Genomic DNA, 72089 nt, shown 5'->3' with positions numbered 1-72089 from the left:
CTATCCAAATACACATTTTTAAGGTGCTGGATGACTTATTGTCTGTTGATCTATGACTTCTAGGAGTTAGGGCTGGTCAAATATTCGGGCCGAGTTAGGCTGACCCAGAGGCAGGTCGGGCTTGGCCAGGTGACCCGTAACCGGCCTAGGACATGGGTCGGGATTTGGCATGGAACCGGTCTGAGGTAGGGTCAAGGGACGGATTTTGGCAGGCCTACGGCATGTCTGAGGTGAGAGTGGGCCAGGTTTAATTTCCTTGACCCGGAATCAGCGAGATATACAGGGCTGGTCGGGTCTTGCCGCACAAGGCCTTGCGGTAGACCTTTCAAAGAGGTCAACTGGCTGGGTTCGGGTTGGGTCATTTCGGCTCTGTCATATGATCAGATTAGTTCGGGTCAGGTCCGGGCATTTTCGTGCCAATGATTAAGAGATAAAAAAATACGTTTAATATTCTAGCATATTTTTAATTTAGTTTTGGTAATTGATTATTTATATGAACGTAAATAATATTTTTTTTGAAATTGTCCTCTCATTAATAATCAACTAGGCGTAGGTTACAATGAAGATAACAAATAGACAAAGGAAAGTCAAGATTGCTAACGTAAAAAATACATTCAAAATAACTATCTAAATACTGGTAATGGCGCTGCCGCTCCAAAATCATAAATTTCTTGAATCTATGAATAATCGATGTCTTTGCATCCTTCTTGATGGAGGGAAACAGTGTAGCCGTCTTGATGTATTCATCCACGAAACAAATCTGATAATCTCTCAGTCGATTAAAACTTATTATATTGATAACAATCCCACGAAAAAATGGAAAAACCCCGAAAGAAGGGACGGAACAACAGATCTCACCAAAAGGGAGACGATTATTGAAAATAAGATAGATCTGCATAATATTAGTTGTTAAAGAAAGCTTTTGTGGGGCTTACCATCGATGGATGATCGATGGAAGCCCCCGAATAAAAATGGAGGCTAGGTTTTTAGAGAGGGTTTTTTTTGAACGTAAATCTATCCCTCTTACTAAAATATGAGTAAGCACGGTTACTGTTCAAAATGAACAGTACCTAGGGACTGCGTTTTGGGGTCTTGCTAGAGAAGACGTTGCGTTTCGATTTCCCTGTGCTTTTTTGTCGCCTTCCCTTGACTTTACTCTTTCCTCAGCATTTTCATCACACCGCACCATTTTTCCCATTCCTCAACCCCAAACCTCTATCACTACCTTTTATCCCTTTCCTTCAATCAGTCTCTCTCACTTCAGTAGTTATTGTCTGCTCCCAAAACCTCCGTGGGCGATCAGATTCTCACCACCCCCTAAAGCTCTCGCCTTCTCCATCTTCTCTACTTTTATCCTTTTTCTTTCTTTGTAAGCTTCATAGACTAATTGCACTCATCACACCTTTTACATTCATTTTGGGTGTTCGATTGATATTTCGGTCAAAAGAAGCCACCTTTGTAATTAGGGTTTTGAAATCAGAGACAATCGGCTATATATTAAGTCAAGCTCGGAATTATTGATGCTCCTAAGATCAGAGTCAAGGTTGGTGATTCATCTGCTTAACTAGGTTTTGGATCTTATTAGTAACCTCTAATTTTATGTTAATTCCACTATTTAATGACTCTGCTTGTTTTGTTGATAATCTGCAGTGATTTGATTTCAGAATGGCGAGTAGAGTGAAAAAAGATGAGAAAAACGAGAGAAATCTACGAGGTCTTCATAAGCAAGCTGGAAATCGTAAGCGGATCAATGGCATTACTCTGGTATCATTTTATATTGTCTGTATAATGTGAAAAGTTCATTGATGCAAGAGTTGATGCCCATCAACTCCATCCCCAAACCCCCTTCATAAATGTATTCTTCCGTTATTCTCTACCACATTTTTACTAAATGACACGAACTACATTTCAATTGTAATTACAATCTGAACGACTGAACAACATGACTTGGGTGGATCCTTTATAATTTCTTTTCAAGCCTTAAGTAATTATGTTGCGCCTTTATAGAGTGTGAACTAAATGACTACATTGATTCTCAATAGATGGATTCTGAAGGTTTCTTTGTCATTAAGTATAAAAGTTTTATGAGGATAAGATTGATTAAAGAAGAGTGAATGCATCGCTTTCGTTGCATTAGTTGTTCCATATTGCAAAATTATATCTGAGTGAGATGCAGATGTTATTGTGAGTATTGTTCAAGTTTTCTGTATATTTTGCTGGCAGCGCCACTATTTTCTGCAGCTACATAATGATCAACCCTCAAGGCCTTAAATTTTGCAATTATCTCTTGTTGTTTCTGTGTATGGCAAATCACGACGAGCTTCTTCCAGGCTCATTTCGTTCAATTGTGTAGAAACATATTTTACACTTACTCTCAGATATTCTGAGATTCTAATCTCTATACAATTTTGCTTCCTCATTTTTTTTCTCATATTTTGCAGTTCAGGATGGAAGCATTATACTCAATTCACTATTGTGGTTGTGAACAAGGATCCTAAATTTACAAAATACTCTGGTATATGTTTCCTTTTACAAAAAACTTCTGCTATATCTATGTATGTTTCCTTTTAGTTCTCTTTTATTCTTCAGTTATTGCGATAATGAGTGTTTTTTGTTTTTGCGATTATTTTATTTAATTATGAGATGGGTTATGATCATTTTGTGTGATTATGTTTACTTTTTAGGATTATTCATGAATACATAAGTTCAGGGCAATTCTAATGCATCTAAAGGAGATATCTTAGATAAGGAAAGTAGAAGCCAATATACGTGGTATATATAAAAGATATAGATTTTGCATAGGGAAAGTAGAAGCTAATATACCTGGTATATATAAAAGATTTGTTCTGAGGCACTCTCTAGCAACACATCAGAGTGATTCACTGATGACAAAGTTGTATAACCATGATTTAAGAGAACACCAATCATACAATAATGGAAAGACCACATTAATTTGTTCAAAATGGTACATTTCCTCAAAACGATTGCCTATGCAATCTGAAGTTATTATTTTTTTTTTTGGTGCGAAAGAGGGGCAAAGCCCCAAGAAAATTAATTAGTAGCTATTACACGGGGAATAGCTACCCCAAACATGTCTTCCCTAAGAACAGAACGCAACGCATTAAAAGGGGAATCTAAATGAGTAGGTAAAGTAGTGGAGTTAACTCCTCTATTAGCGAGCATGTCAGCAGCTCTCTTAGCTTCTCTAAAAGTGTGTTCCAGCTTGATCCGCCAATGGGTCTCTGCTATCAGCTCCTTGCATTGCTTTACTATAAATTTCAGGTTATTGCTCACCAGTTGGTCTTCGTTAATGAGGCTAGAACATGGCAAGTTATTATGTCAGCTATGAAACATATCATATATAGTTTAGACTCAAGATGCATGCACACTTACAATGTCAATCTAATATCAAGAAAGAGTATTACCCGTTTACCATTAATATAATAGGAATTGCTTTCTATTTGTCATACTTGATTTAGACTTGGTATACAAGTCAATCTGGTCGGGTTCGAGTTGAGTCAATTTCGGGCTTGTAGACTTCGGGCTATGCCGGGGTCATTTCGGGTTTGAGTCTTTTTCGGGTCAACTATTATCAAGTTATTTGTGGATAATAATCAAACATTCGGGTCAGGTTATACTGGGTTCGGGTTAAATTCGAGTGTCGGGTCGAGTCAATTTTGTCGGGTCTATAACTTAATACGTTGTCCTATTCATTGGAATTGCATCATTTCTTCAGATCTTTCCCACAAGTTTTGGAAAAGGAGACGCCAAAGATCAATGCTTTGTTTGCCTAGAAATATGAGTTTATTTTTTAGGGAAACTAGAAATATGAGATAGTTATGTATTCATGAATAAATATGAATAATGAAAGGTTATATGGGTATATTGGCTTTACTTTCCTTATCCAAAATAATAAACAATGAAGAAGAATAACCATGTAGATGATGAAGAAATTTGGGTCATTAATAATGGAAGTTTATAAACTCATAATCGTTAAAGAGCCGGAGATTAGGTACATGATTACAAATATTCCAATTCTTTTACCTGTCTAATTGTGAAGAAGTTTTCGATTAGTTGTACATCTTTTATGAATTAATATGACAAACCCATTATGTACCAGTAGCTGATATTTGTTTCTGGACATGCAGCACAACTTTGAACAATTTCATTTTCATTGTGGGGAAATATAAGATCCATCCTGCAACCGTGTATTAACTATGTTACTCCGACTCTTCTAATTTTCTCGCTTATCCGTGTCCGACACTCGACACTCGGGCATGGGTATGACACTTGGACACTTCATTTTGGACCAAGATATGAATATTGTTCAAAAAAAAAAACAAATCCCACCTAGATACTGTAAATGCAGCGCATTTTATTAGATAAACTTGCAAAAAAAAAGTAACAAAACTTTTTGCACAGGTAGATGGTAGCAGCAGTGGCAGTTATAATAACAGTAAGAAACAAGTAACATTTAGTGAGACCGCAATAAATGAAAGCAATGGAACAAGGAAAAAATCATGGAGATGATCAAGTACCCATGTGGGTTTGAAGATTATCAATAATGGTATTGCGAGATTGCTTGTTAACATGTTTAGGGTGACTTCAGTTGTTTTGATTGCTGATTTCTATCTGTTTTGTCTGGTACTTTTGTGATTTTTTAGAGACTGTTGATTTGTTGCACGTTGTGTGATACCTTCTTTTGGTATCTCCTCAGCTCTCAGCCCAAGTACAATTTAATTTCTAGGGAAAAAAATCTAACAGGGTTATTTTCATCAAAGGCGTGTCAGGTTTGTTTTGAAGTGTAGTGTTTCATGCTTAAGCATCACATACTCAAGAAATATAGCACTTTTATCTACAGGGAATACATGATGCTGGGTTTGGCTATTTAAATATAAGGTATTTCCTTACAGATTTGACTATATAAGGCATTTGAGCATAAGTTTATTTGCACCCTTTCAATTGAAAATGAAGTAGTTATATACCTGGTGGGGATAGTGAGAACGTATGAGTATATTATAATAAACTTAAATATTTGAGCAATTTTAATTTCTTTGAAGAAACTAAAAGCTAGGTATTGGAGGTCGAAGTGGTGGTGGCTAAAGTGGTCATCACGATAGTTGGTGGTTGGTGTCTCGCTTTTATTCCCCTTTTTCAATTCCAGTTGACATGTTAGATTATGAAAGAGATGATGACATTTCACGTCTTTTATTTGGATGTTTAATTGGTTTGTAATGTAGCTATACCTAGCTATACCTATAACATATGAACTACAACTTTTGATGTAATTTAAATAAGATCTCGGACTGGACTCGGGGCATGTGTGCCAAATTCACTCAAGGTTATCAAGATAGTAAATGCCAAATTGTTGGTTTTTTCAAACCATGATAAAAATCATGGGCATTGTTTTGCTTTTTTACTCTCATTACGCCACTCGAAAAAGGAACCTCAATAGCATATGTTTCTTGTAGCGACTTTCATGACCTCACTACAATCGAAGAATAAAATTACGTTGGTATAACTATCTTGGGGTACGGCGCGCGAAGCGCGCCGTACAACAACTAGTAATATTAAGTGTGCTTTTAAACTAGTTATTTCATGTCTATTTTGTTCAATTAGAGTTATGTTTTGTTAGGTGGTTTCGGGCCAGGCTAGTTCTGGGTCAACAATCAATATAAACCTCTCGAATTTTAATTACATTATTTGTTTCTATTGAATTTTATCATGAAAAATACAGTTAAAGCACAAATCTTTATTCTTTATTCGGCACAATAATATACGAGTATATGAGTATATCATATATTCTATAAAACAATAAAACATTGCTCATTACAAGAATTAAACTCATGACGTTCAAATATTACTCCGTAGGGTACGGCCGTATATAAAGTACTCACAAAATCATAATAATACAAGCAGAGTTAGTGCACCAGGGGTATCATGTTCAAATTATGGCGCGCAAGAGATCAATGAGGCTGGACCAGGGGCTTTACAAAGGTTATACTTCCTCCCATCCAGACCAAAGGTTACAGTTGTTTTTTGGCACTATTCATGGTCGTAGGGAATCTTTGATATTATTCTTAATCTATAAGACAAAATATAGTCATGTGAGATCTTGTTTGATTTATCATCATGAATGCTATAAGAATATCAAATTTTTATAATTTTTAATAATGTGTAACTAAAGATATGCACGTTACAAAACGTGCCTCAATAGGTGTGATAAAGCAACTGTAACCTTTGGTCTGGATGGGAGGAAGTATAATTTTAACTGCGGTAAGGGAGCCCATGTGAGTAATACGTTGAATCCACCTGAGAAATGTGAGGACCACTGATGCGTGTGATAGGTGACAGCTCATAGGATCCTATCTCTAGCTTGGTAATCAAGGCATTCAGCCAGGGGCGGTTATGACGGGTGCAGGGGATTCACCCGCATTCCCTTTGTCAAAAATAAATACTCCCTCCTATTCATTTTAACTCTTCCCTTCCCTTTTTTCATCTATTCATATAACTCTCCCCCTTTTCTTATTTAGTAAAGTTTTATACTTATTTTAATCATCTTACCCCACAACAATACTTATTTTAATCATCTTACCCCACAATAATACCTTCCAACTCTCCAATTACCTTACACCACCACAATACTTTATAATAAAATAATTCTCCCCTTAATTTGCGTGCCCTTTTGAAAGGGAGAGTTAAAATGAATAAGAGAGAGTACAAATTTGATTGGTAAAGGAGCATATAAATTATGTTGGTCTAGTGGTTTGTGATATGTTTTGGGTTCAATCCTCCAATTGAGCAAATTTTTTTAATGTTCTTTCACCATACATTTTGCTCAATTAAATAAGATTTTTAATGTATAACTCGATTTTTCGTTGTAAAAATATTTTACGCACCCCATCTATCAAATCCTAGAATCGTCCCTACATTCAGTCTATAAGTAGCAATTCTGATGTAGTAGTCATCTTAGAAAAGCTACTGCATTTCTTAGCATTAAAAGCCTATCATCAATTTTCTATTAATTGAACAGCTTTTACATTGTTATATTTATCAATCAATTGCATTTTATTTATTAGGTATCACATAATGGCCTAAAAGGAAGACCAAATACATGTAAACTAAATCTCAATATCTTCACCACTCACAAGCTTCTCGCTTCTAATGTTTGCTTAAAACACAAAATTCCTGAATTCCATTTCTTTACAATCATCATCATTATGGCAAACATCTCCTTATTCCATCTCCTTGTTGTTATATTTATCAATCTATTGCATTTTATTTATTAGGGATGCTCCATTTTCTGGGAGTATTTATTTGAGAGTATATGATATTGTGCGATGTAATTCTTTAAAATACCCTTATTTTCAAGTGATTTTTGGCTTGCATTAGGTTCTTTACATTTTTAAATATAGCGACCACTATTATTTTTTCGTTATATATATTAGCTAAACCTTTGCGTATACTCCATATTATATGAGAAACTAATGCCACATATACTGTTCATTCTAAGTTAGCTACCCTTTTTTACTACGCAAAGACTTTGCCTAGCCATGATACTTACTATCTATATCGAAGTCTAATACTAAAAAAGAGTAGTTCTAGAGATAACTTGAAAGGACCGACTCTTTTGAATAATTTCAAGTTACTCTCTTCCCTAATTTACTATGTAAGACGATCTTATACAAAAATTTGTGCAAAACTACTTACCATTTTACTATAATACTGTTCGCACAAAAGAAGTTACAAATAATGACCATGATTTTTGTAGGGAATTTACCACTTTAAGTTTGATTTTACGTAATGTCGTTTTAAAAAAGACTAACTAACTTCATAACCCTTAAAACCTGAAAGCGTGAAACAAGTTGATCGGACTATGTTCTCATAAAATCAAATCACTAAAAAATATTACAAGATAAACATCGAAGATCCCGTAAATTTCACGGGGCAAAAACTTGTTTAAAAGGTAAATACACTCTTTCTTTTAACAAAATGTCATCATAAACGAGACATAAATTGCTCCTCCCCGCCTTCTGCTTCTTGAGATCTTCCATTTAAAAGGTTTTATTGTGGAGTGATTACGACGATCAATCTGGATATGGGCCAAACCGATATAACTATAGTTTCTTGTTGGGCTAATATGTCAAGGCCCATCTACATTTCTAGGCATACAGTTGGATTGGGCCCTTACCCAACACTCCACATCGTCTCCACCACTAGGTCGTTGATTGTATCCCACATTTGGACCAAAAGTTGGTCTCCATATAATATATAAAATCTGAGTTGAGTGTGAGTAAATAAAAATAATAAAAGTTAGTTAAAAGTTGATATGACATATTCTTAAGATTTAGAAGAGTCTGACTGATAATTTTACCCTAAGGCTGGTCAAACATTCGGGTCGGGCTAACTCAGAGGCAAATCAGTTTTGGCTAAGCAACCCGGAAGCAGCTTGAGACAGGGATCATGTCGGGCCTAAAACAGGCCCGAGGGTATGGTCAAGGGGCAGGACTAGAGCAGGTTCAGATGAGAGCGGGCCAGGTTTAATTTCCTAGTCCCGGGATCAGCCCGAGGTTGGGTGCGGGGCGGGCTGCACATGGACCAGGTAAGAAGTAGTCCGTTGGGTGGTCTGGGACGGCCCACATGTTTGACCAGCACTACTATGAGCTAGTATAATTTTCCTAATTTTCGATAAAATAAACAATCCTAAATTTATGGGTGAGTCGGCCAATATATCTATTGAGGCCTTGTTGTAAATGTTTATACTACAAGCCCATGAGAAAAAGGATTACGCGTCTGAGGTACTACCTCAGACTTTATAATTTTTGAGCATATACACATTTTTTCTGAGCATATTACCATTTATAAATATAGTTTTTGAGCAATATTATATTTTTTTTAGTGTAATGTTTTAGTAAATGTGTTCAAAAACTTTATACTAAAGAAGAACTCAAAAACTTTAAAATAAAACTTAGAAAATAAACAATAAGAGGCACTACCTCAAATGTATAGTCTATAAACTGCAAGCCCATTGTTAGTACTTAGTACCCGCAAAGTGAGGACGTAACACCATGTATGATTGTTAGATATGCAGTCGACTACAAGACATGTATATTATTATTTGAGTTTTACGTATGACTATGCTTGAAAATGAGTGTGAGTGGGAGTGTGAGACCTTAAGATTACAAATTGCTGTGTGATACTTAGTTTTTGGTAAGACCAGCCCACTAATATTTAGCGCAACAAAATTACCTAGTAAACATATAAAATATTATTTTTATTTTAATAATAACTAAATATTATAAATAGATGACATACATAATTTAAATATCACAAATTCTTATTTCAGACCGCAAGATTCGTCTGAAATAATAATACGGACCGTTTCCTCTCATAAAATACCCATTTAGGAAGTGAGTGGGAAAACACATGGGGTGTCCCACCACCCATGTGATTTCCACTTGTGAGAGGTCTTATTGTTTCAGACGGATCTTGCAGTCTGAAGCAAGACGGACTATTTAAATATATTAGTTTTGAAATTAGGTATAAAGTTATCAAAATATAAAATAAAAAGTTTAATATATTAATGACTTGTGTTTGAGTTTTCGTCTATTGGGTCAGTCCTATGTTAGATAAATGTTTTTACTCGTGTTTTTTATGTTATATTTTAAGTAAGAATGAAGTCTCGTAATTTTTCCTTGAAAACGAAAAAAAGAGTCAATTGTGTTCATAGGAGTTCATGTGTTGCCTTTTGTTGGGCCTTTGAGTTGTTAGGCCTTGGTTTTAAGAACTTAATTGACAGCCCTACTAGCCTCCTCTGTTTACGAGCAATTTCTATAGACTATAAATCCAAATTAAATATCTCGATCATTTTCAAGACCATAATTCTCTATTTTTCTCATACTAGATAGTGACCCGAAGCTTGTCTCCGATTATAACCCGATCCGACAAAGACCTAACAAGAATTGTAGCAGACCCAAACTTATTGTTGATGCAATATAACTCGAACTCGATATAATCCGACCTATTTTAACCTGACTCATAACCCAGCCAAGTGACCAGCTACCACTATGACATGTGGATACTAGATAGCACTACCAAACTGAAATCCTCGGACAAAGAATATTTCCATATATGAATGGATCAATTATAAGGTTCCAACTCTTTTTGGAGAAAAACAAAATGTAGTATTTATTGTCATTAAAACAAGGATAGTGATAGGGCGTTATCGGGTGACGTCCAAATTGGGTGTCACCCTCTTACATACATTCTTAATTAAAGTTGTTCGCAGTCACCTCATGTGAGAGGGTGACGTCCAAATTGGGTGTCATCCGCCCTAAATTTATTTTTCACATCAAATGGAGATTTTTTTTTTTTTTTTTTTTTTTTTTTTAAAAGTACTAGGTCGCCACTCTGGTTCCTCGGAGCCGGTAGAGTCAATATTGTTGGATAAATATTTGTTTTTATGTTAGGGATTAGTACAATATAAACCTCTCGAATTTTAATTACATTATTTGTTTCTATTGAATTTTATCATGAAAAATCGAGTTAAAGCACAAAATTTTATTCTCTGTCCGGCATAATAATATATGAGTATATAAGTATATCATATACTGTAAAAACAATAAAACATTGCTCATTACAAGAATTAAACTCATGACCTTCAAATATTACCGCGTAGGTACGACCGTGTATATATATAGTACTCACAAAATCATAATGGCCTAAAAGGAAGACCAAATACATGTAAACTAATAAATCTCAATATCTTCACCACTCACAAGCTTCTCGCTTCTAATGTTTGCTTAAAACACAAAATTCCTGAATTCCATTTCTTTACAATCATCATCATTATGGCAAACATCTCCTTATTCCATCTTGTTCTTGTTCTTCTTCTTGTTTTTCTTTGCAACCTTGTTGTTGGACAACCAGTCACCGGCACTACCCCCAGTGATGACCGGACTGAGCCGGTCGTTGCCACCTGGCACAAGAGCCAGGTAGGTAAAGTGGTGCCAGTCATTGTCGTTCTTGTTCTTCTCTTCCTAGCTGGAGTTGGGGCTGCTATCTACTGGTTTTTCTTCCGGGCGGAGCCGGTCCAGCCCGTTGCCGAAGTTGAGCTGCCCGAGGTGTAGGCGTGTAGCAGCCTCCGGACACATTAGGCCATTAGAGAGTGTGTGTATGTTTTATTTTATTTTATTTTTATTGTTGGATTGGATTATGGATTTAGCTTAGTTTGGTTTGATTAGTTCGAATTTGTGAATATTTATTTGGTGTTGATTCGGATTGTATGCCTTCCTCTCAAAATGTGTATTTTCTTACTAAAATACCCTTTTGAATATTTTCTTATATTCAATCTTTTTTCCTCTCAAAATGTGTATTTTCTTACTCAAATTCATATATGTATAATAAATCTATGTTTGTCAGTAGTGTCAAATTGATAGTGTTAGTTACACCCAAATTCATCTCTTTTGTTAACCACATTTTTATTAGGGTTTAGTAAAAGATTTTTTTTTTCTTGTATTTATTACGGAGTATTGTTTAAGGGGGTTAAATTAGAACTGTTGGGAAATTAGCGCCAATCTCCCACGCGCAACGGAAGCAACCAATCGACAATTAAACCGTAAAAGTAAATAAACGTAAGCAATAGTAAGATGAGACAATATTTTAGGGTCAAACCCAGGGCAAAACCTTCCAAACCGGAAGTAAAACCCACTAGCCAAATCGACTAGAATCCACTATAATAATATAGTACCAGTACAACGTAACCGTCCCGAATTAATACCAATCCGAAACCCACAATAATATAAGATAACGATCTCTAGCCCTCCAGTAATATTAGTCAATGCCACTAATATAACCCCTAGAGTAACCTCCTAAATTATTGTATAAAAACACCCGTTGTACTGCCTCTCACCCTCAAACCCGACTTGCTATTTTCTACCAAGCTAAGTCACCTTGTTTGATATATGTTGTGAGATATATTTTCCAAAGGAATTGCATCCTTTATATAGCATGTGAAAGTGACGTTATAACTTAATACCATAATGTCACTTCACGTTATCACAACAAATGAATTAATAATAATTCATATGTTTTCACGTAATTGTGAAACACACATGAATCCATATTCATTTCCACCTAATGTTACATGTTGTCATCAATACATGTAACACTTAGATAATTATAACCTTCTTTGTGTTGGATAAGTTGCATTTACGCAACAAATCTCCCCCTCCAACAAAAGAGATAACCACCGAGGAATTAACCATTGGCCTTATGAAATTACCAGCTGCACACCCGAGTTAGTATCCGGTCCTCACCCTAACTCACTATCACGGCCAACGCACCGTGTACAGCCTAAACCCAGTCAATGACGTTAATTGACTCCGGAGAGAAACCTCTTGCTCTCCACCTTCCTACCAGCAGGAATTTTACCGTTGCGTCCGTCTGTAACCTGAAAACATTCTACCTTCGTCGCCTCTTCCGCAAACGAAACACGTGCACGACTTTTCCGTTTCCAGCTATCCTTTGAGGTTTTTACTGCATATGCATCCAGACGGTATAAACCACGACGTAGCTCCCCCTTCATGAGGACCATAGAACCCTTAGTAACTTTCATTACTCCCCCATGAGCTTTACACCCATAACCTTCGGAGTCTAGTTGACTAAGTGAAATTAAATTCTGCCGCAACTTTGGAACATATGCAACCTTGTCCAAAGTGTGCACCACCCCATTTGACAATTTTATTTTTACTACCCCAACACCCATGACATTAACTGTTGAGTTATCAGCCAAACTCAACTTCCTAGCCACGCCTTCTTGGAGCTCATCAAAATTATCTTTCCGGGTGCAAACATGGTTGACACAACCAGAATCTAATATCCATTCTTCCTTGGAAGATACGTCGTTCACATCCGTGACCGCAAATATGTCACTATCATCGGTAAGGAAACAACCACTACTTCCTTCACCGGCAACCAAGTTGGTGTCACCCTTGTTTTCTTCATTCCCGCATTTATTAGGACAAAACCGCCTAATATGCCCAAGGTCACCACACTTGAAACACTTCACATCATTATTCCTAGAAGCGTTCCTGGACCGAGACCTGCCATGCTTCGATCCATCCTCCCTGTTAAACGATCGACCTCTCCCATCCCGAGCAACCGCAAATCGTATTCGCATCACTCCGTACCTCAGCCTTGTCCTTCTTCCTCGCATCAAAGGACAATAAAGCTGTTTGTGCTTGCTCCACCGTGATGGTGTCTTTACCGCACAAAATAGTATCCACATAAGTCTCATATGTGTCTGGGAGAGAATTGAGGAGTAATAACGCCTTATCTTCCTCCTCAAGCTTTACTTCGATCTTCTTTAACTCGTCTAACAGTCCATTGAACAAATTCACATGTCCAATTAAATTATCATCCTCATCCATCCTCAACCGATATAACCGCCGCTTCAAAAGCAACTTGTTGGTCAAACTCTTCGCCATGTAGAGTTTCTCCAACTTTTCCCATATCACTGATGGAGAGTCGTCATCAAGAACACAATTGATGACAGAATCCGAGATGCACAACCTAATAGTACTTGCACACTTAGTGCAAACTTCTTCCCGTCGGCACCACTCATCTTCTCCGCTACACCGTCAACTCCTTTCAAGGCTCTAGCCAAGCCAAGATGAACCAGGAGATCCTTCATCCTTCTTTGCCAAAGGGTGAAACTACTTTTACCATCAAATTTTGGTACTGCAAATTGAGACCCCAAATTTGACATCCTTGCCAATTATAAACCAGCCACCGGACCGAGCCTAGTGGCTCTGATACCACTGTTGGGAAATTAGCGCCAATCTCCCACGCGCAACGGAAGCAACCAATCGACAATTAAACCGTAAAAGTAAATAAACGTAAGCAATAGTAAGATGAGACAATATTTTAGGGTCAAACCCAGGGCAAAACCTTCCAAACCGGAAGTAAAACCCACTAGCCAAATCGACTAGAATCCACTATAATAATATAGTACCAGTACAACGTAACCGTCCCGAATTAATACCAATCCGAAACCCACAATAATATAAGATAACGATCTCTAGCCCTCCAGTAATATTAGTCAATGCCACTAATATAACCCCTAGAGTAACCTCCTAAATTATTGTATAAAAACACCCGTTGTACTGCCTCTCACCCTCAAACCCGACTTGCTATTTTCTACCAAGCTAAGTCACCTTGTTTGATATATGTTGTGAGATATATTTTCCAAAGGAATTGCATCCTTTATATAGCATGTGAAAGTGACGTTATAACTTAATACCATAATGTCACTTCACGTTATCACAACAAATGAATTAATAATAATTCATATGTTTTCACGTAATTGTGAAACACACATGAATCCATATTCATTTCCACCTAATGTTACATGTTGTCATCAATACATGTAACACTTAGATAATTATAACCTTCTTTGTGTTGGATAAGTTGCATTTACGCAACAAGAACAGCTCAATTATAGATAAAAAAAAACGCAAGAAAATTAAAGATAGTCCCAATCGTCGATCACGGTAAGGGTAAGAAGACGCAAGCACAAAAAAAGCGACGATAGTCGAGGTTAGTGTCATTACAAGATCATCTTCAAAAGACCTCATCGACTTGGTCATTTGATGAAACTGGCGAAGCAAAGGGTAACGAGATGCAAGCCGATAAAAAAAGGAAAACAACGAAAGTCGAGAGTCCATGTCACTACTAGGAGGAGCTGGTAATCTAACAGCCTCATATTGCTAAAAAAATGAGCTCACATTTTATAGAGGTGGTAATCGGGTTAGACGGGTCGGGTCAAGTTGTGTCGGGTTCAGGTCGGGTCCTTATCAGGTCGGTCATTTCGGGTCAAATGATGTGTTTGTTCGGGTTTGGGTCGGGTCATTATCGGGCCTGGTTACTTTATCACATTACTTCAATTTTTGACGATTAAATTTGGTTTTTAACCATTATTTCGTTAATTATTACTTCACTATTAAATCAAACGTATCCATCTAAACGTAAAATCACTTTCATTTTGATCAATATTAAGCTTATTAATTGTCGGGTTATCAATTTAGTCGGGTCAGTATCGGGTTGGTCAATATCGTGTCAGGGTTTGGGTCGGGTTCGGGCCGCTAATCATCGGGTCATGTCTAGCTGCGGGTCGTCATCGGGTCGGGTTGATTTCTGCTTGTAATATTCTCGGGTTCTGTCAGCAGTTTGGGTCAAACTTGTCAGCTCTACACATACATTGACCCGTTTTATTTTTCGAGACAGATAGAATTATTGTCCAATTACTATGACGGATATAATTGAGGGTGACGGCCGTGACACTGTGACATTACAAATGATTAGTGGACCTTAGATAACATTGGATCATGAGCCAAATATTGATGTACGGAGTATTCCGTATTTCTTCATTTCTTGCTCTCTCTTTTGCTGACCAAAAAGAGTAGCGCCACAGAGGGGACCAAGGGGACCATTCCGTATTTGTTGTTAATAATTCTTAATTAATTAGTTTGTTTGTCGATTTAGTTTGCTTCATATGTTTCTTTGTGGATTATTTGGTTCGTGAATTCGATAAATTTTATTTTGTTCAATAATTTGATTGATTTTAAAGTTGATTAAAGAGATTTTCGATAGTAGAGAGCGAGATGTTGAGTTTATTTTGTGAGAGGTTAAAATTGTTTATTTTATTAATAATAATATTGTCAATGGACGAGAGACTAAAAAGGGGAGTTATAGGTAAGATAAGGACCTAATCTTTACTTATTTTTCCAATTAAGAGACTCAACATTTAAATTTTACGGTTAAGGGATTGAAAAGTAACGCCGTTAACTTGAAACACAAACTTAAACTGTGCAAAGCTCTATCCATTATTATTCATAACAATTAGTTATTAATTTTAAACCGAACCAACAATATTGGCAGCAATTTTTAAACAAATTTTACTTTGATAGAAGTTGGTAAAATCTGAATTACAAGTGGTAGCAGTTATAAAAACCCCTAACTAATGAGGCCTTATTCTTAATTATATTACATATTTGTTTCCCGACTGTAAAGCATGAGGAATTACAATGGCTCATTTAATAGCCACATAAAATATATTAACCATTGAACGGGCCACCATAGAAAATAAGTCGGCCTAAGTCAGGGTTATTTTGGTAACCACCATCTAAAACAGAGTAAAGTGCCTCGCAATCAGCGAACTTTTCAGTGTCCGGAGGATTAACATGCTGAAAGCTCGCGTCGACAACGGTAGAACGACGAAAACAAGACGAATCTTGAGTATTGTAGACAGCTTTCGACCCGTTTCCCATCCAAGGTGCAGGGCTTATTGCGCCTGGATCGTTGATCTCTCCTCCAAACTCAACTTGATTAGCAACATCTTTCAATGTTGTGAATAAGTTCTTGGGCCAATATCCGACAACACTGCCCTTAACTGATAGCCACCAATGTCCGTCGTCTTGATGCTACAATCATTTTAGAATGAGCATATATATAATTCTTTAGACATAATAATAAAAACGTGACACGGTTAGAAAATATTTTAGCCAGGCAAATAAGTAGTTAGATCCATATATATAATTCTTTAGACATAATAATAAAAACGTGACACGATTATGAATCTCGTTCCTTAATCACGAGGTCTGAGATTGTCTATTCCCATGAAAATGGAGCACTTAATAGTCACCGATTTCTCTCTAAATTAAGAGACGATTCAAGTTGTTAAGCTTACCTTGTCAATAGATATGCTCCAAGCCAACTGTTGCTTTTTGGTAGAATATGCATGGGGGATTATACCTAATGGAAAATCGGGAGCCACTTGTACAAAACCAGCGCAATCTGTATTTATGCATCCTTTTCCTCCAGCCTATGTAAAAGATTAATTAAAAATTAATACTCCCTCTGTCCCGGTCATTTGTTGTCCTTTTCCATTTTTTGGTGTCTCGGTCATTTGTTGTCCTTTCTATTTTAAGAATGAACTTGATGAGTAATTTGATCATCAGTTAGTCTTGCTTGTGACGGGCTAATCCCGTCACAAGCTTGTGACCTCTCACAAAAAAGGGAGAGAGGACAAGGTGGGGCACCCCCATGTACTTCTCACTCCCCTCACAATGGGTATTTTGTGAGAGGAAACGGTACCCGTCACAAGTTTGTGACGGATATCGCCATCACAAATGAGAATTTGTGTTTGATCATTCACACTCAATTTGTTCCATTTGTCATTTAGCTATTGGCTCTCAGCTCTTTCCTTGGTCTTTGTGCCAAAACCAAAGGACAACAAATGACCGGTTCGGAGGGAGTATATAAAAATTAATTAATGATGGAGAAAATGATCATACTTTGTATATTATACTACTCGTATTTTGCTACTTACTCTGAAACTTGCATAAAAATGAGTTTCCATATCCTTGAACTCTTGTGGGTTAACCTATACAAGAAAAAAGAATATTCTTAACAAAATTCGAAATCCTTCACGGGTTTCAAAATAATGTCAAAAATTAAAAATATACACATATATATATATATAACAACAGATTAATAATCAGCATTTTAAAATGCACAATTTACACGTTATTTTTTGTCATAAGCAAGAATGACTGTTTTTAAATGATATGATTGTGTTATATTGTGAAAAAACTCGAATATATGAAGGATGAGGAATACAACCATCCACCCAGCTTCAATACTTTCGCCTCCATTGGATATTTTGATTCGAGCAGAAGACCATTGAGAAGCTTGCACGACAGGTTTATAAATAACGATGGCTGCACCAGCTCCGAAAAATTTCTTGTTTGGATCATTTGCTCTTGTTTGAACTCTAGCACTCTGCATAAAACAAATGTTGTTAGTCAGGGTTAAAATGCAACGCAAAATTACCATGTAAATGCGACTCGTTTCAAATTAATTACACATATTCTTACTTGTAACGGTCACAAGTTTGTAACAATTTATGCCTGATTACATAATGTTAAAAAGAAAAGAAGGTTATAGAACATCACAAGTTTGTGTTCTATTAAAACAAACATACGCAATGTTGTTCGGGAGAAGGAGGCGGGTAGGGATGCACTGGGGGGACATCTTCCACATGTTGCTTAGAGCGATCCAATATTGGAACTGTACCAATAGGACATTTACGGGTTTTGAATCCAATCTCACTTGCATTTCGTTGTTGTTGAAGTTTCACCAAGTTAGGCACAACCTGAAGTAAATTTTGTATTAGTTGGTATCACATATAAATAAAATTATTCTAAATTTAACTTTTCATAATAATACTAATAATTATAATATTCATAGTATAGCTAAACAAATGATTTGTTTCGTCATAATAATTGTTTTTTTCATCTCAATCATTTGTTTATCTTTACTCTGTAAAATCTTTATTTTTGATTAAAGTGCAGGAGTAAAAGTTAAAACAAAGTATAGACTTTTTAAAGCAGATATGCAAATATGCAAAAGTCGTAGCATGTAAATAGCTAAATGCCAAGTGCTGTTATTACCAATTACCATATCAAAAATTCTCTTTTCTTTTTCGGATTAATCTTTTCCCCTTAAATATTTATAATTATTTTCTCTTGCCTTTCGATACAAAATACTCCATAAATGACTATATGTAATAACTTGCCTCAAGGTTTAATGATGGATCACCGAAAGCTGGTTGCTTATAAAAAGATACACAATTGTATTTTTGTCCATTGTCCGTCTGCAATGTAAAATATCGCATGTAAATGTAAATTGAAACGTCATCAGATCATAATTCATATCATATACTCCGTATCATATATATGAGTAAAGTATAAACAAGCATTTCCTAGGAATACTCCTTAAAATGAATACAGATAGTAAATAAATGACTGAGATGGAAAGATTACTACGAACAACTAACCGTGATACTAATTCGAGGTTGTTTTTCAGGGAAAGATTCAACTGAAATTAAATTGAACACTAAGGAACACAAAATCACGACAAATGTTATTTCAATCGCCATATCGGTTTCTTCAACTATGTGTAGACTTCTTCGTATCACTTGTATTATTATCACTAATACTCTTCTTTGTTGTAGCCTTTTATAAAGGTGAACTCATGAATTATGAATCATGAATCATGATGACGGTTCAATCATAATCCGTATCTATTTAATGTGGTTTAATTACATTAATGACAATATTAAGCATTTTAGGATGGGAATAAAAAGAGATTGAAATTATAAGGAATGATATCATGAATTCATGACATTCACCAAATTTAATTAATGGATATTACAATGTAATTCATGAAATTACATTGTATATTCAATTAATGGATGGATACAGAGTAATTTCTACCAATTGAAAGACTCAACTAGTTTTGTGACTAGTAAAAATCACATATTAATTGTTTAACTAGTTTTATACGTGCAAAAAATGCATGGATTTGCCTTTAAATTTCTGATAATTATACACAATTTTAACATGTTATATATCAACGGGTCTAGGTTGTTGAGCTATGTCAACTATTTTAGAGAAAGCCCATGCAAAATATGAGTATACATTTTTTTTTAATAAAGATGTATGCATTTGGTGGATGTAATTTTATTTTTATATTTATTTCAAAATTCTGATATTCGACATATGGTAATTAAAACGTATAAAAAAATTAGTGATTTTTCAAGTCTTACATTATTCCGCTAATACAATACTTTTTCTCTAACTTTTGTAAGAGTTAATATTTGAGGAAATTATACAATGAATAATACTCTATATATGACAAACGGCTATTTACTTGTTCGTTTTAAAAAAATAAAAGTTGACTAAACTTAATGATTTTTGAAATAATTTAATGATTTTAAGTTGTTTACTGAATTGAGAAGGAAAGAATCAATTAATTAAATAGAAGAATAGAGGGAGGAGGAAAGAAGGTAATTAATTAGCTTGATGATCATAGGGGCCTACAATAACAAAATCAAATTCTTTCCTAAAATTCAACAGCCAATTGCGTTTTTTCCCTCAATATGGGTACTTGTAAAACGATAACAAACTTTATTCTAAACTCTTATATCTCATAGTCCTTATACAATCGAATTTTGGTATACTCGTAGAGTCGTAGTTGTAAATTGTGATAATAATATTTTAATATTCCCCCAATTCAATCCAATTGTAACATCTACTTTATCGATGTCAAATTCCGACGACTTTGCCATTTTAGATGTAGTTATAGTAAATTAAGACGAACATATTCAGATTTGTTACAAAACTTATTTCAGAAAATTAAATATTTTTGTATAAAAATTTTTTAAGGGTTTTTTTAACGTGTGCCCTAACCTAAATATGGTAAGATTTGTAAGAGATTCTCAAAACCCTTTTTTTAAAGAAAAGTGTGTTTAAATGTAGAAAAGATTTGTTAAAATATCATCTTGAAGACCAACAAAAAGTACTACTTCTATTATCTACGAATTAAATAAGCGAATCAAACTGTAAATTTCAACTTCAAGACCGAAGTAATGGTATCAAGAAGAATGGGTTTTTATAGACCGAAACTAATTTTCACGACTGATAAATTTCAACTTCAAAACCTTAAAAGGGTTTTTATATGGGACAACTTAGTTCGAGTCCGTTCATCTAAATGTAATCCTCTCCATTTCTTTTACACCATAAACTAATGGTATCAAAGAAAAATTTAAGGACATGATTATATCCATATCTTTTTTATACATTTTCTCTCATAAGAAATATTATACTTCGTATTGTTAGGAGAATATTACGGTATTACGATATATACCGTAATATTCTCCTAACACGTATTATATATTTCCATTTAACTCATTAATTGTTTTGTTTCCCTTTGAAATTTTGACCATTCAATCAGCTCAGAATTTCTGGACCACTAAATAGTTGACGGATCTCCGTTTCTTTAAAATTGCTCAACACCGGTTCATATTGCTCATCTCCTTTATGAGCAATAGAAAGTGAAATTAGAAAAAACTAATTAGCAAAACTAATATAAAAACTCATTTATGCACCCTCGATTGATAAATTTATTCATCACCTCAACGCCAATAAAGTTAATGCTCTAAATTCTTAGACGTGTATCCTAGTGGCTAGTCCTTGTAAGAACAATTTACTCGTATTTTTGATGAAATAAAAGAGGCAATTTCTTGAAAAAAGAAAAAAATAAGTTGAAGTTCGAAGTTGACATATAGAAACTGCAAATTAGTGTACATGCATGCAATTATATCGACGTTGAAAGCTAAATGCCTATTTTATTTGTTTTTTTGTCCACTAATTTATATGAGCAGCAAAGACGTTACAAGTATTTATTTACTTTTTTCTTTTTTTTTTCTTTTTTTTTTTGCGTAAGAGGGGTGAAACTCCAATACAAAATTAAACTAAATTGAAACTAGACGAGGAATAGAACCCCTAGTGAAATTACTTGTTAAGGATAAACATTAATTAGTAATGTTGGACCGCATATTGGACCAAAATTTTTAATTTCAATTTTGGTTCGGTAGATTATGATCCGGACCAGCCATTTTAAAACTCCGATTTCACTACGATAAATTTCAGTGCGTATCAATTTATTTTTCCGGTTCAGACCCGAATTTGCACAACCATATCTGTAATACATTAATTAGTCTCATTATAGACGGATATATCCGTCTAAAGTAACAGACGGGTCAAATATATTTAAAATGGTGACATTTTTGGGCCCCATCATGCAACTTGTTACTTATCTTACGTTTAAAATGAATGAATATTTGATTTATTTATAACTATAGACGATACCTCCCGTCTACCCGTCTATAATGAGAATTTGTGGTGTAATATATACACAAATCCTAAGATTTGTGGATGACATTTCAAATGATTAGTGGACCTTTAATAACATTGGATAATGAGCCAAAGTGTCTATTGTACGAGGAATTTATTATTGTCCCTTTTGCAGATGAAAAGAGTAGCATCACTAGTTCACTACTCACTAGTGTCCAAAGGAGAGATTTCCTTTGTTGGCTGAGTTGCACATGAAGACTTTGCAGAGTTATAGGGGACCATTTTCACGAACACCACTTAACATTATTGCAATTGATGTGTTGACCATTAAAGTTAGAACTCATATATTTAAGTTGGGAAAATGGTGATATACAACAACAACATTATGATTTGAGGTTGGCTGACATGAATGACATGGTGATATATAAAACACTAAAATTTAGGAAAGACGGTATTTCATTAAGTTATTGGGAGACCAATGTTTTGTACCATTTTATTTGTATTTCGTGACCATTTTATTAGTGATCGTGACATAGTAATTTCGTACTTATTTATATAATAAATGTACTCATTTTACAGTTAATCATAATTTGTACCTATTTTATTATCTTTAGTACCACTTTTTATTAAAATTGCAAAATGGTCTCTCAATAAAGCTTATTAAAATACCGTTTCTCAAAAGACCTATTCGAATGAAAAGGCAACTATTGATTAGTAATAATAATTAAAAATCAATCATGATCCATGAAATTGTCAGAGGTCAACTGTTTTCCTATTTGTTTCCCGACTGTAAAGTATGGGGAATTACATTTATTTCTTTCCCGGGTTAATTTATGAACGCTCTAGAGCTCGTCCAACATACATTATTATGTTCAATATGTATTATTGAACATAGCCTCTAAAAGAAGCATATTTAAATCACGTGCGTGCATGGACCATGTATATTACTAAATGCAATGCAAAATTTTATTTTTAAAAAGTGCTTAAAAGAAAAGAAATTAATGAAATAAGGCTAGCTTGAAATTTATCACCCAAATAAGGGTATTTGAAAAACCGCTTCGTAAATTGTTGCTGGCCCCCGAGCAAGTTGGACTAAAATTTTAATCAAATGTATATATTTTATGTCACGTGGGATATAGTCGCTTAGGCCTTGTTCTTTTGGACTGAAATTTATCTGATCTCGAATCAATCAACTTATAGGATCTCGAATCAACTTATAGTATCTCGAATCAACTTACTGGATCTCGAATCGAATCGAACTTATAGGATCTGAATCAATCAACTTATAGGATCGAATCGAACTTATAGGATCTCGAATCAATCAACTTATAGGATCTCGAATCGAACTTATAGGATCTCGAATCGAATCGAATCAACTTATAGGATCTCGAATTGAACTTATTGGATCTCGAATCGAATCGAACTTATTGGATCTCGAATCGAATCGAACTTATAGGATCTAAATCGAACTTATAGGATCTCGAATCGAATCGAATCGAACTTATAGGATCTGAAGTGAACTGAAATTAAGTGACTTTAAGTCCAAAAGAACAGGGCCTTAGAGAGGAAGCGATTTAAATACAAGCATAGCTTCATATGTGTCATCCACCCATTTTTAATAATAAGTTTCCGGGAGTTGAGTAGTTGAGTATGGACCACTATTTTCGTCCACTTACCTAGTACAAATTAATTAGCAAACGGCACAAAATAAACATTCTTGCATAGTTGCATTATTATTCCTTCTTAAGATTTCTTAAACATTTTACTTCCATGGCGAAGCTCTCCATATATTTGCATCTTCTTCTCTCTCTCCTCCTCGTGGCCAGTCTCTCCCCCGCTTCCACCCCCGATAGGACGGAGCCTGTCACTTCCACCTGGCACAAGAAGCACGTCGGTCCACTAGTGGCCGTGATTGTCGTTCTTCTTGTTCTTTTTGCCGCAGGGGTTGGAGCCGCGATCTACTGATACTTCTTTCGGACCGAGCAGGTCCAACCCCTAGCTGAGGTCCAGCTCACTGAGGTCTAATTCTACGGTTATTATTATTTTTTTTTTTCGTCTGTTGTACTTTGTAGCTCGGTTCTAAGTTTATTCCCATTGTAAAATGTAATCCGTTGAACGTTCGCGTTATAAAAATTAGTCAATTAAAATTTAAGTGTTTTTTTTATTTAGTTGTTTATTAGTAAGTGTTTTGAATTTTTGATGATCGCCACTACAAAATGTGAAGAAATCATTTATAAGAAGCCTATTTTATTTTTAACCCGGTTTTTTTTAACATAAGACCGTCAATTTTCTAAAACCAGTTCGGTTTCTTAAAGCGTAGCTTAAAATTGTTTCTCTGTAAGGAATGTCTTAAAACTAAAACCGGTTTCTTAGCTTTCATGATTCTTCAACCCACAAACAATTTATGCTATTTTCATTTTAATTTAGTTGTGTGTTTAATTTATGGGTAATAATTGAATGTTGTACGATTTAATTTGTGTTATCTAGTGATAGATATAGCGCGTAAATGTTGTTGTGTTTGAAGTATTGAAATTAAATCAATTAGGTTTGTGATGTGTATAAGTTAAAAAAAAAAAGCATAAATTCTTATTTGTGATGTGTCCAAAAGGTAAATCTCACAACGGATTAAAATAATGTTGAAAAGAGAAAAGGTAATTGTGAGATTGACATGTGGTAATTAAACTAGTAACCTTTAAGTTCGTACATACTGTTCCAAAGTTTCGCTATTATCTTATTTAGATTACTCGGTTTTACGTAATTGTGAGAGAATATGGTAGGTTATACCATATTCTCTTACAAGAATAATGGTTATATATGTATCGACTTGTTTATTTTCGTGTGTGCTCTTTAGATTAGAGATATGTCATTTTGATATGTCATTTTGATAAATGACTGTGTATTGTATTCCGGCGGGCGGCGACATTTACCGTCTACCGTCACCTCATAGATGTCTATACATTTTTGAGAAGTGGACTAATTATTAGAGACGTTGGTAGAGCTTGAATATAAGATATTATTAGAACTTTTTTAGGTTAATAATTTTAATGCAGTGTAGTTATTATAGAAAATAGGAATTGAAGCTTATTTGTTGGCCCACTGGGTTAATTACTTTATTTTCTTATTTTGGCGAAAACATTTAATGAACTAATGTGTTGAAAATTGAAAACCACCCTCGAATTAGCCCAAACCTGTACCAAATTTGCTACAACCTCGGCCTCCACCGTTTCTAAGCCATTTTGCCACCGTTTTATTTCTATTGGTGCTGCACTACCGTCCGCTCTCCAAGATTGGATTTTCCATACTCAGGCTCTTCTTGCTGAAGCGTATAAGGAATATTACTTAAACACTGATTTTGTATATATATTATTTTGAATACATTAAGGTTAAGAGTCAATTAACAAATACACCCTTTTACATACCGGTTTTCTAAAATAACTTGCTTTTATAAATTTTTTTTAAAAATTACTGCTTAAAATGTACTTTTATCAAAAATTATTTCAAAACTCTAAATTAGGTGACATATTCGATCAGTTTTTGAACTTATTATCCATTTTTATACCTTTCAAAATATAAATTGGCTAAGCCACAAACGTAATAAGTTCATAAACAGATGAAATAACCGAATAAGTGACTTAAGCTAGAGTTTGAAGCTTTTTGACAAAATTAATTCTTAGAGGAGTAATTTTAAAATAAATAAATAAAAGGAGATATTTTAGAAAACTGATATTTAAAAGGAAAATGAGATAGCGACACCGGTTGTTACTCAAATTGAGCGACACCCGGGGTATTATTGCAACTTACTCATGTATTTTGCTTTCCCTCCATCAAAATTCAAATTTCATACTAATTAGGGGGCGTTTGGTTCAAACATTAGGTATGGAATGGAATGGATTCTAACTCCAAGGGGGTATGGAGTTAGAACCCCATACATGTTTAGAGTTGTTTGGTTCAATCCGGGTATGGGAATAATAATGTGTTGGGTGGAATGGAGTTGGAAACTTGGGGAGATAGATGGGTATGGGATTCCAAGGGGTTGGAATGGAGTTAGAATCCATCAGGTATCTAACTCCATTCCAAAATGTTTCAACCAAACATTGGAATGGCCTGAATCCATTCCAATCCATTCCAAAAGCTCCAACCAAACACCCCCTTAATGTTTAAGGGTAATTTAGAAACTTAAGATTAATTAATTAAAAAATAATGATAATAAAATTAAAAAAAAAATCAAAAGATTTCTGCGTAATTGTGTGCTATTTTAGTGGAATGTACGTTTTTGTGTTACTAATAATTTTTGTGTAGCATTTGACTAGCCATGATTCATCTTTTCCAATTTACATAGTAATAATGAATTATTCAAAAAGTAGCATATAACCACCTCGCTACAATGGCATTTTTAGTCATATTTGAGGTAGTGGGTAGTCCGTACTTAGATATTCGAGATTTGTTAACACATTTAGTTGTTATTTTTTTTTTAAAAAAAATATTTTAATTAAAATTTGGATATGAACTACAAGATGTGTTTAGCGTTTGACAATATAAAATTTGGATATGAAATTCATTTTTTCAATTTACGGAGTAATAATTAATTATCCAATTGAACATAATTTAACAATCATAAATTCCGTGGAGGAAATTTCCGTAAGGTATTTGGCGTTTCACTGACAATATAATTTCTCTCTTTGTTAATTGATAAATGTATGATTTGATGAAGATGAAGATAATCAGTAAGAGGATTATACATCTGATGTATTACCTCTAATTCTATAGTTTCTGAGCATTATAATAAAGTTTCTGAGTTTTGTTTTAAAGTTTCTGAGTTTCACTATGAAGTTTTGAGTTTATTTACTTAAACATTAAGCTCTAAAAAATTATAATAAAACTCAAAAACATTACTTATAAGTTTAGTTAAATTTGAGTTTTGACGGAAAAAATATTAAAATCTAACTTATAAACTTTATTATGCTCAACAAAATTCACATATGCTCAAAAACAAATAAAGTTTGAGGTAATAAACTAAAAAAAAAATACATATATGCTCAAAAACAAAAAAAATTGGAGGTAGCACATCCGATGTATGTTTCTTTTTCTCATAATTGAGAAACCCAAAATAGACAAATAAATAACCGGGTAAAGGGACTCAAATGTACGAGTAGTAAATTACTCCAGTCTCCAACCAATCAATAATAGTACATCAGATGGACTCAAATGTACGAGTAGTAAACTCAGAAACTTTAAAACAAAACTCAGAAACTTTATTATAATGCTCAGAAACTATAGAATTAGAGGTAATACATCAGATGTATAATCCTCTTACTGCTCAATTATTCATTTAATTGTTTGCCTTTTTATTTTAGGAAGCCTTGGACGATGTTTAATTGGATCTTTCACACTTAAATTTGGTCTACTTGTGAGTATCTAATAATTGATCCCTCCTTGTTTTTGTGCTAACCAAAGGCAAATAAATGACCAAGATAGAGAGTATATATTAGCATTTCGACATTTCGTTTATATTTTTTTGGTAAAGAAAAACGGGTGATTTCCTTACATAATGCTAAGAGATAAATTAATTCTCATCATATGGCTACTTGAAACATAATTCTCATCATATAGTTAAGCTAGGATTGGATAATCCAAAGCTAAGGAATGGAAAAAACAATAAAATTGAATTTTCCGTAAGTATTGTCTTGTAAACAAAATTATTCCCTACATATTGGTACTTTAATTTCTAATTACAGTTATGATAAAAGAATTTAAAAATGTTGTTTTATTTATATGTATTACTATTACGTAAAAAATAATCGTACTTTTTTTTTTTTTGAAGGGCCTGATTAAATAATCGTACTTTTTTCATAGCTTTATTTATATTTTGTGTCTGAAATAGTCTGATTAAAATTTAACATCGAAGGTAGTATATGTTTGAGTTATAATTCATCTTTTTTTTTTTTGCAATAAGTCATACATCAAGTGTGAATTGTAAAAAAATAAAAAATGTTTGGCTTTTTGAAAAAAAAAAAAAAAAAAAAAAAAAAAAAAAAAAAACTAACGGTTGCAAAAAGAAAATGATGAAAAGATATATCGGGCACACAAAATAAATCTATGAAAAAGTTGTTTTTAAACTAATATTAATATACTCAAATAATATAAAAAATAAATAAAAATCAAATTAGCAATATATAGGGAATAATTTTCTTACAAGACAATACTTATAGAAAATCCAAGTATATGTTCTTTCCGATCCTTTTACATTGGGTTATCCAATCCTACCTTGACTATATGGTGAGAATTATTTTTCAAGTAACCATATGGTGGGAATTATTTTATCTCACAACATTATGCAAGGAAATCACCCAAGAAAAACGGGATTAACCCTGAATAGAAAAACAATATACAAAACTAGAACTAAAACCATAGAGCGGAACGATACGAGGCCAAGCCGCTAGACGGAAAAGTTGATCCGGCATATTCGACGAACTGTTGCGGTAAATTCACTCCTTGATTTGCCAATAACTAATCTGCGCACGAATTTGCTTTACATTTTCATAGATTTTTATAAAGCCTTCCACCATCTTGGAAACCGTCTGAATGGATAATGTGTAGGGTTGAGCATCAATCTAAGACCGGATCGGATCAAAGACCGAGGAAAAAAAATTGTGTACCATAAACCGGACATAAAAACTTTGATCTTGGACCAGACCAAACCCGATATATTCGGTCTGGTCCGGTCTTGGACCGAAATAGACCTAAAACTATTTTTTTCACTATTTTGTACGGGGTATATGATAATTACATTTAAATACAAGTAAACCAAATGTATTGAATAGTTAGATTGTTTTTATGCAAAAATATTTCTTAATATTAATTTATATTGTCTTTTTGAAGATAAAATGTTCATTTTCTTTATATTCCTAACATTTTAATGATTAGTCCTGAAAAACATAAAATTCGGTACATTGGGTCCGGACTTAAATTTACCGGTCTTGGACAAAACCGGATGGAAGACCAAACTTGAAAAAAATGGACCGAGGACTGAACCTAAATTAATTCGGTCCAGGTTCGGTCCAAACGAATAGTCTGGTCCAGTCCATTTTTTCGGTCCGGACCTAAACTTGCTCATCCCTAAAAATGTGGGGTTATACAATTTGTTAAGGGTATTTACGTCAATTAGTAAGTAATTGAATGAATATATAACATTAAATCAAAATCAAATCTTATGGAATTGACATTTTTATTTATGTTATTGTACGTAAAATTCATAAAATTAACATTGTAACATTCTTTGAAATAACGGATCAAAATAAGTTACTAAACAAAAGCATCATAGATCTAGAGGAGCACCAGGGCCTCCATAGAAAATAAGACGGCCCAAGTTAGGATCATCTTGGTGACCACCATCGAGAACAAAATATAGCTCTGAGCAATCTGAAAATTTTTCAGTATCTGGAGGATTGACGCTATTTTTAGTCTCATCAACAACGGTAGCACGAAAAAAGCACGATGAAAGTTGGGTATCATATACTGCTTTAAATCCATTTCCCATTGGAGTTGGAGGGTCTACTGCACCTGGATTACTGATCTCTCCTCCAAATTCGACTTGATTAGCTACATCTTGTAGCGACGAGAATAAGCCTTTAGGCCAATATCCAATTGGAGTTTTTTCGCTAGTAATTGACAACCACCAGTTTCCGTCATCATGCTAGGACCACGATTCATGTTATACAATAATTAGTCCACTATGAAACGCTCTCATATTAATTTATTGTCGCAACAATTCAATTATATATTAGTTAAAAATTTGTATAGTGAATTTTGTACCTTGTCAATGGATAAGGCCCAAACAATTTGTTTGTCTATAGTTGAATATGAATTTGGAGATAAGCCCAATGGAATATCAGTCGCTACTTGTACAAAACCAGGGCAATCCAAATTAATGCATCCTCTTCCATTGGCCTATGTAAATCATATGTTAAAAGAAATTGAATAAATAATAGAGCTTTTGCGATATTAATTTACCGAGAATACAATAAAATATGTATTAAACGGAGAAATATATGCGAAAGTGACAAAATACTTACACTAAAACTCGCATAAAGATGAGCGTTATTATCCTTGAACTTACTTGGATTAACCTATATTGAAAAGAAAAGTTAGATAAAGATGCATTATTGCACGCACGATTACAACAAGGAAAATGAGATGACGTTATTAAGGGATGACAATATAACATCTATGTTGTGACAAAAAAAACCAATAAAATAAAAGATATATATGCTTAGTATATGACGAGGAATCATAATCATACCATCCATCCAGCTTCAATGCTATCACCTCCATTTAGAAGTTTGATACGCGAAGAGGACCATTGGTTATCTGGAACATTTGGTTTATATATGGTAATAGCCCCCGCAACTCCAAAAAATTTCTTATTTGCATCAAAAACTGTTTGAACTTTAGCACTCTGTGTCAGACAAATACAAAAACTTTTATTGATAATTTATTAATAAATGTGATACGTCATATTTAGCACGGTATATAAATCTCATTTTATGATATGGATTATATTTGGGGATAATTTTGTAAAAGTATGGATTAATGGATTTAAAGAAGTGATTTTGAGTCAATCTTGTAACATGGTACAAATAAGTCTAATACTTTGGGCTAACGAAAGGAGGAAAAACATTAAAAGTGTAGGATGAAAGCCCAAATATTAAATGAATTGGTGAAAAGAAGAATTAGGCCTAAGAAGCAAATGGCTCAAACATGTTACATGGGTAATTGCCTAATTCGAAATGAAAACCGTGTGTGTTAAAGGTAAGGTAAGGTATTTTTATTGCTTGTTCTTATCATTTGTGATGTTGAAAAATTTCCGGTGCGAAAAATTCTTAGGTTTTTCAGAAGGATTATTAATGTGTCCCCTCTAACTAATAAGCAGCCTTTATGGCTTTATTTACCATACATTTACCTTAATATTTATAGCATTTAAATAGCTATGGAGGTTTCTTATTGGTTATGGAGGATATATTAATGGTCCTCATGGAGAACCTAAAACTTTTTCAGTGTTGTTATTAAATTAAATCTAAAGTGGGGATTAGATTGTTTTAGTAAATATTATGTAAGGAACATTTAAAACTTTCGTTTTCAAAAGAGGATACTCTAGGATTAAATAAGGAGTTGGTAGTTGATGATCAATTGCATAACTAATTAGTGGATAAACCTTGACTTAATACCTTTATTAATCTGAATTCACCATCATTATTATTTGCTTAATTTTAAAAGTTTTTTTTAATCTATGTCACTAGGCATAAGAGAAGAAATCAATAAAATAAAAAAATAAATAAATGTATTTTCTTGTAAATAAAAAAAAAAATTGATATTGCAACTTCTCATAAAAATATCATTTATTTCATTCCTTTTTGAGTTTTTTATTCTATGCCTAATGGGCGTATGTTCTCAAAACCGTATTTTTAATTACTAGACTTAGTTATAATCACTCTTAAAATCCCCCTTTTCTAAACTATATATAACTACTATCATTTAAGTTAAGTTGTCTTCTCTGTTCGATCCTTATTATTACCTTAAAATATTATTTTTGAAAAAGATTATAATGTATTGTAATTCATCTCTATTTCAACGACTAACTCACATTCTGACAACATCTAACAGTTCTAAATATATATCCACTTATGCGGACATGTGATTGCTAAGGCTCTATGTTATTATTGCATACAATTATTACAAAATCACAACATAGAAAACTTACACAGTGTTCTTTAGCATGATGACCAGGTGCCGGGTGTGGCTCTGGACCTTCCGGATATACAACATGTTGATTAGATAGTTCTAAAATTGGAACCGTTCCAATAGGACATCCCCGACTTCCAAGTCCAAACCCGCTTACGCTTTTCTGATCTTGAAATTTTGCCAAGTTCGACACAACCTAGATGCATATAATTCGTAGCAGGAATGATATAAGAATGTCAGAGTCTTATTGATAAGACAAAAACAAATGTATTAGCAAAAAGACTTGTTGTATCTATGCATGTTATATGACATTTGACCTTTTTAATCTTAAAACAGATATATCCGTAAGAGAAACTTATTGATTCGTTGTAGAACGGAAATGTAAAAATATTTCTTCATCCGTTTTATAAAAACATTCCCCATTCGACAATTCCTAAAAGACGAGAACATTAAAAAATGAATTGAAGATACCAAATTAAAATACCAAGTGTGCAATTAATTTTGATAATATAAAATTAAAAGTAGTAGTGAAGAGAGATATCTTGTGATCCTGAAAATCCATATGTCTCCCTTGTGACGGGTATATCCGTCACAACCAGTAACGAGTTATATTTCACATAGAGAAATAAGACAAAAATTCAAAAAATAACAAATGACTTGATTTTACCTATTCATGTGGGTGATATTTAACCCGTCACAAACTTGTGACAATATTCGTCACAAACAAGAATTTCTGAAAATTTACATAGTACTCCGTAGTCCGTATATTGTACTACATGATAATTTTGTTTATGTTACTATAAAAATAATGTACTCCGAATGCTTAATATTAGAAATGATTTTTCATATATTATTCATGAGATAAAGTTATATCTACCGATCTCAGAGTATATACGGGGTACTCCGTATAAACTAATATGGACAATACATCTATAAGATTTTTATAAAGGTAAATAGAGTCCGGATTTCTTGTCTAATTTTTTCTTATATTGCACTATCTTTTTCGTCTGGCAATACTTATTAGAGACGAATGTGAAACAGAGGATCCGAAGTCTCTAAATAGGCAAAATAAGACGGTTTTATGATAATAATATGGGTACACAATCATGACAATCAATATAGATAGGGATAAAAAAAAAAAAAAAAAAAAAAAAAATATATATATATATATAGATAGGGATAACTTGCCTGGAGTCCTAACGAGGAATTGTGAAAAGCGGGTTGTTTATAGAAATTCACACACTTGAATGTTTGTCCATTCTCTAACTGTACGTACACAATAATCCAACGTATATAAAAGTTAAACAAATAATTGAGACGTAGGGAATATTTGATAATAAAAAGATGAAATAATTCACGTAAATAAATAAGTAAAATCACCTTGATCGGGGTAATAAGCGACGATACGACAAAATTTATGTAGAAAATTAAAGAAGACAAAATGATAAATAACGATGTAATTATATTTGCCATAGTTATTTACTCGAATCGTGGTACTCTAATTTTTTTTTATAATCAAAACTTTTCTCTACCCTACGCTTTTATAGTGGTACATTTATCATTTCTATACAATTATATAAGGAAACAAAATCTGTATTATAAAAGCAATACCATGAATGGATATATACAAATAATACAAGAGATACAATAAGATACATTGGACATAATAATAACTTTTTTTTTTTTTGGTGCTAAAGAGGGGCGAACCCCGAAACTAACTAGAAACTATTACACGGGGAAAAGCGACCCCAAAAATGTCCTCCCGTAGGATAGAACGCAGAGCATCAGGTGGAGAATCGAGATATGTGCCCGAAGTGCTGGAGTTGATGCCTTGATTTGCGAGCCAATCACTGGCTCTATTCGCCTCACGATAGCAATGCTCAAGTCTGATAGTCCAAGAAGTAGCGGCAATAAGTTCTTTGCATCGCATCACTATAAATTTAAGGCCATTGCTCACCAATTGATCCTCCAATACAAGCTTAATACAAGGCTTATTGTCCATGTGAACGATAAGCTTGGTGATTCTCAACTTTCGCGCCCATTCCAAACCCTTCATTAGAGCTAAGAGCTCTGCTTTCATGGAGGTGCAAAATCCACAGGAGAAATAAAATGCGTGTTGGAAATTACCCGTTTCGTCTCGAAAGATGCCACCACCTCCTGCCATCCCTGGATTTCCCTTTGAGGCGCCATCGGTGTTTAATTGGAGCCACCCATGCGGTGGTGGTAGCCAACGAACAAATATCTCCTTACTAGCTAGACCTACTGCGGGAACGAATATGTCGAACTTATCAAACGCTAGCTTCGTTACTTCAAACTGTCTGATAAGAAATTCCCTAGGATTGATTGGGTTTTCATTTGCTCGGCCAAACACGATGTTGTTTCTCCATCGCCATATCCACCAACAGGTAATAGTAAAATGAATCGGCCAATCGGTGACGGAAATTGCAGCATCATTCCCGGCATTCTTGACTAGCCAATCCGAAAAAGGGACATTATAAAAAGGGATATGAGAGGAGCGGATACCTAGAAGGCTCCATATGTGTTTAGAAACCGGACAAGACCTAAGAAGATGCTCCTCTGTTTCTTCATTGGTCTCACAGCGAGGACAAATAGAATCGTCACTAAGATTCCGACGGACTCGATTCACATTAACCATCAACCTTCCATGGGCTGCAAGCCATAGGAACATTTTAACCCTTTGTTGAATAGGTAAGCGCCAGATAATCCTCCAAATGGGAGGTTCAGAATTATTAGAGAGGTCGTGTCCACGGAGGATTCCTAGCGCCGACTTGATCGAAAATTTCCCTGAACTTGTACCATTCCAATACAATGTATCCTCAAGTTCCGGGTCTGGAATAAGGGAAATGGAGGCTATTTTTTGTAGATAAATTTGAGGTATTGTTCCGGGTGTAATTCCAGAGCAGGTATTGTTACCACCCGTGGCTTGTAGAATGATGTCCTTGCTTGAATCCTCCTTGCGGTCTCCTGAAAAGATGAACAAACTGAGGGCTCGGCTTTGGCCGAGCGTACTCACTCCGACGCTCAAGTCAGTAAACTTAGAGAGGTAAGTTGTTGTTACTTGGCTAAATGTATATTGTGGAGAGATAAGGAAGATATTACCAGATGAATAGTGATTCTTAGGTTAAATTGTGGATCCTTTCCTCAATGAAGGTTGAGGAGTATTTATAGACTTTCACCTTTTGTCACGTAGTGGCCAAGTGGCTAGCAGGTGGAAAGACCGTTCTACCCTCGGCCGATGGGCCCATGGCAGGCCGGCCGAGGGGTCTTGGATATGAGTACGCGGATATGTGCCCCGGCTGGCTAGTTGCCAGGCCGAGACCCAGGTGACAGGCCGATGGGTTGCATCGGCTAGACTGTCTGAGTCGTTGACTTTGCTGTGGATATCTTTGACCTTGCTCAATATGTTGACTTGGTCAGCGGTGCAGAATATGCCCCATCAATTTGCCCCCAGCGTAGTCTATGCCGTGGTATGGGCTCCGATGTATGTTGAGCGTATATTCTGCGCAAGTATTTTGCAAAAATTTTCTGTATCGGCTTCTTCTACTGCATCGGCTTCTTCTACTTCGGCCTGGTTCTTATTAGGCCGTACCATATCCCCCCTCCACATGGATGCGTAAAGGGCATCCGATGTGGAAAAGAAAGTGACGCTGGCCGAGACCAGGGTTGAGAGTGCCGGTTGTTTTTTATTGCCCCCGGCCGGTGCTTCCTAGCTTGGTTGATCATGTGGCCGGCGGAGAGCAGATACTTAGGAATTTGTTGAGGAAGATGAATAGGCAAAGAGATATGAAGGGGCGTGTTGAACACGCTTGGTCACTGTTGCATTGATTGACGTTCAACTGTTACAACGATTGACATTCCGTGGTTGCATGTCCGACACGTGTCTGTTCGCTGATTGGCTGACGCTTCATGGGCTGTGCCCTGATTGGTCCTTCTTCATGGGCTTTTTCCTATAAATAGGGCAGTTGTTCCGTGAATTTGGCCACCAATTTCATTTTCTCAAATTTTTCTCCAAAATTTCCATCTCTCTAAACTTTCAAGGGCTTCTTTGTCTTCTAATTCTCAGAGTTGTTACTCCGGCGAGTGCTTTTCTTCAAGGTAAACAAACAAATTTTATTTTGTTAAGTGATTGTTGTGAACATGTCTTCTGCTGATGCCGGAACTAGTAAACCGGCGCCGGGGGGTTCCCCGTCGCGTCTTGGTGAGGAGGAGAAGCCTGACGCCATCCTGATAAGGTCTGGGGGCCCTAGGTCTCCTTCTCCTGAAGTTGATCCTCAAATTCTGGAGGAATGGGAGGATGATGATGATGTCGATGATGACGGTGATGATGCGGAAAGGGCTCGCCCTAATGAGGGGAGGCAGTACGTTATGGATGACGGCGACGCCTGTAAGGTCCGTCTTGACCGTGCTTGGACCCATAAGTTCGCCAGTTGTTCCGGCGAGACATTTTTCGAGGGCCATTTCCACTTTGGCAGGGGATACAAAATTGTTGTCCCTGAGGAGGGCCAGGCAGTTTGTTGCCCTCCACCGGGTTGCACCGGCGTATACATGCGTCACTTGGAGTACGGGCTCCGGTTTCCGCTGAATGAGTATGTTATGGCCATCATTAGGGCCATGAACGTCGTCGTGGCCCAGCTGCACCCGTTGGCCATTAGGACCATAGTCGGCTTTGTCTCTTCAAGGGAGAGGCTCCAACGGTTGATTTATTCCGTCGGCTTCACCACCTTAAGCCGTCGTTTTCTGGTCGCGTCGGATGGTACAGTGTACAAATGGAGCCGGGTTATGTCTCCGTTGATAAGCTTTCTTCCTGCAAAGACTGGAAAGGTCGGTGGGTGTATGTTGAGGTGCCAAATGACTACCCGCTATCCCGGTCTTTCCAGCACCAAGTTAATTTGCGGTGCGAGACTAAGGCGGAGCATGACAGATGGGTTTCCCGGAAAAAGCTTAAGATGGACGCCAGCAAGGTCCCTCTTAAGGCGGATGAGAAGCTGGCGATGAGGCTTTTCGAGGCGGATAAGAATGGGGTGCCGAAAAGATGGATTCCCCCAACGCAGATCATTCTTCAGGATGAGCCGCTCTGCCATGTCGGCCTCATACCGGCCCTAGCGCAGGGTGAGTGGGGTCGGTGTGAGGCCCATCTCTGCTCTCAACGTTTCTGTTTGAACTTCGATTTATGTCTTCTACTTAACTCTTGCCTTGTTTCCTTTGCAGACCACTTTGGACCGGACCTGTCTGAGGATATCCTTCGGAGGATGGGGCTGAACAAGGATAAGACCGTTGCTGATTTGCACCCTAAGGCTTTGACCCGTGACCGCAGAACGTCGCCGAATGATCTCATGGATCAACAGCTGAAGGGCTTGAATATGGAGGAGGCCCAGGCGAAGGTTGTTAGCAGCATGGCGCGCCGGACGCGGAAAACAGAGTCTTTGGCGGCGACGGCGTCGACACCGGTTGCACCTCCCATCCCCCCTCTAAGAAGGAGACGGTGGAGATCGTTGATATTACTGATGGGGGGGACTCCGATGCGGAGGAATCTCCCCTTGTCCGTAAGAGGAAGGAGCCTGCTCCGGCTACTGCTGAAGCTGCTGCCAGCAAGGAAATGCGTCCTCCGGCCAAGAAGGCCAAGCACGGTACATATCTATCCCGTGGCCCAGATTTAACCGGTTCATTAGACGTTTCCGATGACAGGCTCTCCGGTATGTCCATGTATGTTGACATGGATGCTTTAATTGAATTTTGTGTAGATCACTCGTTGTCGGCCGTTGCTCTTAATGATCAGCGAGTGGAGAAGAGGCCCGTGCAGGCTGGTGATCAAAACGTCACTATTGTCTCTTCATCCCAGAAGGCTTTCCAGCAAGTGCAGAAGAACCCCGTGCAGGCTGGTGATCAAAGCGTCACTATTGACTCTTCATCCCAGAAGGCTTCCCTCTCCCAGCTTATAGTGGAAGGCACGAAGCTGATCAAGGAGCTGGCGAGGTGGAACGAGCTGACCGGTGCTCGTATCATAGAGCAGGAGAAAGCCGTGGCTCAATCTGTTCTTGAGCGTAATGCCACTAAGCAGGTGGCCGTGTCGGCGAAAGCCGGATCTCCTCAATGAGCGAGAGGCTTAGGGGAGATGCTTTGAGAAGGCGCTCTTGGGCGAGAGAAAACTCGGGGAGGACGCCGAAAAGGAGGTCCTTGCTGAGAGAGCCAAGGCCGAGGCTGCGGCGGCCGAAGCTGCTAAGCTGCTAGAGAAGTGTAACCTTGTTCAGAGGCACGCCGACCTTTATCTCCAGCAGAGGAACGAATTCAGGGGCCAGTTTCAGATCCAGGGGAAGGTGATTCGGAGCAAAGACGCCATCATCAGACAAAAGGAGGAGGACATTGAGATGCTCCAAACCGTCATGCTCCCTAACTTGTGCGTCGAATACCGGGACCTGGCCGAGGAAGCTGCCAGGGAAGTGATTGGGGAGCTCTTCCCTCTTGATGGTTCCTTTCCGTGGGACAGATTTGACGAGCTGTTTGATGACAAGCTCGAAGCTAAGGAGAAAGCCGTGGTGGAGAAGGCCAAGGAGGCGGTGAGGGTGAAGATAGAGAAAGAGGCGGCCGCGGAGAAGGCGGCCCTTGCTGAGAAGGCTAAGGCGGCCAAGGAGGAAGCCGAGAGAATGAGGGCAGCTGAGGCTGCTGAGGCTAAGGCTGCTGAAGCTGAGGCTAAGGCTGCTGAAGCTGAGGCTGCTAGGAACGCTGCCGGGTTGCCCATCGAAGAAGATGCTGCTACCGCTGCTGATGGCAAGCAGCAACAGGCATAGGGAGACGGGCGATCGTCACCAGGCTCACCCGGCGTCTCGGATAGCTTCAGCTGTTCGGGAGCCAATTATTAAGTCCTTCCTCCCTGCCATCTTTTGGCGCTTTAAATGACATATTTGTAACTTTTTGCTTTTCTTTCCTTGTATTTTGTACAACTTTGGTAGGTTGTGTTTTGGCTTATCCCTATGGGGACGGTCGTCGTCTGTATTCTCCTCTCTTGTAACTTGTTATCATCTTTAATAAGAGTTCGTTTCTTTTGCCTTCGGCTTGGCCGAGGTCTTTACCTCACTTTGAGTTTTCTTGCGCTAATAGTTGAGCGTCTCCTCTGTACTCAGCGTTTTCACTTTGCCTCTGGCTCGGCCGAGGTCTTTTTTCGTCTTTGTCTGAGTTGTCTTTTATGCCATTAATGGAGTGCTTCTTTTGCTTCCGCCTCGGCCTGGCCGAGGCAGTCTAGAGTGCGCATCTCAACTGTGTTTAAACGCTTTTAAGGCATTTTGATTGCTTTTGCGAGTATCAACTGCGCTGGCCGTGACTGTCGCGGTGTCTGCTTCCTGAGGGTGATTGCCACTCTTGTCGGTGTGACAGTGTGAGCCGGCGTCTGCCTCTTGATAGCGACTAACGTGGCGTCTACCACTTGGAGTGACTGCTGCGGCGTTTACCTCTTGGGGTGACTGCCGTAGCATCTACTACTTGGGGTGACTGCGACGACGCTTATTTCTTGATGGTGATTGCCGCTCTTGTCGGTGTGACAGTGTGAGCCGGCGTCTACCTCTTGATAGCGACTAACGTGGCGTCTACCACTTGGAGTGACTGCTGCGGCGTCTACCTCTTGGGGTGACTGCCGTAGCGTCTACTACTTGGGGTGACTGCGACGGCGCTTATTTCTTGATGGGGATTGCCGCTCTTGTCGGTGTGACAGTGTGAGCCGGCGTCTGCCTCTTGATAGCGACTAACGTGGCGTCTACCACTTGGAGTGACTGCTGCGGCGTCTACCTCTTGGGGTGACTGCCGTAGCGTCTACTACTTGGGGTGACTGCGACGGCGCTTATTTCTTGATGGTGATTGCCGCTCTTGTCGGTGTGACAGTGTGAGCCGGCGTCTACCTCTTGATAGCGACTAACGTGGCGTCTACCACTTGGAGTGACTGGTGCGGCGTCTACCTCTTGGGGTGACTGCCGTAGCGTCTACTACTTGGGGTGACTGCGACGGCGCTTATTTCTTGATGGTGATTGCCGCTCTTGTCGGTGTGACAGTGTGAGCCGGCGTCTGCTTCTTGATAGAGACCACCGCTCTTGTCGGCGTGACAGTGTGAGCCGGCGTCTGCTTCTTGATAGAGACTACCGCTCTTGTCGGCGTGACAGTGTGAGCCGGCGTCTGCTTCTTGATAGAGACCACCGCTCTTGTCGGCGTGACAGTGTGAGCCGGCGTCTGCTTCTTGATAGAGACCACCGCTCTTGTCGGTGTGACAGTGTGAGCGGCGTACGCTTCTTGATAGAGACCACCGCTCTTGTCGGCGTGACGTGTGAGCGGCGTACGCTTCTTGATAGAGACTACCGCTCTTGTCGGCGTGACGGTGTGAGCCGGCGTCTGCTTCTTGATAGAGACCACCGCTCTTGTCGGCGTGACAGTGTGAGCCGGCGTCTGCTTCTTGATAAAGACTACCGCTCTTGTCGGCGTGACAGTGTGAGCCGGCGTCTGCTTCTTGATAGAGATTATGGGGGAAATGAACATTTTGATGGAAGACTTGGACGATTTTTCATTAGATATAAACATGCGTCGAGGTGCCCACAGCTGTTTTGGACACCTCCGCCGCTATTCAAAGTTTTCACGAGATTACCAGTGTCCTAATGGCTCACTAAAGGCACACCTTCCCCGTCAGCCGTCAGTTGCATCCATGAGGTCGCCTTCCTGTTGTAAGGATGGGCTTTTCCCCCTCTCTGACTTCTTTGCCACTTTGAGGGATTGCATGTTGCATCCTCTGGCAGATATCTGGACGTTGACCACCTCGTCCTTCTCGTCCTTGGAGACGAGCTTGTGCGCTTCCCCTCGGTCCGAGACATACATTAGTGTCAGGGCCCGGATGGACATCACTGCGTCGGCCTCACTTAGAGTAACTCGGCCTATGAGGACGTTGTAGGCGGACGAGCCGTCGATGACTACGAACTCAGCTTCTCCCTGAACATGATGTTCGTGTAGGCGCCTGTGTCAATCAGACACCTCTTCACCAGGTGGTTGGATATGTCCAAGTTGACTACAAGTGGGTCGCTGTGAGGGGCGATGACTCCCTCGTAGTCCTTCCTTCCAATAGTCATATCGGGGATGTTGGAAGCAAGGATCGCTGTGTTGGGCACAAAGTTGATGGCCTGATACAGCTCGTTCAGGTGCCGTTTGTGCCCATGAGCGGACCCACCGTTCTCGTTGCCCCCGATGACAACATGGATCACTCCTATCCGTTCAAAGACGGATTTTTTATCTGAACCGCTGGCATCAGTTTTTTGGCCTTTGGCAACATACTTGCCGAGGCTCCCCTTCCCGATCGGCTCTTCAATGGCATTCTTCGATGCGGCGGTTGTCGATAAGGTGACCGGTGTGGCCGTGGTACTCACAGTACTGGCTCGTGTCACCGTCCCTCTTTGGCTTGGGGGGCCTTTCCCATTTCTGGCCCTCGTTTTTGCTCAGGGCGAAGACCTCGGCGGCCGATACAACCAGGGGGGTGCGATCTTTGTACCGATGCTGGTAGTACGTTCCTGAACTCCCCCCGGCACCAGCCGAGTTCTGTTTCTTGGCGGACCTGTCAGACCGTGACCTATTATTGTCGCGGCGTCTCTCACCGGACCGTGACCGATTATTGTCACGGTGTCCTTCATCCGGGTTGTCTTCCCGGCGGCTCTTATTTTCTGAGGGCTCGGCCTCACTGGGGCCTACCCAGGTCTTGTGATAGTCCTCTACCTTGATGGCTCGGTCGGCCATCTTCCTGGCGGCATCCATACCCAGGCCTCCGTACTTGATGAGCTCGTTCTTTAAGTCTCCCCTTGGGAGGCCTTTCATCAGTGCGAAAGCTGCCAATTCGGGATTAATCTCCCGAATCTGTTGAACCTTGGCGTCGAACCTCTTCACATAGCTTCGTAGAGACTCGCCCCCTCCTGTCTGATAGTCAGGAGATCCGATGTCTCCACGGCCCTTCTCTTGTTGCAAGAGTACTGGGCTAGAAAGGCGTCCCTTAGGTCGGCGTAACAGTATACCGAGCCGTCGGGTAGCCCCTTGTACCAGTTTTGAGCCATCCCATGCAAGGTCGTTGGGAAGACTCGGCACCAAACTTCATCGGGTTGCTCCCACACCGACATGTACGACTCAAAGGCCTCGGCATGGTCGGTGGGGTCGCTATCCCCTTTGTATGTGAACGCCGGCAACTTCAGCTTAGTTGGCACGGCGGTTTCAAGGACATAGGCACTGAGGGGCTGTCTGACCACATGTCGAATGACACGCGGCGATCGACTCCTCGCATTCCTAGTCCGGCTCCTCTCCTCGTAGCGGGAAGGACTCCTTCTCCGACTCGGGTTTCTTCTCCGACTCTGCTGAGTCGGACTTCTCTGGCTCCTCTGAGGCAGGCCTCGTTGGTGCTGCGGCGACGCTGTCCTCCCGTGAGTACGGGGAGGGCTCAGGTCCACCACTAGCACTTTGGGCTCCTCCGGCGTCTTGGCAGGGTCAGCTTCTCCTAGTGCTTCGTTCAAGTTTCTTGGAGTCACATTTTGGGCCCTGGTCTCCTGGACGGTTTCCGCCGCTCTTGTCGGCGTGATAGTGTGAGCCGGCGTACTCCCAATTAGGTCCAGGAGCATCTTCAGTTTTGCTACATCCACCACATGTCCCATGATGGTGACCTGGTCGGCAGGCAGCGGTGTGTCTGGTATTATTGGCATCCCGAATTCCGGTTGGATTATTCCGCCGGTGGAGGGCTGCACAACTCCAGAATGGTGGAAGGTATCATCTTGGTGTAGTTCGGTTTCGTCAGTTACGAACACCTCTTGTTGTTTCGACATCTTCTTAGCTTTTGGGGTGGGTTTTTTGTGTTTACTTTTTTTTTTGTTTGGGAATGAATGTGACTAGCTTCTAGTATCGTTTTCCCACAGACGGCGCCAATTGTTCCGGGTGTAATTCCAGAGCAGGTATTGTTACCACCCGTGGCTTGTAGAATGATGTCCTTGCTTGAATCCTCCTTGCGGTCTCCTGAAAAGATGAACAAACTGAGGGCTCGGCTTTGGCCGAGCGTACTCACTCCGACGCTCAAGTCAGTAAACTTAGAGAGGTAAGTTGTTGTTACTTGGCTAAATGTATATTGTGGAGAGATAAGGAAGATATTACCAGATGAATAGTGATTCTTAGGTTAAATTTTGGATCCTTTCCTCAATGAAGGTTGTGGAGTATTTATAGACTTTCACCTTTTGTCACGTAGTGGCCAAGTGGCCAAGTGGCTAGCAGGTGGAAATACCGTTATACCCTCGGCCGATGGGCCCATGGCAGGCCGGCCGAGGGGTCTTGGATATGAGTACGCGGATATGTGCCCCGGCTGGCTAGTTGCCAGGCCGAGACCCAGGTGACAGCCGATGGGTTGCATCGGCTAGACTGTCTGAGTCGTTGACTTTGCTGTGGATATCTTTGACCTTGCTCAATATGTTGACTTGGTCAGCGGTGCAGAATATGCCCCATCAGGTATAATATCTGGAAAAAATATCCCACTTCCAACCTGATTGTTCACTCCACATCTCGGCTACCGTTGCTCCGAGTATATCGTCAGGAATTGTAGAAATAGCCACATCCGATAGACAAGTCCCATCGACCCAGGGATGGTCCCAGAAAAGGGTTCGTCTTCCGTTACCCACCGCCGTGGCTGAACCCATCACAATGTTTTTCGATTGTGAGGTAATACCGGCCCATACATTGGACATGTTTCGCTTAGGCTGGAAAATATCCAGATCACAACGACCATGGCAATACTTTGAGCGAATGACCCGTGACCACAAGTTGTCGGGTTCAGAAAGGACTCTCCAACCAAGTTTGGTTAGAAATGCGGCGTTAGCTTGACGGGCCGAAGTGATGCCTAGGCCTCCGTGAGATTTTGGGCGTTGGATAGTCTCCCACGCAATTAAGTGAATCGTTTTTTTATCTTCGTTACCGCCCCATAAAAATCTCCTAGATTTTTTATCAATAGAGTCACATACACTTCTCGGGATCTTTGCGGACTGCATACTATAATTAGCGATCGTACTCAAAGTGGATTGAACTAAAGTGGCCCTTCCCGCAAGAGACAGCCGTTTTGTCGCCCAACCAGTAAGACGCTTATTGATTTTTTCCTCAAGATGGGCGAAAGTGTGTCTAGTTACTCTACCATTAATGGTGGGCATACCAAGGTAGGTCCCAAGGTCATTTGTTTCTTCCATATGCAGAGCTTGACATATATCCACTCGGATTGCGATGTCTGTATTTTGCGAAAAGAAGACACGAGATTTGGAGTGACTTATTTTTTCGCCAGAAGCTAAACAAAAAGCATCAAGAATATGTTTGATAAATAGGGCTTGAGCAACAGATGCTTCACCAAATAGGACCATATCGTCTGCAAAGAACAGGTTTGTAATACCCGGACCATTGCGGCAAACCGAGAAAGGTTTCCAGTTGTTGTTACGGACTTCTTGATCAATTAATTGTTGTAATTTTTCAAGGCACATACCGAATAAATAAGATGAAAGTGGATCACCTTGACGGACTCCTCGAGATGGTCTAAATTGAGTAGTTGGTTCACCGTTCCATAGGACTTGCATTCTCGGGGTACGAACGCATTCCATAATGACGTCGATGAGCAGCCCGGGGAAGCACATGTGTTCAAAGTGGCTTGAATGAAATCCCACTTGAGACGATCATAAGCTTTTTCAAGATCTATTTTAATAGCCATGAAGCCCTTACGTCCTTTTTTTGTGCGCATGGAATGGAGTGCCTCTTGAAAGACTACAATGTTGTCAGTGATCTGCCGCCCTGGGACAAACCCACTTTGGGTCTCGGAAATACGGAAAGGGAGCACCTTTTTTACCCGGTTATCAATTGTCTTACTGATGATTTTGTATGCCACATTACAGAGACTTATAGGTCTAAATTGGGACACGGTTTCCGGAGAGTCTACCTTCGGGATTAGAACAATGTTCGTGTCATTTAATCCTTCGGGAAAGCCCTTGCCCTCGAGTGCCTTGAGGACCATCGAACATAAAGAGTCCGCCACGAGAGCCCAGTGTTTTTGGTAAAATAATGCTTGGAATCCATCTGGTCCGGGAGCTTTCAAAGGACCCATGTTATTTATAACTCGTTCAATTTCCGCTATAGTGAATGGTTTTGATAGCCATTCCCAATCCACTGAGTTAAATTCTTGGAAGAGATCGTACGGAATACAATCCATATCATCAGGCGGAGTGTCATCAGTGTATAGATTTTTGAAGTAATTCACAACCAAGTCTTTAACTGCTTCACTGTCTTCGACCCAAGACCCGTTGTCGTCTTTTAGAGAATTAATCTTATTATGCCATCGTCTTATTAAGGTGCTAACATGGAAAAAAGATGTATTTCGATCCCCATCTTTTATAAAATCCACTCGGGATTTTTGGTACCAAAGGATTTCTTCCCTTTCTAACACATCATCCAATTCTTTACGTAATTTGGCTTCAAGTATAATTAAATTGCGTTTCCGCCCCAGAGCGAGCTCCCGTTGACAGCCACTAATACGTGCCATTAACTTCTTTTTCATCTTGAAAATATTACCAAAAACTTCTTCATTCCAATCTTGTAGTTTTGTAGAGAGGATATTGAGGCGGGTTGGAAAGAGTCCATTAGCCGGCCAGTTGCTTTCGACAAAATCAGTGAAGTTTTCGTGAGTCATCCAACAGGCCTGAAATTTAAACCGGTTTCCTAATGGCATGAACAGGTGCGAAGCCATTCGGGGATACGAGTATAGGGCAGTGGTCAGATTGGAAGGCGGGCAGATGTTTAACCAATGAGTCTTCATAAATCGTGCCCCATTCTGCATTACACAGGGCTCTATCTAGTCTAGCGCTCTGACGGGTCGCCACGGAATTGCCTCGAGCCCAAGTGTGTGACGCCCCTGTAAAGGCTAATTCAATTAATTCACAATTTTCTATCCAATCGTTGAAAGCATCACACCGTCTCGCCATATTACTATCGCCACCATGACGTTCATTTAAAGATCGGGTTTCGTTGAAGTCTCCCGCTAATAACCATGGGTGGTTATTATTTCTTGCAAAAATTTCCAATTCCCTCCATAAATCCCGACGATTAGACGGGTCCGGACTTGCGTAAACGGCTGTGAAGAACCAAGGTAGGGTGCCTTGTCTCGACATTTCGACAGTAATGAATTGCTGGTGTTCAATAATTGGCTTGATCGAAATGACATTCGATCTCCAGTATAACCAAATACCACCGCTGAAACCGATAGCATCAACACGGGACTGACCGTCAAAGCCAAGAATCCTCCCTAATTTAACTGCATGATCACCTCCCATATGTGTTTCAACAAGGGCCAGGACAGTCGGTTTATATATACGTACTACTTCCTTAATAGCGTTAATTTTTTTCTTACTACCAGTGCCTTGGACGTTCCAGACCATGTAAGTGATCTGAGGCAGGTTGAGAGACAAATTCGGTATGCGAGAAGACATATGATCAAGTAAAATATTAAGAGATGATAGATAGGCTCGACTTACAAGCTGAAGAATTTGGTTAATGTTCCATGGAATCGACACCCACATTGCTAACTTCGATGGGTTGTTCTTCTGTAATTCGATTTTGACATCCATTATCGGACATTCCGGTACCATCACCGCCATATAAGGTGCGGGCATCTCCGGCCATAGTGGTATCGACACTGATTGAGATGGTGGAATCATCTCTATTTTCGGGAGCTGCGATAGACACCGTGGTTGAGGGAATGGGTGTTCGAGGTAAGAGTAAAACGGATGGGGATTCATCTTTGTTCGAATTGTTTGATAGAGTATTTGTTATGGATTGTGTGTTGGATGCTACGGATGAATGAATGGGGTTATTAAGGGTTTTAATTGAATGATTTGGTAAATTGGTAATATCAGTAAGAATATTGGAATTATTATTAGGAATATTTTTGCTTATATTAAAAGTGCTTGAGGAGGAAGATTTTCTAGCATTTAGCGCAGGATTTTTAGGTAGATAGCTGGGACGATATTGTGTAATAATTTTATTAGCTTGTTTTTGGAATGTAGATATTTTTTGACTGATTTTATGGCTTGACGGAATATCATGTGAATTAAAGGATGGCGTAATTGTAGGAATTATAGCAGGTGAATTTGGAAGGTGAATATTTTCGATATTATTCGGCTGACTTTCCAAAACTCCAAATCTTGACCCGGAGTTTTTTTGATTCTTTCCATAATTGAAGACTGATTTCGACGTGGTGGCCGAAACTTGTGCATTCTGTTGCTTCTCCGGCATGCTTGGTGATTTTTTCCGTTGTGGTTTAGTCACCATCATCCAGTTTCCGAAGTTGTCTTTCTCCTCTGGTCGGAGGCCAGCCTCTAAAGAATTCGGTGGGGTGGTGTCGGCGTTGTCAGATGAACACATTCCACCTTGATAATCTCCATCGACAGAAACGTTGGATTGGCTATTTGGATTGTTGGACGGACATGATTCTGAGCTATGGCCTAGTTTACCACAATGAAAACAAATCATTTTGAGACCTTCATATTGAATGGGATAAACTTTTCCGTTAAGGCGAAATTTGGATAGCAATGGTCTTGAGATGTCGACCTCCACGCTCATTCGGGTAAATTGCCCACGCTCTGCGCACGCTGTATTCTTGTCTATCCGGATGACCTTACCGACTTTCGATCCTACTTTTTTCAGAAAAGCCTCATTGAAATATTCCACCGGTAAATTCGGAATGCGAACCCAGGCAGTAAGAAACTTAATGCTATCCTCGGAGGGGACGAAGTTTGGGATCCACTTTCTAATTGTGAGGTAATGGTCGTCGATCATCCAAGGTCCTTGTGTGAGGACAAATTCATAATCCTCTCTGGAAGTGAAACGAGCAACATAATAAGAACCTGTTAGATATGTGAGCGACAGTTTTCCCTTAATCGACCATTTGGCCTGCAGTTTTCTCATTAGCGAAAGGTACCCTATTTTCTTATCAAACATTTTTATGATAAGGGAGCATCGCCATGGTTTACGAATTAAGGCTTTTTCTTCCTTGGTGAGGCAGATGCGGGGACAGAGTATATCTTCTTCTTCTTCTGTTGGGTGCTCTGCGTCCTCGTCCTCTGAATCAATGTCTAAATCATCAAGGGACGGGTCAACCAGAAAGGAGTTGCCTGAACCAAACCCTTGTACTTTATCCTTGTAAGAGGGGACGGGTTTTGCAGTGTTCACCATAGTCAGGCTAGCAGAAGAAGGTGCCATGGCTGGAGATGCATTAGACTCTGTTGGACCATCTAGAAATTCCGATAAATGCATAGTTTTGCGTTTCGAATTTTTTTGGGTCGAACTAATGGAGGAATCCATGTCACCGGAGGAAGGAGAGGCATGGATATTATTCACGACTAGGGATGAATTGATCTCCGGCGGGAGACCAGAGGTGGGAACTGACATTCAAACTTGAATTTCTAAGGATTTTCTCTCTCTAATTTCTAATTTCTAAGGATTTTCTCTCTCTCAATACAATATAGCTAATTAATATGAAGGGAATGTTAACAAAACATAATAATAACTAATAAGCTTGATATGGACATATAACGATTTTTCTAACGTGTATCCAAAGGACACACAATAATAAGCTTAATATGAAAACAATTACTTCGTACAAGATTACAATATATCATATGAACTTATGAAGTAACAATATTTTATAAAAAGCAATAATGGTAATTCCTAAGTCGCGTGTTTACTTCGATACGTTATTTCCTTTTCAGTTTACGGAGTTAGGGAGTACCATAATAATAGACCCTTTGGTGATAAAATAATGGACTCTTTTTAGAGTTTTACTGATTGTTATGATTATTTGTGTTTTTGTAATCTGTCGGTACGGGATGATCCTAATCAACACCAAAAAAAACATTATTTTAGTAATTATTTGATACGTTATTTCCTTTTTAGTTTTCATGTAATTTCTACGTCCCAATTATTGTATACCTTACTTAAAACGATCTTGATCAAGAATAAAAAGGGTTGAACTTGGTATGATTCTTACTAAACTTGATCATTTCTACCAATTTAAAGAACTTATTAGTATATCGTTTATGTAAACTTAGATAACTTACACAATCTGTAATACAAATTCTATGTACTTTGGTGTCCTAAGTCGGGATTATGAAGAGAATAGTGTTGGAAGGTTAAACGTGTGATCTTATTATTGAGTAAAACTAAAATTTATAAAAAGAATTGCTTAAACTAATGCTAAGTATATAAACAAGGTAAGGATTATACAAATATTATTACATAATCATCTAATTACCAAATATGCTATAGATCGGCATTCTTGCTTACTAGTTTCGGCGTGGATGAAGAATGTGTTGTTTTTTTTTTGGTAAGATTTCATAAGGGAATGTCTCAAAATGTGATAAAAGTCTAGATTGTTTCACGCCAAATGTTAGTTCTTCGCCCCACAAAATATTAGAGTAGATGAATTTTTTTAACAAACGGATTAGACTTACCACGATTATATACTGCCAACGATAAAAAAAAAAAAAAAAAAAAAAAAAAAAAAAAAAAAGGTGACCATTTTGGGATAAATAGACAAAGAAATAGGAGTAGTCACTATTTTTATTAAGGAGTATAAAATACTCTATTTCCTTACTCATACGGTCTCACACAATAACTACTAAGAGACCATGGCTCATTAGAGAAATTTTCTGAAATTTTAAACAACCTTAGGAGATAGATAGAGCGTTGTTTGATAAACAGTATATTGACCAATTTTTAACATATTCAAGGGTTTTAGCGTGTTTGACCAATCAATATGCTAATTTTAGTGTTTGGTAAACACCATATTGAAATAACATGGTCAATATGTTGTTTTACAATAGTTGTAAAATAGGAAATTTTTCTCCATTTTACAAAGAAAACTTACAATCTACTAATCGTAATCTGCCAATTACCAAACACTCAAATTAATTCTGCTAATTATAATATGCTACTCAAATCTTCTTATAAAATTTGACATTTATAATCTGCTTTTGCAATCTGCTTATGCTGAAATTAATCCGCGATTTATCAAACAGAGCCAAAAATATATTAGGCAACCGCCTTTATCAAAATTTCATTACCAACAGTCGACAATGTCTTCGTCACTATAAAAAAACACGGCTCAATAACTCGGTTTATTTTGACCGAATAAAAACAAGTTGCAATTTAAAATTATGCGACCGAATTGAGACCGTTTCAAAGATTGCGACAATTTCGTGAATTGCGACCATTTTGACCGTTGCAATTGGCCTAATTTAAGAAGGATTGTACTATTTAAAGGGCATGTACGTCAATTTAATCAGTAATTAAATTTAAATAAAAGATTTGAAAGGAATCAACTTCTCATTAGAAAAAGATTCAATCAAAAGCAAATGTCATAAAATTGTCATTCTTATTTATTTAGGAGCATTATAATATGAAATACAGAGTATATTTCATAGAACTTTATAAGATTCTAAGAAATAAAGAATTGAAAAAGTTCTTAAACACGGGCATCATTAAGAAAGAGGACCATTAGGGCCTCCATAGAAAATAAGGCGGCCTAAGTTCGGGTCTTTTTGATGACCACCATCGAGCACTGAATATAAATCCGGACAATCAGCAAATTTTTCAGTATCTGGAGGATTGACGTTAGTATTAGTCTCATCGACAACAGTAGCACGGAAAAAACATGATGAAACGGTAGTATCATATGCGGCCTTAAATCCATTTCCCATTGGAGTTGGAGGTTCTACTGCATTTGGATTATGGATCTCTCCTCCGAATTCAACTTGATTAGCTACATCTTGTAGCGATGAGAATAAGCTTTTAGGCCAATATCCAATTGCCTTCTTGCTGCTCGTAATTGATAGCCACCAGTTTCCGTCATCTTGATGCTACATACAACCAATAAGTTTCATCTTATACAATTAGACCATTATAAAACGGCATCATATTAATATATTTTCGCAACATGTCAGCGTCTAAGTTCGTACCTTGTCAATGGATAAGGCCCAAAGAATTTGTCTATCAAAAGTAGAATATGAATTCGGAGATAAGCCCAATGGGATATCAGTCGCTACTTGTACGAAACCAGGGCAATCCAAATTAATGCACCCTCTTCCATTTCCCTATGTAAACCAAAGGTTAAAAGAAATTGAATGACTAATAGAGTTTCTGAGGTAACACAATAAAATCTGTATTAAAGAGAGAAATATTTGCGAAAGTGACAAAATACTTACACTAAAACTCGCATAAAGATGAGCATTATTATCGTTGAACTTACTTGGATTAACCTACATTTGAAAAAAAAAAAAAATCAGATATGGATGCATTATTGTACGCAAGATTACAACATGGAAAATGAAATCACGTTATTAGGTAAAACTGAAATTCAGTACCACTTAAAGAGTATGCCACAATAAGTCACTAGGATGTGTAGTTCATTGATTTAAAATTATTGTAAAAATATTTGAAAGAAACGATAACTATTTAATCCATCTACTCTCTGACTAAAACTAGTTTATTAGAGAGTAGATACCGATTTTCAGTACCTCCGAATGGCGCCAATCGTATTCCTCAATATGAAGAAATAAAGTTCAAATAAACGACGATAATATAACATTTACTTTTATGTTGTGACAAAAACCAATAAAATAAAGGGAAATGATATATATGGTCTACATATGACGAGAATTAATAACCATACCATCCATCCAGCTTCAATGCTATCGCCACCATTAAGAAGTTTGATACGCGAAGAGGACCATTGGTTACTTGGAACGTTTGGTTTATATATGGTAATAGCCCCCGCAACTCCAAAGAATTTCTTATTCGCATTAAAAACTGTTTGAACTTTGGCACTCTGTGAGAAACAAAATCAAAAACTTCTAAATTCATTTTCTTAATTTTGGTGTGCAAAAAAAAACGGAATCAACACTCAGTCAGATTAGAAGGGAGTATTCCGTATTAAATGAGTTATAAAGAGAAAATAGGGAATGTATCGAATTTTGGATACTAGGATTACTATTTTTAAGGGGTATTTGGTTGGCTCTCTTGGAATGGATTGGAATAAGATTTACTTCATTCCAATGTTTGTTTTGAGTCTTTTGGAATAGAGTTAGATACCCGATGGATTCTAACTCCATTCCAACCCTATAGAATCTCATACTCAACTTTAGAACCCCATACCATTATGGATTCATATTCCAATTCATTCAATTACAGACTATTCAAACAAACGCCCTTAATTTACTAGTGTCAAACAGTCCAACATTAACGAAGGCATGCATTTAAATTTTATGGGATATTCTCTCGTGTACCCCTGAACTTTTTCGTTTTCTATGGTGTAACCCTCGTTTTTCGCAAAAAAACTTTGACCGACAATAATTCTCTGTTACGAGTTCAGAAAACGGTAATTTTTTTTTTCAAACCAATTATCTCGTCAAGGCCTTCAATTTGAAAAAAAAATTCACCGTTTTTTAAACTCGTAGCCGGTAGTTATGGTTAGTCAAACATTTTTTAACGAATAAACTTTGACCGACCATAATTCCCGACTACGAGTTGAGACGTCGGTGAATTTTTTTTTCAAACGGAAGACCTCTTAAAGACGACCAATTTGGAAAAAAAGTTTATCGTATTCTGAACTTGTAGCCAAGAGTTATTGACGGTCAAAGTTTTTTTTCATGAAAAGAGGGGTATATCATAAAAAATGAAAAAGTTGAGGGGTACACGAGAGAATATCCCAAATTTTATTGTTGCGTACTATTACAAAATCACAAGGAAACTTACGCAGTGTTGTTTAGCTTGATAACGAGATCCCGCGTGTGGCTCGAGACCTTTCGGATATACAACATGTTGATTAGATAGTTCTAAAATTGGAACCGTTCCAATAGGACATCCACGACTTCCAAGTCCAAGCCCACTTACACTTTTTTGATCTTGAAGTATTGCCAAGTTCGACACAACCTATGCATATAATTTGTAGCGTGTCAGAAAAATATCGACAATATAATACAAAAATATCCGTTGGTCTCATAAACAACATTTTTTATATAAAATCGTCTTACATAAGTAAGACTCTCAAATCAATGGATTATTTACTTAAAATCATTCACTAAAAAAACCTTTTACCAATCCGGACATTAAGAAATTTCGTTATATGGTTTTACGATGTGATATTGTAAGCGTTTCTTATTACTTGCAGATTTTACAATAAATAAACGATTAATGCATTACATAAGTTTTTCCGTTTTATAAAAACCTTCCCCATTTGACAATTGCAGTAACAAGAAAACGTTAAAAAAATGAATTGAAGATACCAGAATACCATGTGGGCCTTTCATAAGTAATTCAAAGTACAATTAATTTTGATAAGAAAAAAAATTAAAAGTAATGAAGAGATATCAAGAAAAATCAGTAAATCTTGTTTGTGAAAGATATATCCGTCAAAAATCTATAATATTTACGAAGTAACAAATGACTTAACTTTATCTATCTAGGTGGGTGATATTTGACCGTCCCAAATTTATCACACACAAGAATTTGTGTTTTTTATGTATTATTCCGGAGATAAAGTAATACGAGTACTCCATACCTAAGATTAAGTACTCCTTAGGAATACATCTATACCTCTTTACATCTATATCTACGGAGTACATACGGAGTACTCCAAACAATTATGGACTATACATTTATAAGATTTTGATAACGTTAAATAGAGTCCGGATTTTTTGTCCCATTTTCTGAAAATATTAAGGTAATGAAATACAAGATAATTAAGACACGAATGTGGCAACATTTTTACATGCACACAATATAGTTACAAAATAAGGTAATCCACCAAGTCAATCATGACAATGACAATCAATATAAATAGGGATAACTTGCCTGGAGGCCTGGCGAGGAATTGCGAAAAGCGGGTTGTTTATAAAAATCCACACACTTGAATGTCTGTCCATTCTCTAACTGTACATATAAAATAATCCAACGTAGATAAAAGTTAAAAAATAATTGAGACGTAAGGAGTATTTGCTAATAAAAAAATAAAATAATTCAAAATCACCTTAATCGGGGTAATAAGAGACGATGCGACAAAATTTACGTAGAAAATCAAAGAAGACAAAATAACAAAGGATGTAATTATATTTGTCATATTGTTTACTCGAACGGTGAAACTCTAATTTTTCTTTTTGACTATCAAAACTTATCACTATCCTAACCTTTTATAGTGGTACATTTAACATTTCTATACAATTATACAAGGAAATATCATAAATGCTCCTTGACCACTAAAAGCAATACCATGAATGGATGGATATGCAAAAAATATAATACACCGAATATGATAAAGTACATTGAATATATCCTTTCATTTTATCTTTACGGTAATGAAATACCATAAATGCTAAATTGACCACTAAACATACCTACAAAGTGTCAGTTCTATATAAGACAAGTTATTCAATCGGGGTATAATAGTCACTTCACTATAGAAAGAAGATGATTAGTCATTAGTTTGAAATATGAAAATGACAAAAAGAAACGATAAAATGGAAATAGAGGGAATACTATCTACTCAGAGGCGGATCTTCCTTGACCTGCGCAGGGGCCAGGCCCCCCCTAACCTTTGGGCCAAATACATTACACAAATTAGTTTGGCCCCTGTCGATATTAGGAAGTACTACAATGCATGGTAGCCCACGTGTTTGTTAAGAAAGGTCCACTTATGTAAATCATAATTCTCTCTTGATGATATTGCTGGGCTGTTTGGCCCACTGTATCACTTAGTTGGAAATTTTTGCTGGATAGCCTTGATTCTTAATTAAAATAACCAAAGTCTTTAACATATTTTTAATTAAATCAACAAGATAACGGTTTAGTAAGGAATAAGCATAAAGATTCACATCTGTTTTTTTTAAATATGAAATCTAAATAGTAATTTTTTTTCTCTAATATTCCCATGTCACGGTCATTTCTTTATCTATTTCATATTAGGGTGTGTTATTCAATTGTTTACCTTACTATTTTGTCCTGATTTTTTGTTAACCTATTTCATATTAGGGTGTCTAAGTCACTTGTTTACCATACTATTTTGTCTCGGTCATTTGTTTTCCTATTTCATATTAGGGTGTCTCAGTCAATTATTTGATTTTCTATTTTGGGAATGCTTTTGATGAACAATTTAATCATCAACACTTGTCGCCAAATAAATGGTTATCTCCTCCTTCCTAATTTTTGTGCCAAAACAAAGGTAAACGAATGATCCGGAGAAAGGAATTACATTTACGTTAAATTGAAAATGTCTAAAATAACAACAAAAACACCATATAATAGACATCGACTTTTTTTAAATACTTTGAATTTAATTTGACTACATTTTATTTCAATAATACCCCATCGTGCAAATATGAATTACTTACCAATTTTTTTTTGAGAAGCTATATTATGAAAGCTAAAAATTATAACAAAAAGACTACAATAGTAGTCGATTTTATCAAGCTCGGCCCCCGTAAGAAATTTTTTCAAGATCCGCCACTGTATCTACTAATATGAATAAAAATATTTTAAAAAAACAACAATAATATGAAAATGACAAAAAGAGACAATTATTTCCTTTTCAGATTGTTATAATTATTTTTGTCTCTTTTTCTAATTATTGAGTGTGGATAATCAATCAAATTTCCTATTAAAAAACATTCCTAAATAGATAAACGATTGACCGAGTCACAAAAAAAAACGAAAAAGGTAAATAAATAACCGTAATTGTAATAGGGAGTAATTTTCAATTTTTGGATATCTTACCACGACACTGTTTTATCTTTATTTCAATAAATGTGCTTTGTTATGTCCATTGTGGCTACGTTAGACTACAAATACGTACTTCAATGACCTTATAAAATAAGTACAAGTAGACTGAAATGTATATATAACTCCTACGATTTGAGGATGACATTTCAAATGATTAGTATTGGACCCTTGTTGACGTTTAATAATTAATGAGCCAAAGAGTAATGTAAGGTGGATAGTGTCACTTGCATATTGTGAGAGGAGTAGGTCTCCTGAGAGACGGTCTCTTAATAATCTTTATTGAGAGACCATTGTACAATTTTAAGAAAAAGTGGTACAAAAAGTAATAAAATAGGTACAAATCATGATTAATGATAAAATAAGTACATTTTTTATGTTAATAGGTACGAAATTACTATGTTACGATCAACAACAAAAGAGGTACGGAAATACAAATAAAAGGGTACGAAAGATTGGTCTCTCAATAACTTAGTGAGAGACCGTCTCTCCCAAGTTTTATTGTTGTGAGAGGGGTATTATTTGTTTTCGGTTTGTGATGGTAGTGTCTGGCTTTAATGAGAATTTGTGAATGTAAATTATCAAATTGTCAATATAGGGAAAAAACAAATTATGTAAAAATTTTGCGCACTTGTTAATTATTCAACAAAGTATGAATTATTTTTTTATACGTAGCAAAGCGTTTCGCGGATAAGAGAAAGTTATATCCACTCAACACATTTATGTTGAACTGTTTGACTCGTAGTATAAACCTAGTTAAAACATACTCGAAATAAGATTAAGTTCATTGACCCAAAACTCTATTATATCCGTCTGAATTATTCAACCCATCTCAGTTCATACTATTGACTTGACCACATACTCCCTCAAATCCGACTAATAGTACAATCAAACCTAATAGTAACATTTTTTATGGTAAATATTTGAAAATTCTTTTCACACTTATCTTTTATCCTTACTCATTAGAGCAACTCCAATGCAAGCATAAATTGAAGTGGCTTCAATTTCCAAGTCAATGGCTTAGCATTGGAGCACAAAATTTATTTTAGCTTGGCTCAAGACTTGCATTTGACGATTTTTGTTATTGATGATGTTTTGTTAATACTCCATATTTACAAAACATTAATCATGAGCTCATTTTCCCTCATTGATTAAATTAGGTATCCGATGAGAAACACTAACGTTTTTCTATATCAAACGGGGAAACATAAAATTAAATGTCCGATTAAAGGGGTAATCAAGTAAATGCAATATTTAATATTTACACTATTTTAATTCTTTTATATACTTCCAATTTATGCATTTTATGATTAATTATTTATCTAATGAATTTTTTTTCACTATTTACCAATTTTACGTTATTGCAAGAATTTTGATATCATTGTTGAGAATATTTACATTTCTTTTCGAAACAAGGAGAACGACGAGGAATGTAAACTAGACTAGATTTAATGTAGTTGCAAATGAAAACAGAAAAAAAAAAGTGGGTGATAGTGCGTGGTGATGTCACTATGACTTCAATTGATAACTTTTTCAAAGTGGAAATTGTTCTTGTACATGTGACGTGATCAACCACTGTCCACCCGTGTTCATTTGTTCTTGCTTTTTTATATAAGTACGATACGATTCACTTGCCCTAAAGTGAGTCTTGAAAATGTAAGACCTAAGTTGAGACAAATGAATATTACTCTACGTTATTGTATCCATTTGATAAATATAAACAAGGTCTCAAGTTAACAAGGTCTCAACTTGAGACCTTGTCTCAAATTTAAGTTTTTGTTTAAATGGAGTTAAAATTCAAACTATTTAATAAAATGGTACCGGTTTCAAACTATTTAATAAAATGGTACCGGTTTCAGCGAATGCAAGCTACATTCGTCCTCGTTGTTCTCCTTGTTTCGACCACCGAATGACGAAATACCACCACCATTCTCTTCTTCTCACTTCCCTCGTAGTGTATACAACTAAGAAGTTAAATAAAACGATTATTTTTCCCCAAGTTGGACTAGACCGATCACCACATATTTGAAGTCTCGAAGACTAGACCAGAATGTTTACGGTCCAAAATTGACCAGCCAGTCTAAATTAATCCAATTTACTGATCGGTCCAAAGTTTTTGTCTCAACACGCTTCCGTGCACAACATAGTATAACCATCTCAAAAGAATAGATTAAAATATAGCATGTACCCTATGCGCCTAAATGCAATGCAATAATTCTTGTTATTGCCTATAAATATATTTGCATGTCTACATGCATATTTACGGCAGTACGGCATCACGCACTACGGCACTACTCCAATGCATATATATTACCTTGTGCATTAATCTGCACAAATTAAAACATTATTCTTGCATTCATTTAATTTGCAAATTTTCTCAAATTATTAAAACCAGTCCAACCTCCATTACTTCTTCTTCTTATACAACAACTAATCATGTCTCTCCTTCTTCGTATTATTATTTTTTCACTCTTTGTTGTGCTTTCTGCGGCTACTACACCGCCTAGCGTCGCCAGCGGCGACGAGACTGAGCCAGCTTCTACAAACTGGCAAAAAACTTGGGTTGAGAAGTGGGCCGTTGTAATTGCGATGATAGCTGTATTTCTGGTGGCCGGAATAGTTGCAGCCATCTACTGGCGGTTTTTCTACACTGCTGGACGGGTTCAGCCGGAGCCGAAGCCGGAGGTCGAGCTTGCCAGGGTCTAAGCGGATCGACAGTCGATACCAGTTAACTAATGGTGTGTGTTTGTGTGTGTCTGTCTGTTTTTTTTTTTTAAATGATTTATGAGTGTATTTATTTAGCTTGGATGTGCATGGATGATGGATCCTGTTTTTTAAGAATGTTGTGTGTATGTATGATTGAATTTCAGAATAACAAATGAAATGATGCATACGGATAGGTGGAAAATATTATAAAAATAAATATATTTGTTTTATCAAATTAAAGACATGGAATCAAAACGTGAATTAAAGTATTTTATATATAGCCCTAGATTTGATTCTCAAATAAGTTCATCGACTTGTAGCAACAATTTGTTTTACATCTTTTTTAGATTAATTGTTCTTTGAAAATGAGTTTTTGGTAACGTCATCTTACGTAAAACATCGTAAAATAACGATCAGACGTACTTTTCTAACTCTATGAGATAAGATGATAAAGCTATTTGTCATATAAAAAAAATGCTAATTAATATCCTAAATTTGTTAACTTACGTAAAACATCTAAAAAATACTTGTGTGAGACGTTTTGCCTATGCATGTAGTAAAATGGTCCGTTTTAATAACTTTACGCAATAATTAAGTGAACATGGTGTGGTTGGGGTAGTCAGTAGTGGGTGCGGTGGTGGTCCGGTAACTTGCCGTTTTAGTTAGTTTTTATAAATCTCACACTATTGCTCCCTTCTCCCTATTAATTTATACCAAATTAAATTACTCATTCTAAATTTAGTTCTACAATCGAGTGAACCTCCTATATTGGATAAATTTTTGTTCAGGCTATTTGAGTTTGAGTTAATTGAGGTAAAATCGAATTTGGTTACGTTTGGGTGATTTTGGAGAGAGGCATTTCAAGTTCGAGTTAAAATACATAATTAGCTTTAATTTTCATATTTTTGGTTCAATCTTATCTTTAGTCATCATTTTAATATTTATTGTATAATATAGTTATTTCACAAATTCAATACGAGTATTATATAAATGAGATGTTTTGCTTATTGATTTAAAATTAAAATTAATTAATCAGTGGTTATTATTAATCAAACCAGTTGTTGTATCGAGCGCTTCCCCAAAGATATTACTCCATATTATTTACAAGTTATTGTCTTCCTCATGTATTTTCTTCTCCGATTTGAATTTAGCGATGACACAAGAAGCATGAAGTAGTACTAATGGATGACCCATAAATAGTCAGCCCACTGTTATTAAAATTGGGGTATCCGCTTTTAACTGAAAAACGGATCAAGTACATACATAGGTAAAACAAAACGTAAAACACCTGAAATCAACATACCTGACATAATACAACTTCTTCAAAGAAAAAAAAAAATGATTCAAGAACCTAAAACAATTTCAGAAGTCTTATGTTTTAGTTGTTTGCAACCAATAGAGCGCCAGACTCGAAGACAAATTCTTCTCAACTTCTTTCTGATCAGTCTCAGTTTGACAAATTGGAGTGTTTAACCTTCTGATGGGAACACGCTTGAGAGTCCTCCGGTTTTACAGTGATTTTAACGGGTTTTCCGAGCTTTAACGACTGAGCCGATGCAAGTGTTTCCTTGATAGAAGGCAGCAAACTGTCCTGCTTCCAATCCTTGATCATCTTCTGACAAATGGACTACTGCAACATTTCCATGTGTCTGTTTTCACAAGATTCTAGTGTCAAACTACAGCTATACAAGCTAGGTCTATGCCGAACCTGGAAATAAAGCGAGGAAAAGTATTCATGTGTAGGTTAAGAGTAAACCGAGCAAAACTGATACGGTTTAATTGACTCGGAATGAAATTACAACCCATACTTAACAACACATCCGGCCATCCGAGCAAAAAAAAGAAAAAAACACAAGATGTTCCAACGAGACCATAAGTTTGGAACTTTGTATATACCAAAATGGTCCGTCCGCTAGATCTTCTAAGACATTATTAACCTTAGCGAGATATTAGTCTTACCGATATGGGTAAGTCTCCTACGACGACATTAAAAGGAGGTCATTCGGAAACAGTCTCTTTGTGTTGCTAACACAAGGGTAAGACTGCGTATTAATGATATATTTCACCATATCAGTTTTAGACTTGATATAAAGTATCAAAGGCCCCATTTTGCTCATCACTTTACCTAGCCAACTAAACCCAGTGCAGTTTGAAAGCAAACAGATTTGTAGTCTTCTAGTCTACTTTTGATTAACTAACAATTCATTGTTCATGATACTTTCTCAAACCTCAAACCTCGCCCTCGCCCTAGCCCTAGCCCTCGCCCTCGAACCCCCCTGCCCCAGTTTCATGTCACACACATTCAGATTTCAAACTGTGTAAACTTTGACCATGAATAAATTGAAAATTATGAAACTGGGTAGGATAGAGTTATATAAAACCCTAGTAGGCTTAAAACATGGTCTAAGTATTGCTTCGAAAACCGTCTACACAGGGGCGGCCAATGAGTTCAAGAGGCCCTGTTCAAATTATTTTGCGGAGGCCCTACACTAAATCCGAGTCACCCACACGTATAAATTGTCATTCCTTCATTTGCATGAATTAAAATGCCATTAAATTTGATAATGATAAACAAAAGCCTAGTCAAGTCTTGTGTAAGACAATTTTACATTAACATAACTGTAAAATCGATGCAAACACAATTCTATTATGAAGTAAAATTTGTTATTAAAAGATCCCATTTTAAAATGAATTTGTATAAAAACGTCTTATTCAGATATTTTTAGAAAATAAATATTATATAACTTATATTAGTAAGTCTTCCTATCCGTCACAAACTTGTGACGGGTCAAATATCACACACATGAGTAGATAAGAAAAAAATCAAAGTGCCTAAAGAAACACAAATAACTTGTCTTTATCTACCTCTTTGAATTTTATTTGATCCGTCAGAAGCTTGTTACTGATATTAACCGTGACAATGAGAAATTTGTGAACTTATATAAGTGAGGGGACTTCAACAAAATGGGAACAAGTGGACAATGAATTTTTATAGGGATAAATTAAAAATAAGAAGCGAAGTGGACAATGAATCTTTAGTGTAGAATTGGACATGGATTTGTCATTATGCTGTTTTGGGCCGTTATTATGCTGTTTTGGGCCTCAATAGTGATAGAATTGAACTGTTAGTAGGCTGTTTTCTTTCTACATGCTCACGGTTGGACTCAAGTTTGGGGCCCTTCTTCTTGCTGGGCCCCGGTGCTGAGAACTGAATTGCCCCACCTATGGGCCGCCCCTGCGTCTACAAGTAAATCGGTACATTGTGTGATACATTTGAAGACAACTCCACCAGCTTTATCAAAAAATAACTCTACCAAGTCCCAGCCCAATAAAAAGTAAAGCAAGGATGATTAGTTAAGCAAATAAGAAACTAGGAAACCAAAAAAGCAAGATTGAGCTTGATGATTTACCAGAAAGAGGAGATAGATAAGTGAAGCCATGGGTAAAGGCGGTGGTGCCGGTGGTGAATGGCAGTGCTGAGTCTTCTGACAGCAGCGAAAGTAGTTGTGACATGGAACACAGAGTTGTAACTTGTATCCCTACATCAATTTCAACCCATTAATCACAAAGTTCTACCTTACGCAATAGAAAAAAAGGGAACAAAATAGGAGAACTCAATACTTCTGAGTAAAATTCTGGAGTATAAGTCTAATAGTCTATTCCGAAACCTCATATGTAACAAAAACCCAGTAGTTGCTACCTGATGTAGAGTCACACTTGGCACCATTAGCAAAAAGGACCACTTAAAAAGCTAAGAGCATGTCGAATGATAAGAAACCCTTTTTTTTCAAATTTTAGAAGCTGGAAAAATAATAATAATTTTCATAAGTGTGCATTAAGCACAACTAGATCACCAATTTGTGTGCATTATGCACAAGCAACCACAATATATATGTAGGCATAGCCAATTTCAATGATAACAATAACCAATGTTATGTGATACGCACCAATAATACCAATTGTATTCATGCATAATCACTTATAAGTAACATGAAATCAAACAAGATCAAAGATAAACAATATGTATTCAAAACCACACTCTAAAAGAGTGACACATTAACTTAAACAGCAACTAAATGAGAGTAAGCATGTAATTTTGTACCCCCTTAAAATAAAGCTTTGTCCATGAAGCGTAAATTTAGGCAAAAAGACGAGAATACTTGTCTCTAAAAGTATATTCAACTTCCCATGTAGCATCCTCTACGGGTTTTATGTGTAAGACTTATGATTTTTGTATGTAATAAGTTGTATTCACAAAGATTGATGATACATGGTTTATATAGGTTACAAGATGTGCAAAATAAGGTAAGAACTATATTACAAGATATATGATATGCTATATTAACAATATACAAAGATTTGAGAAGATATTTCCTAAGATTAGGAAATACGGTTAATACGCCCCCGCAAGATGGACGTCCGAGGAGTAAGGCCAATCTTGGAACGAAGGTCGAGGTAGTGGGTCTTGTGAAGTGGTTTGGTGAGAATATCGGCCAGCTGATCTTTGCTTGCAACGTGTTGAATGCGAATGTGACCATGAAGCAGCTGCTGTTTGACGAAGTGGAAGGAAAGGGCCATGTGCTTCATGCGAGAGTGAAAGACCGGGTTTCTGGCATAGAGTGTAGCGGAGATGTTGTCACAGAAGATTGCTGGAGGGTTGGTGACGGAGATATGGAGCTCGTGGAGAAGGTTACGGAGCCATAGTGTCTCGGTGGTGACGGAAGCAACGGCGCGAAATTCAGCTTCGGTAGTGGAGAGAGCAAGGCCATGTTGCTTCTTGGAGGACCAGGAGATGGGATTCCGTCCTAGATAGATGATATAGCCGGTGGTGGAAACATAGGTGTCCTTATCACCGGCATGGTCTGCATCACAGAAGGCATGAAGACGAGATGGGGAAGAGTGGTATAACTGAAGGCCAATGGTTTGAGTTCCTTGCAGATAACGCAGGAGACGTTTTAGGGCAGTCCAGTGAGTGGCAGTGGGATGGTGCAAGAATTGAGCTAGACGGTTGATAGCAAAGGCAATGTCGGGTCTTGTAAGAGAGAGGTACTGAAGACTGCCAACAATGGCACGATACTCAGAGTGGTCTTGGATAGGGAGGTGGTCTTCACGAGCTAAGGTGGGGGAGGTAGCCATTGGTGTAGTATTAGGTTTCGCGTCTATCATTTTGAACTTGGTGAGGAGGTCAAAAATGTACTTTGATTGGTTAAGATGAAGACCATGTGGGTTGGGAGTGACTTCAATGCCTAAAAAATAAGATAAGGGTCCGAGGTCTTTGAGGGAAAAGCGTTGCGATAGTTTGTCAATAAATGAATGAAGTTGAGTGGGGTGCGGTCCAGTGACGATAATGTCATCGACGTAGACAAGCATGTAAATAAAGGTGTCTTTGGTGTGTAGAATAAATAACGAGGAGTCAGATATAGACTGTTTAAAACCATAGGACAGGAGGTAAGAGGTTAATTCGGTGTACCAAGCGCGTGGAGCTTGTTTTAAGCCATAAATTGCTTTATTTAATTTGCAAACATAATCTAATTTTGTTTGATTCACAAAACCAGGAGGTTGAGTCATAAAAACATCATCGGTGAGTGTCCCTTGAAGGAACGCGTTATTAACATCTAATTGCCTAAGAGACCACGAGTTAGTGACAGCTAAGGATAGGATAAGACGAACTGTAGTTGGTTTAATGACAGGACTAAAGGTTTCGGTGAAATCAATACCAGGTCGTTGATGAAATCCCTTAGCAACCAGACGAGCTTTGTGTTGCTTAAGGGTACCATCGGGATTAAATTTATTTCGGTAAACCCATTTGCAGCCGATAACATTTTGTGAGGTGGTGCGTGGAACAAGAGTCCACGTTTGATTTCGCTCGAGCGCATCATATTCTGCTTGCATAGCGTGACGCCATTGAGGGAGAACAAGTGCCTGCTTGACTGTATTTGGTAGTATGTCGTTGGTGGAGGAAGCTTGAGCGTGATTGTTGCTGTAATTTGGATTCGGTTTTCTGATCCCATTGGTGAGGCGAGTGACAATAGTCTTAGGTGGTGGTGGGAGTGTATTTTTACGTGGCTTGGGGTCGGGTTGGATGGGTGCAGCGGAAGAGGAAGGGGGGTTAGGAGGGGGTTGTTCGTGGGTTGAAGCAGTTAACGAGGGTTGAGGACGCCGAGCGTAGACTTGGGTAATTGGTGGTTTGACAGGAAGAGTGGGAGTCGTGGTGGTGGGTGTTCCCGGGACTGTAGTGACAGTGGGATTTGGAGGAGGAAGTAGAGGAATGTGAAGTGTACACCAATCATCAGTAGCGATGGATGGAGAAAGAGTAGGTTGCGAAGCAAGGGCTCGAAATGGGTAGATATCGTCGCAAAATTTGACATGTCGAGAAGTGTAAATGCGATGGGTCTTAGGGTCTAAGCAGTGATAAGCACTTTGCGTATTTGAATAACCTACAAAAATACATGCAATCGAGCGGTTGTCTAATTTATGTGTCGCATATGGTCGGAGCCATGGATAGCATAAGCTCCCGAAATTATGTAATTTATTATAATTTGGTTGAGTTTTGTGTAATTTAAAATAAGGTGAGTCTCCTCCCAGCCCTTTTGTGGGAAGACGATTAATCAAGTAAATAGCAGTACAAAAGGCAAGAGGCCAATAGGTTGTGGGTAGGCCGGCATGATTTAATAATGCAAGGCCGGTTTCGACGATGTGGCGATGTCGTCGTTCGGCGTAACCATTGTGTTCCGGTGTATGTGGAGGGCTAGTATTGTGCGAGATACCTTCAGTGAGAAGGGATTGGTTTAGCTTCACGTACTCTCCACCATTGTCACTAAAAAATCGTCGTATGGGTCGATTAAAATACTTTTCGACTAATGCTTTAAATTGCATAAAAATTGTAGTGGTCTCTGACTTACGTTTTAAAGGGTATAGCCATACATATTTAGTATAGTGGTCTACGAAAACGACATAGTATTTATAATGGTCGTAGGAGAGTACCGGACTAGTCCAGAGATCAGAGAAAAGCAAGTCTAATGGTGCGTGCGAGGTGAATGACGAAGCAGAAAAGGGTAATTTCGTGCTTTTCGAAACACAACAGGAATCACAATGATCAAAATTAGGAATGCAAAAAGATAAATTTTTATTGATAAGTTTGGTTACATCGTATGTTGGATGACCTAACTTATGGTGCCACGAAAGAGGCGTGGTTCCTTTCCACGAAGGAGGCGTGGTTCCTCTAGGATGAAGCGCGGCTTGATTGACGACGGGGGGTGGTTGCCATTCATACACTCCCTTGGTTGCTCGGCCCTGGAGAAGGGTTTTCTGGGTTCGACGATCCTTTACAAAGAAACAATTGTCAGTAAATAGGACATATGCATTATTGTCATAGCATAACTTAGAAATCGAAATTATGTTACGCGAAATTTTGGGTACATGAAGGACATGCTTAAAATGAAGATTGTGCATCGTAAACGAACCTGTATTGGTGATTTGGAGAGCCGAGCCATCTCCTATGATGAGGTCATCGAGACCATCGTAGGGAGAGTGAAAAGCGAGGGTGTCCAAGTCGTGAGTCAAATGGTGCGATGCGCCACTGTCGAATAAAAAGTTGGGGTTTGGATTGGTGTTGGTGAATGGCGAATTGGCAGGGGCGATGGGTGCATAGGACGAGTTGCCATAATTGGCAATATGTGCCTGCGGTTGAGTATGGTGTTGACGGTAGGTGGGTTCAGGGAAGGTTATATTGGGAAAGAGTTTCCTGAAAAGCGCGCAATTTGCGATGACATGACCCACTTCGCGACACCATTGGCATCGACCTTTGAAGGGGCGAGGAGTGGACTGGTTGTTTTGTTGGTACTGAGGGTTTGGTTGATGATAAGTGGTGGCCGGTTGGTGATAGTTGTTGGCAGATTGGTGGAAGGTGGGTGTGGTTGAGGAACGAGAGGTGTTACGTTGTTGGTGGTGATGTCGATATGCGGGGTTGGCAGATGGTGTAAAGTGAGATGGAGTGGTTGGATTATCGTGTTTGCTAAGTAGTTCATGCTGTAGCAATTTTTCATGTAAAGCCTCGAAAGATATTGGTGTATCGCGGGCACGGACAGTGGTAATGACGGGTTTAAAGGCTTCATAATCGAGACCTTTAAGAACTTGGGCAATAACATCTTCCGGGTCAAGAATTTTACCCATAAGAGCTAATTGGTCGACACAAACTTTGATAGAGTTCATGTAGTCTGAGACGGTTTGTTCTGTGGTTTTGGTTATGGAATCGAAGCGTTCCTTTAATTGCATAATATGTGCCCGAGAGGGGTTTGCGTAAGTGGAAGCAAGGATATCCCATGCTTCCTTCGCGGTTTTCGCTCTTACTATTAAAGGTTGTAAGGCAGAAGACAAGGTACCCATGAGGGCACCAAGAATTAGTCCATCCTGTTTGAGCCATGTCAAATAGGACGGGTTTGGTTGTTGGACGTTTTTATCGTCTGTGATGGTTTCTTTTGGTGGTTGGTCAGTTCCGGTTACGAAGCCAAGAAGGCTGAAACCGAATAGTATATTGGTGAGTTGGAAACGCCACGCGGTGTAGTTGAGCGGGTTAAGCTTAACACAATGGTTGAGGTTAAGCGATGTTAATGGTTTTGATGATTCATGAGGGTTTGGGACGACAGTGTCGTTGTGGTTGAGGTTTCCGGCCATGACAATTGACGGAAGGGTGATGGAAGATGAAGAGTTGCGGCGTTTGAACGAGAGGGGTTTAGGTCGAAGGTTAGGGTTGGATCGATTTGTGACTTTTGATACCATGTAAGACTTATGATTTTTGTATGTAATAAGTTGTATTCACAAAGATTGATGATACATGGTTTATATAGGTTACAAGATGTGCAAAATAAGGTAAGAACTATATTACAAGATATATGATATGCTATATTAACAATATACAAAGATTTGAGAAGATATTTCCTAAGATTAGGAAATACGGTTAATATTATGCACCTTAGTATCCAAAATTTGTACTAGAGTCTCCTCATAAGTCATTGTCTCATCAAACTCAATAGTCTCCGGCTCATGTAACAAAATATTACTCATATATAATGTTCTACTAATCCAATTATTCCCGTATGATGGCCACAAAAGTCCATTGACATATTATAATAGACATTTGGTAGCTAGCCCAGCATAATAATACAAAAACTACACTCTTAAGTCTTACTGTGACGAAATATGGACCTCCATTGTTATTGTAGTTAAGAAAGCTTAAGGTAGTTGATGAGTTTGTTATAGAGAGAGAATATGTAATAATAGAGAGAGAATTTGTATATTGAAGAAGTAAGTAATTCTGTTACATTGGTGTGATATATATAGTAACTAACTTCCTTGCTTTCCTAACTAACTTGGTCAATATTAGTCAAACATCTACTTATATGATTCACACTCCCCCCTCAAGCTGGACTCTGCTTATTGCTTCTGAGTCCAAGCTTGCCAATCAAAAAATGATGTTGTTGAGAGCCTAAAGCTTTTGTCATCAAGTCCGCAAGTTGGAGTCCTGTCCTTACATGCTGAGTGTACAAGAAACCTTGTTGTAGCTTATCTCTAACATAGTGACAGTCCACTTCCAAATGTTTAGTTCTTTCATGGAATACGGGATTATGAGCTATGTGCTGGGCAGCTTGGTTGTCACAAAATAAAGGTATTGGAGTCTTTACTATAACCCGCAAATCTGCTAACAAATTACTGATCCATACCATCTCAGAAGTTGTGAAAGACATACTTCGATATTCTGCTTCTGCAGAACTTTTGCTTACTGTTTTTTGTTTCTTTGTTTTCCAGGAAACCAAAGATTCTCCCAGGAAAATGCAATAGCCACTCAGTGATTTTGCAGAAAATGCACACTTTGCCCAGTCAGAATCACTGTAGGCAGCAAGTGTGAGAGGTGTATCTGCTGGATAAAACAATCCTGTATTCATAGTACCCTTTAAGTACCTGACCACATGCATAGCTGCTTGCATATGGGGTACCCTAGGCTGCTGCAGAAACTGACTCAGATGCTGCGTTGAATAAGAAATGTCTGGCCGCGTCATATTTAAGTACAACAGTCTTCCAATTAATCTTCTATATTGTTCAGGATTATCCAATAGATCTCCTGTATCAGTGGATAATTTCAAGCCTTTGGTCATAGGGAATTCTGCAGGAAGACAATTCTCCATGTGCATATCTTGTAATATATCTAGAGTGAACTTTCTTTGATTTATCAAAAGTCCTGTATTATTCCTGGCAATTTCAAGCCCTAGGAAATACCTCATAGGACCAAGATCCTTGATAGTGAATGCTGTATGTAATGCTTGTTTTAATGAGTCAATCTCCTGGACAGACTCTCCAGTAAGCAAAACATCGTCCACATAAACCAATGCCACTGTAAACTTATTGGTTTCAGGATTAAACCTGGTGAATAAAGAATAGTCTTGTCTTGATTGAACAAAATTGTGTTTTTGTAAAAACTTGGTAAGTTCAATATTCCATTGACGAGAAGCTTGCTTCAAGCCATATAGTGATCTTTTTAACCTGCAAACCTTCCCTGAAATAGCTTTACCATACCCCTCAGGTGGCACCATATACACCTCCTCATCAATAAACCCGTGTAAAAAGGCATTGTTAATATCGAGCTGAAACAAGGGCCATCCTTTGGAAGCAGCAACTGCCAGTAAAACCCTAACAGTTGCAAATTTTGCAACAGGGGAAAAAGTATGGGTATAATCCTTATATTTTACCTGATTATAGCCCTTAGCCACTAACCTGGCCTTAAACCTTTCTATAGTGCCATCTGCCTTGTGTTTAATCTTATAAACCCACCTTGAACCAATAGGTTTATGACCTGCAGGTAACTCAGTGAGTTCCCAGGTATCATTTTCTTCTAAAGCAGCCAACTCCTTTTGCATAGCTTCTCTCCATCTTGAATCCTTTGCTGCTTGAGCAAAAGTCATTGGTTCAACCTCATTGATAACATTGGCCAGTGACTGTATGTACTCTTCAGAGAAGTCAACTAACTCAGCAAACATAGCACGGCTAAGATTATTAGCCTGATGCTGAGTTTTAGAATGATCAGTTATTTTAAAACCAACCTTGAAATCTTTAAGCCTTGAAGATGGCTTGATTGTCCTGGTTGACTGTCGAATTGAAACTTGAGGAATAGAAGCAGGCTGTGCAGAATGAGTAGCCTGCATTCCTGACTGAACATCATGAGAGTGATCCTGAGAAACAGATGGAATAACTGTTGTTGCAGAATCCTGATGCTGTGACTGATCTGATGACCCTGATTGAACTAATGGTCGTGTGAATTGCCTTGGTACAGCTTCAATCTCCTCATTATCATGAAATAAATCAACCAGGGAGCCAGATTTAGATCCAGATGAAGACTGTTGTTTGAAAGGAAAAACTTCCTCTTCAAAAATGACATCTCTTGCCACAAAAGTGACATGATCTTTGAGGTCATACAGGGTGTAACCTTTTTGTCCATAAGGATACCCCACAAAAACACACCTTCTTCCTTTAGCAGCAAATTTATCTTTCCCATTATTAGTTTTGGGCACAGGACCATAACATAAACAGCCAATTACCCTTAACTCAGAATATGTAGGTGGCTTTCCAAAGAGTATTTCAAATGGTGTCTTCCATTCTAAAATAGCTGTGGGCATTTTGTTGATTAAATAAGTAGCAGATAAAATAGCATCACCCCAAAACTTGATTGGTAAATTGGCATGTAATCTCAAAGCTCTAGCTGTCTCAAGCAAATGTCTGTGTTTTCTTTCAACACGCCCATTTTGTTGAGGCCTACCTACAATGCTCCTCTGATGTACAATTCCATGTTGATGAAAAATCTGAGTGCAATGGTCTTGGAAAAATTCAGTACCATTATCACTTCTGAATGTCTGAATGCTCTTACCAAATTGTGTACCCACATAATGAATGAAATTCTGCAATAAACCAGGTACTTGAAACTTATTCTGAAAGAGATACACCCAGGTAACTCTAGAACAATCATCTAGGATGGTAATGAAATACTTAGCACCTGTTCTACTGGGTGTCCTATAAGGACCCCATAAATCCAAGTGAACCAACTCAAAAAGATTCTTTGCATGAGACTGGCTTCTGTGAAATGGAAGAGTATGAAATTTTGAGAGAATACATGTCTCACAAGTGAACTTCTTATTATCTGAAAAATCCATTACATGTTTCAGTTTGTCCAATGAACCATGACCAAGTCTGGAATGGAACAAATGAATATTACATGCTTTATTACAAACATTGGAAGAAGAAAACTGAAAGCTATCTTGAACAGAAGACTTCTGCAATGCAAGATGCTGTGTGAATTTTGAACCACTCCCTTGTTCCTTATGCTTGAGATGAGGCTCAAACCAATACAGACCTCTCTTCTTCTCTGCCAGTCCCAAGGTGACCTTACTGGAAAGGTCCTGGAAAGTGCACCACTTAGAGGTAAATAATACAAGCATAGGAGAATGTTGAATGAGTCTGCTCACTGATAACAAGTTCTGTTTAAAATCAGGAACAATTAAGACATTCTTCAACTTAATATTTGAGGTTAAATCTATATTTCCAACTTTATATACCAACTTGATTGTCCCATCAGGCAATCCAATCATAATAGGCTTATGTAACAGCTTGATATCATATAATAAATCTTCATTAGATGTCATATGGTCTGATGCCCCTGTGTCAACTATCCAGGACATTTGACCATATGAATGAGCAACTGTACAAGCCTGAGAATACAGGTTTATACCTGCAAAATTGACTGAAGATGTCCCAGCAGGAGTAGAATTAGTAGAATTATTGGACAATGCTTTGTAGACTTGTTGCATTACATTGTGCATGATTCCATCCATCATAGTTTGATCCACCCCTTGTATCTGACTAGCTGATGGTGCTGCAGTAGTAACATGATCTGCAGGAGACATCTCAAGAGGATTGTCAGCAAAAGTTAAGGAATCAGCATGATTTGCCTTCCTATGATAAACATTAGATCTACCACCAGTAGACCTACCACCAGAGCCATTTGACCTGCCCCTACCTCTAGCAGAACCAGCATTAGCATGTTTAATTTTCAGAAAACAGCTAGAAAGAGGATGTCCTTTTTTACCACAGTAATCACAAGGATGATAATGAAAACATTCTGCTAGAGTATGACCACCTCTCTGACAGTGAGTACAGAATTTAGCAGGTTTGTCAGTAGACTTTTCATCCAACTTTTGTCTCTTCCAGTCTCCTTGAGCAGTCTCAGAGGACCTAGCAGAAGCATATGCAGTGCCATCTATGTGAGCACCTGCAGCTTCTGAAATTTGCCTTTGTTTCTCAATTTTTTGCAGAAGACCTAATGCTCTATTCAGTGGAGGTAAAGGCTCCATAGACAAAACAGTCGTCCTAACTGTCTCAAAAGCACTATTTAGCCCCATCAGAAAATGAATGAGCTTAGAATTAGTCTCCCTATCAACAATACGCTTTAGCATTTGGCAAGAACATGCCTCCATAGCACCACAAGAACAGTAAGGAATAGGATCTATAGCATCCAAATCTTCCCAAGCTTGTTTTAATTTGCTATAATACTCAACAAGACTAGAATTATCTTGAGAAATCTGTCCTAGATCTTTTTTCAACTGATAAATTTCTAAGCCACTGGTTTGATCATATCTTTCCAAGATTTCACTCCATAACTCTTTAGCACTACCAGCATATTTCACAGTTTCAGCGATTTGAGGCTCCATAGAATTAGTGATCCAACGCCTAACTAGTAAATCACAACGATGCCAATGATGAAATCTTTTATCCTTTTTATCAGTGATTTTAAATGATCCATCAATAAAACCTTCTTTGTTTTTAGCAAGTAAAGCTTGATAAACTTCTCTCTTCCATTGCAAAAAATGTTCACCAGAGAACTTAACCTCAGATAAACGCAAACTAGGTTGATCAGAGGTAGAAATATACAACGGATCATCAAACACTTCATACGCAGGTGATATACGATTAATTTACCTCTAATTCCCTCTT

General features: G+C 37.7%; 3 protein-coding genes and 1 long non-coding RNA gene across 8 annotated transcripts; 1 reads left to right on the top strand and 3 right to left on the bottom strand.

Moving 5' to 3' along the window:
* Positions 1 to 1112: 1112 nt before the first annotated feature.
* Positions 1113 to 5043, top strand: LOC141619374 (uncharacterized). 5 transcript variants are annotated; one of them, XR_012531679.1, is made up of 5 exons: positions 1113 to 1543; positions 1651 to 1764; positions 2442 to 2515; positions 4423 to 4567; positions 4862 to 5043. It is a non-coding gene; the product is annotated as an uncharacterized LOC141619374 (long non-coding RNA). The 5 variants fall into 5 exon arrangements; XR_012531677.1 differs by lacking the exon at positions 4423 to 4567 and having other exon boundaries at positions 1119 to 1543; positions 2442 to 2555; positions 4862 to 5038; XR_012531676.1 differs by lacking the exon at positions 4862 to 5043 and having other exon boundaries at positions 1121 to 1543; positions 4427 to 4827.
* Positions 5044 to 16115: 11072 nt separating this feature from the next.
* LOC141621033 (protein neprosin-like) lies at positions 16116 to 19000 on the bottom strand. Its single transcript, XM_074437754.1, has 7 exons — positions 18899 to 19000; positions 18638 to 18715; positions 18044 to 18214; positions 17683 to 17841; positions 17390 to 17443; positions 16748 to 16882; positions 16116 to 16481 (listed from the first exon to the last, which is right to left on the bottom strand). Exons 1-7 carry the CDS (start codon positions 18998 to 19000, stop codon positions 16116 to 16118), a joined length of 1065 nt encoding a protein of 354 aa, XP_074293855.1.
* A 26232-nt stretch (positions 19001 to 45232) lies between these two features.
* Positions 45233 to 45961, bottom strand: LOC141621031 (uncharacterized). The gene has a single exon (XM_074437753.1). It carries the CDS (start codon positions 45959 to 45961, stop codon positions 45233 to 45235), a length of 729 nt encoding a protein of 242 aa, XP_074293854.1.
* A 4101-nt stretch (positions 45962 to 50062) lies between these two features.
* On the bottom strand, positions 50063 to 59667 carry LOC141621030 (protein neprosin-like). The gene is made up of 7 exons (XM_074437752.1): positions 59530 to 59667; positions 53433 to 53510; positions 52335 to 52511; positions 51253 to 51408; positions 50786 to 50839; positions 50540 to 50674; positions 50063 to 50440 (listed from the first exon to the last, which is right to left on the bottom strand). The coding sequence occupies exons 1-7, from the start codon at positions 59665 to 59667 to the stop codon at positions 50063 to 50065; spliced, it is 1116 nt and encodes a 371-aa protein (XP_074293853.1).
* Between the last annotated feature and the right edge of the window lie 12422 nt (positions 59668 to 72089).

This window comes from Silene latifolia, chromosome X (genome assembly GCF_048544455.1).
Source record: "Silene latifolia isolate original U9 population chromosome X, ASM4854445v1, whole genome shotgun sequence".
In the NCBI taxonomy this organism is placed as follows: domain Eukaryota; kingdom Viridiplantae; phylum Streptophyta; class Magnoliopsida; order Caryophyllales; family Caryophyllaceae; genus Silene; species Silene latifolia.
This window is presented reverse-complemented; position numbering and strand designations above follow the sequence as displayed.

What these genes read in the sequence shown, in the direction of transcription:
- LOC141621033 (XM_074437754.1), bottom strand. Translation starts at nt 19,000, where the DNA reads ATGGCGATTGAAATAACATTTGTCGTGATTTTGTGTTCCTTAGTGTTC. An exon ending in ATCCATCATTAAACCTTGAG is followed by an intron (nt 18,215 to 18,637) that starts GCAAGTTATTAC and finishes AATTTACTTCAG; the next exon opens with GTTGTGCCTAACTTGGTGAA. An exon ending in ATTTTTATGCAAGTTTCAGA is followed by an intron (nt 16,883 to 17,389) that starts GTAAGTAGCAAA and finishes TCTTTTACATAG; the next exon opens with GCTGGAGGAAAAGGATGCAT.
- LOC141621031 (XM_074437753.1), bottom strand. Translation starts at nt 45,961, where the DNA reads ATGGTCTGGAACGTCCAAGGCACTGGTAGTAAGAAAAAAATTAACGCT.
- LOC141621030 (XM_074437752.1), bottom strand. Translation starts at nt 59,667, where the DNA reads ATGATCAAGGATTGGAAGCAGGACAGTTTGCTGCCTTCTATCAAGGAA. An exon ending in ATCAAGCTAAACAACACTGC is followed by an intron (nt 51,409 to 52,334) that starts GTAAGTTTCCTT and finishes TGTTTCTCACAG; the next exon opens with AGTGCCAAAGTTCAAACAGT. An exon ending in ATCTTTATGCGAGTTTTAGT is followed by an intron (nt 50,675 to 50,785) that starts GTAAGTATTTTG and finishes TGGTTTACATAG; the next exon opens with GGAAATGGAAGAGGGTGCAT.